We start from the raw sequence: 72089 nt of genomic DNA on the forward strand, positions 1-72089 counted from the left end.
TCATCATTCTCTCCCAATTAGCTGATCTTCTAAAAGTACTTTCCATTTTCTCAACCATAGTGGAACTGAAAGGGCACAGGAATCTATTTTAACAGCATCCTGAGACACAGTGCAGGGTAAAATATTTGCAGAGGCAGGAAAAAAAAAAATAACCAGTCAGTATATCTAATTTTATGTTACAAATATACATGAATCACAGAACAGTTTTTTTCACTCAAGTGTTGTATATTAAATGCCAAGAATGTCTCTAGCACTCTTCTGCACACTGAGGATGCAGCAGTAAACAGGACAGACCATATAATCTCCCACACTGAAACTACACTCAGTTAAGGAGGAAAACATTGAAAAATTAAAAAAAAAGTAATATCATATTACATAATATTTGATATAAACAGAAATATTGATACACAAGATGGTATTTGAATAAAATGTAGTAAATACATAAGACCTTGAACATTGGGAAGAGAAATGTTCTAGGCAGAGGCACGGAGATAAAAACAAATACTCCTGATTCCTTGTAGATCAGATGGATACAAATTATTTTTGATATTATATTAAACCATTCTTTCACAGATATTATCTCACCGAATAGTCTCATTTACAATGAGATTGTTACACCTAATTCATAAAGTGTATGGTTGGGGCTTAGCATACTATTTGCTATATGGTAAAAGCTCAATAAATAATGCAAGTTTTTATTATTATTATTATTGTTTTTATTTTGGTGATGTGATGATTACTGCATTTCAAGTCCAAGGCTATTTTATCGACTGCAACCTTGTAAAATGTAAGAGAGTAATAAAAAAAGAAGAGGAAAATAATATTAATTAATTCAGACTATATCCTTATATATACCTGGAAAAATATTATAAAAATATAATTTTACAGTTAAGTTGAGTAGCTTTCATAAACATAAGCTACATCACATGTATTTAATGAAGCAATATAACTAGCATTATTCACTAGCAGTTCTGTTACCAAACACAATCTTAAGTAATTTAATGAATTCCAGGTGCATCAGTCAGTTAACTGGTGACATTTTAAATTTTAAATTTCAATACTCTTTGACTACAGAGTCCAAAATTATCTTTGCTACTAAAAAATAACATTTTATATCATAAGACCACATGTCTGTGGTAAACACTGAAACATGTATTATTGAAAAGAAGTTATTCTTAGCATTTTCTCCTACATGATCTACACTTTCTTATTTCTTCTCTTTTCTCTTAACATTATTTCCTTTTTAAATTATCATTAGACTATATTATATTCTCTCACATTACTTTTTGCCATTAGTTAAGATACTTCTATTAATGGCTGTAGATTACAGACTAAATCTATCTAAGTATTATGAATGCTTACTAATTATATATATTTATAGTTATATACTATATATTATAAATGGTCTCATACAACAATTAGTTTTATGATCCAATCAGACAAATTGCTAAATATATTTTCTAATTGCAAAATAATAATTTATCTCATTCTATCTTTTAAATATTTCACTTTGGAGAAACCCCTCTGAGTTACTAACAAGTGTATATGGTGAAATAAACTCAACAACAGTAATAATAACTACTAAGCTTAATTTTTCCCTTCACCCATTAAGTACTTCATAGTTATTATATCTCATAACTTAACCCTTATGATAACATGATTAGCTATTTTATTCCTATTTTGCAGATAAAAATACTGAAGGAGTGAAAAAGTAAGTACTTGACTGAGTTCCAATGCTACTAAGCACACAACTTTAGATTTGTATCTGCAGTCCATCTGCAACCAAAGCCCAAGCATTTACATTCAGGTTTACTAAGTACAAAGATATTCATAACTATTAAGATCAGAAATACTGGCACACAGGCACATACTTTTCTTTTTTTTTTTTTTTTTTGAGACAGAGTCTCGCTCTGTCGCCCAGGCTGGAGTGCTGTGGCCGGATCTCAGCTCACTGCAAGCTCCGCCTCCCGGGTTTACGCCATTCTCCTGCCTCAGCCTCCCGAGTAGCTGGGACTACAGGCGCCCGCCACCTCGCCCGGCTAGATTTTTGTATTTTTTAGTAGAGACGGGGTTTCACCGTGTTACCCGGGATGATCTCGATCTCCTGACCTCGTGATCCGCCCGTCTCGGCCTCCCAAAGTGCTGGGATTACAGGCTTGAGCCACCGCGCCCGGCCAGGCACATACTTTTCTAAGCATTTTAGGAATGATTTACTTTATAAAGTTTTTTCAAAATGACTTTTTACTTTTTTTTCTTACGGTATCTGATAATTTCTGAAGTATTAATTTGTTAAGTGTACTTTCGTGGTATAATGGATGCATCTGCAATGCTAATTGTAGAGAGAATTACTCTTCAAGTAATTACTACATAACTTCTCCTCCAAGGAAATCAAAATAATATACTTTGGTCTTAGGTTAATTTTTATCTCAAACATCGACTGGGTTAGCTTTACAACACGTGTAATTTTATGTTTAAGTTTTTAAAACTGGCTAAAATAAACTAATACCATGTTCTCTAGCATGGAGAAGATAAAACATTTTGAAATTAATTACTTAAATAGATTATATTAAAAATCTTATGTCATTTATGTTTTTTTCTAATTTAAATTATAAATTGTATGTGATGACAGTGACAGCCTGTTTGAAGTGATCACTGCCATGATGCCAACTGCAGTGGGGAACACGCCAGGCCAAGGGTCATCAGGTGCAGATACTGAGGTGGGCAATCCCTGGAACCCACCCCTGGGAGCACCCCCAATGCTCACCACCATGGGAACCCACCCCTGGGAGCCACCATGATGGGGCCAGACCCAGCCGCCTGCGGCGGGACAGCAACATGATCGCGCATGGAGGAGTAGGCAAAGAGAGGCCCTGAGGCTTAGCTGGGCCCAAGGTGGTGTCACGCTTGCACAGAGTATGGGGACTGGGTCCAATTTGTAGGCTGTGCTTCAGAGGCCCAGGGCAGGAAGTCCAAACGGCACCCACAGCAACACGTACAGCACCAAAGAGTGGCCTGCTACCCCCAAGGAGCCAGCCACCACCAGCAGAGCCAGACTCCATACGTTGGAGCAGCTCAGCACTGGGCCCAGGCATGATGTGTTGGACTTAGAACCCTTGCCCCAGGATATCAGGAGGTGCAGCTGGTGCTGCATGCTCCACGGAACCAGTGGGAGCCTGCAACAAGTAGGAGCCCCATCCCCTCCGAGTTGGCAGGGTGGGAGCTCCCTGGGTAAAGCTGCAACTGCCTGTCAGTCTGCGGACACAGGCATCTCTGCAATCTTGTGGCCCTGGAAAGATCCCTTTCCCCCATAGGGTCAGAAGTGCCTGCTCCTTCTGCTGCCTGGCTTCTTCCCACTGTCAGCCCCCTCTCTGGTCTTGAAACAAAATTGAAGCCAAGTCCAGGTGTTGTTGCAACCATGCCCGGTGTGCACATCCTCAGGGAAGCCATGACATGCCAGCTCCCTGCTGCCTCAGGCCCCTGCAGATTTTAGGCACTAAGAAGCACAAGCGGGAGACTGAGGAGGATGGACTCAGGGCACCTGCAGGTGCCCCTCACATGAACAGCTTGGGTGCCATAAACAACAGTGGGAGGCAGACAAGGTCCTGGACAGAAAGGGGCAGGTCCCCTATGAAGCTGCACCTCCAAGCTGGAGAGGGCCTGAAGCCTGGGAGCCAGGTTGGAGGGGAAACTTGTAGTGCTTTTCCTTGGGCCCACCCATGGCACCCATGGCTGCCGATGGACCAATTAGCATTCACTTCCTCTGCTCTGAAGCCCATAAAAGCCCCAGACTCAGCCAGACTCAGAGAGAGGATGGTATGATCAACTGTGGAAAGGAGTTGCCCTCTCTCATGAAAGCCCAGGAGACAACGGGATAATCAGTTGCCGAGAGGAGCTGCCATTTCTGCTGAGATCTGAATATTCATTGGGGTACCCTGGGGATGAAGTGGAGGTAACCACTGCAGTCCTCCTCTGAGCTGTTTTATTATTCAGTAAAGCTCCTATTCATCTTGCAAACACACACTTTGCTCACCAAGTTGTGGATGACAAGAGGAGAGAAGAGAGGAGAAAAAGAGCTGTGGTGCTTTCAGAATCCCAGACCTACGAGCTCCCCTAACCAGGGCTGTGACACCCTCTTTAGGGCTCTGCAGTTCCTGGCATCATGAAGCTTCCAGGCACCACCACATTACCCGAAGACAGCCATAGAAGTTGCTTATGGTCCAGTGCAGCCTTGCAGGGAGCCAGTGCCTATGCTGGCACCTAAAACTGCCTGTCCCATGGCAGCTAGTGTGTCTGGCTGTGCACAGTCAGCAGACCCCATGCTCACTCACACACCCCTCACCACTCTGTCTGGTTCACCCTTGTCAGAGATGGGATGCAGGCCAGTACCTCAAGCCAAGTGTAGCCTCCAGGCTGAGTGGGCCAAACAAGCCCAGTGGGCCAGATCAAAATTAAGGAAAAGGCACCACTGGACACAGAGTTGGTGACATTACACACCAAGGATCTTGTAACATTTGTACATTGTTGTAGTTAGACTTCTTGTTTTCAGAGACCAGTTTGTAAACAGTATATATGTATTACTTCTGAGTTTGCTCAAATTGAATATATTATGTTTATATTTCAAGTATATTTTTAAGTGTTTTAAAAGTAGTTCTAATCATTTGGGAGAATATATAATATGTCTAAATAAAGAGGATTAATGGCTACTTATTCTGAGAACTTGTTAATAATTTTTAAAATGTTTTATTGGAGTATACGAAAATTAGGAAATTGAGAAAAACACAGAGATAACTCCAAAGCACAACTTGATTCTTGAAGGTAGCCCAGTAGGAGACTTCTTGCTGAATAGGAAGTAATGCTAGCTTTCCTTCCAGATGTGCATTATTTGGGCAGATGTGGCAAGTATGGCTTAGTGGATAAATAAGTAAGCTTCAATGCTATGACTTCTAAACATTTGGTTATTTTGTGATTATCACTCAGGGAAAATGTTCTCTGTAGTTTTTTATGAGAATGTATGTTAAAACTTTTACTTATCTAACCAGTTTTTGGTGGATTCTTAAACATTTTTCAATCAGGTAGAATAAAGTTGATTCCCACAAGCAATTTCACTGTTTACCCAGAGAATGACTAATATTCTTAGCCTCTATCACTTACTCAATGACTTAGATACAATTGTAGCTATCCACTTCAAGAAAAATTATAATCAGATTGGTTTCAACACTGTTCTAGAATTGATTGTATCCCGTAGATATAGTCTTGATCCCAACGTTGTTAAGTAGTTGAAGCCAAAAGTTTAAATGGGATACTTTTTTGAGTTATGTTTCTACTACTCATAAAGCTAATTAAAGTATTGAAAGAAACTACTAGTGGCCCCAAAACATGCAAATTCAGAAATAGAGCATAGTATTAAAATAGTAAGATACTGGAAGATGCATCTTTCTCACTGTTGTTGGCTATCACTGACTTGGAGAATCATAACCACAAGGAATTTTCTGCTACAGTTTTTACCAGTCTATCATTAACCACAGCCCTGCACAAACACTGCTCCTGATTCACTCTTAAAACCCATTATCTACATTTATTTAAATATTTCCATAGCTAGTTTTGAAAAGCTACTGGTGTAGAAACATAGATGATAGGAGAAGATATTCCACACTGGCACTGCAATAATCAAAGTCAAGCATATATAAGTTGCAGTAGACACAGAAAGAATGCTAGTAAGAGTGCACACTCCAATAATAATTTTTATATATTACATAAGTTCAGAAATTTTTAAAACTCAGCTGAGATAATGGAAGAGACTACATAAATATATTCTCAATAAAAAAATTATATGAGGATCTGTGCACATTGATCTTCCTAACAGAACAATTATAAAAAAGAGATCTGCCAAAATCTTACTTAGTTGACAGTTTTCAAGGACCAAAGCAATCTCTTTGGATAAAAAAAAAAATTCTGAATCTTTAATTGATTCAAGGTGTAATAAGTAGAAAAAATAAACTGAAATGTACATTAAGAAAAGTTAATATCAAAAATAAAAAGAATACTGTCTAGGATATCTGGAAATGATAATAAATTTAAAACTAAAGATATAGATAATTATTTTACCAATATATTTAGTATATTGTTTCTCTTTTAAATATGTCCTAAGGAATTTTCATTGCCCTGCTTTTAGATGTTTTTACAGGTTTTTAAGAATTTTGTTCTGGTATTGAAAGTCATTTTCTCTTCTTATAGAATTTCAGGTTGCTAGTATGCTCTCAGTCGATTGAAAAGAAAATGCAACACTAGTGTGACTTTCTAGTTATTGAAAAGTAAGCAATACTTTTTGAGTTTAATGGGATAGGTTTTGTAGATATTGTATTTTTTCTTTCAGAATAATTATATGATGTTTTCAAAGTAGGTCCTTTCCAAATTTACTGTAATGGATGTATATATAAATATTTTATCAACAAATTTGTTAATTCAGTAAATATGAGTTGAATATTTTAATGTGCTATTCTGGGCACTAGGCAAATATTAATAAATAAAAATTACAAAAAGTAATTCATCTTATGTAATTTATGCTTAAGGTGGAAAGGTGGGTGCAGACAACAGAATATAAAATGAAAGTTTAGTTACGTGGATTTGGAAGTAATAATTACTTCAATATAGGGAGAAAATGGAGCAACAAAGAAAATGGAATGAAAATTTCCTATTCATGTCCTTGGCCTACTTTTTGATGTGATTGTTTATTTTTTTTCTCTTACTAATTTGTTTGAGTTCCTTGTAGATTCTGGATATTAGTCCTTTTTTGATTGCATAGACTGTGAAGATTTTCTCCTACTTTGTGGGTTCTCTGTTGACTTTGCTGACTGTTCCTTTGTTGTGCAGAAGCTCTTTAGTTTAATTAAGTCCCACCCATTCATCTTTGTTTTCACTGCATTTGCTTCCTGGTTCTTAGTCATGAAGTCTTTGCCTAAGCCAATGTCTAGAAGGATTTTTTCAATTTTATCTTCTAGAATCTTTATGGTTTCAGGTCTTTGATTTAAATATTTCATCCATTTTGAGGTGATTTTTTGTGTAAGATGAGAGATGAGGATCAAGTTTCATTGTTCTACATATGGCTTACCAATTATTCCAGGACTATTTGTCGAATAAGGTGCTTTTTCCCCACTTTAAGCTTTTGTTTGCTTTATCAAAGATCAGTTGGGTGTAAGTATTTGGCTTTATTTCTGGCTTATCTATTCTGTTCCATTGGTCTCTGTGCCAATTTTTGATACCAGTACCACACTGTTTTGGTGACTATGGCTTTATAGTATACTTTGAAGTTGAACAGTGTGATGCCTCCAGATTTGTTCTTTTTGCTTAGTCTTGCTTTGACTATGCAAGGTCTTTTCTGATTCCATATGAATTTTAGAATTGCTTTTTCTAGTTCTGTGGAGAATGATGGTGGTATTTTGATGGGAACTTCATTGAATTTGTAGGTTGTTTTTGGCGGTATGGTCATTTTCACAGTATTGATTCTACCCATCCATAAGAGTAGGATGTGTTTCCATTTGTTTCCCTCATCTATGATTTATTTCATCAGTGTTTTGTGGTTTTCCTTGTGGAGGTCTTTTATCTCCTTGGTTAGGCATATTCAAAGCATTTCATTTTATTTTTTGCATGTATTGCAAAGAGGTTGACTTCTTGATTTGATTCTCAGCTTGGTTTTTGTTGGTGTATAGCAGAGCTACTGATTTGTGTATATTAATTTTTTATCCTGAAACTTTGCTGAATTCATTTATCAGTTCTACAAGCTTTCTGGAGGGGTCTTTAGCGTTTTCTATGTATATGATGATATCATGAGCAAAGAGTGACAGTTTGATTTCCTTTTTACCGATTTGGATGCCCTTTCTTTCTTTCTCTTATCTGATTGCTGTCTAGGACTTCTAGAACTATGTTGAACACAAGTGGTGAGACTGAGCATCCTTGAGTTGTTCCAGTTCTCAGGGGGAATGCTTTAAACTTTTCCCTTTCAGTACTATGTTGGCTGCGGTTTTGTCATAGATGGCCTTTATTACATTGAGTTATGTCTTATGTATGCCGATTTTGGTAAGGGTTTTAATCATAAAATGATGCTGGATTTTGTCAAATGCTTTTTCTGCATCTATTGAAATGATTTTGATGTTTGCTTTTAATTCTTTTTATGTGGTGTATCACATTTATTGACTTGCATCTTTTAAACTATCCCTGTATCCCTTGTATGAAACCCATTTGATCATGGTGAATTATCTTTTTGATATGTTATTGAATTCAGTTAGCTAGTATTTTGTTAAGAATTTTGCATTTATGTTCATGAGGGATATAATGCTCTACATCACTAATGATCAGGCAAATGGATATCAATACCGCAATGTGATACCATCTTACTTCTGCAACAATGGCCATAATCAAAAAATTAAAAATAATAGATATTGGTGTGGATGTGGTGAAAAGGGAACACTTCTACATTGCTGGTGGAAATGTAAACAAGTACAAGCACTATGGAAAACAGTGTGGAGGTTCCTTAAAGTACTAAAACTAGAAATACCATTTGATCCAACAATCCCACTACTGGGTATCTACCTATAGGAAAAGAAGTAATTATATGAAAAAAATATTTGCACACACGTTTATAGCAGCACAATTTGCAATTGCAAAGATATGGAACCAGCCTAAAAACCCATCAATCAACAAAAAGATAAAGAAATTTACATATATAAATAAATTATATATATATAAGATAAATATATATGTAACATATATATTTTTTCAAATGGACATCATGAGTATACAATTGCATATATGTTTTTGAAGTTTGATAGAAAGAATTATCTAGCCTGGAGGCATTTATATATATGTATATGTGTGTGTGTGTGTGTGTGTGTGTGTGTGTGTATGTATATATGGAATACTACTCAGCCATAAAAAGAAATGAATTAATGGCATTTGCAGCAACTTGGGTAAAACTTGAGAAAGTTAGAAATAGTGAAAAGTCATAGGATTCTGCATTTTTGAAGGTACAGGTAACAGAATTTCTTGAAGTATTTGATTGTGGGGTGTAAAGGGAAAAGAAGAAATTATGGAGATTTTAAGTTTTTCAGTATAAACAACTGGGAACACTGAATTGCCAACAGCTAAAACAGATGAATTTCAGATACTTTAAGATACTCAAATGGAAATCATGAGTAGTCAGTTGCATATATGTATTTGAAGTTGGTAGAAAAAAATAACCTGGAGACATTTTTAAATCACATATGAACTAAAATTGATACTGGAAGGATGTCAGGATTTATATATACTAACATATTTTTAGAAGTAATATATGAACCATATTTCTGCCCATTTTTACTCTTCCATATGTTGCTGATTCTCTTTGGTTTTTTCTATTACTTCTCTACCAAAGAAGTTTGTCATTGTCTACTTTTATTCTCTGTTTTTTTTAAAATTTGAGAGTACATATTATGGAATAGCAAAGGCTCTACCTCTTATTAACTCTTTACTTTCAGATTCACTTTAACTAGAATTTTTTTTTTAAGTCTTTGGTCATATTCTTGAGACAGAATCGAAATAAACTTAAAAGAAATTGTTTTCCAGCCAAGCCTTCAGATGAGAATACAGTCCAGCTGACACTTTAATGTCAGCCTTATCAGCGCCTGAGCAAAACTCTGTTCACCCACATTCTGAACACTGACCCACAGAAACTTGGACATAATAAATATGTATGTTATAAGCTGTAAAATTTGTGTTAATTTGTTTTGCAACAATAAATAATTCAAGAGCCTTTTAAAATAAAATAATATGAAATAGAAAACAAAAAGATAAAAATTATTCATTACCATTTAATACAAAAAATTGGTATTTAAGAGTGGGGTATTTCTATAAAAATACCCGTTACATATATATTAACAAAAGAGTTAACAACTTTGTGACTGGGTGACAAGCAGAGAGTGTGGAGGATTCAGAAGAGGATGAGAAGATGCGGGAGAGTTTGGAACTTCCTAGAGACTTGTTGAATAGTTGTGACCCAAATGATGATAGTGATATGTACAGTGAAGACCAGGCTGAGAAGATCTCAGATGGAGATGAGGAAGTAATTGAGAACTGGAGCAAAGGTTGCTTTTGTTTCACCTTGCATATAGAACTGGTTGGATAGTGCCCCAACCCTAGGAATCTGTGGAACTTTGAACTTGAGACTGATGATTTAGGGTATCTGACTGAAGAAATTTCTAAGCAGTAAAGTCTTCAAACTATTGTCTAGCTGCATCTAACCATATATGCTCATAAACATGAGCAAAGAAATGATCTGAAACTGGAATTTATATTTAAAAAAGAAGCAGATGTAAATGTTTGGAAAATTTGCAGCCTGGCCATGTGGTAGAAAAGAAAAGCCCATTTTATGGGGAGGAATTAAAGCAGGCTATAGAAATTTGCATGAGTGAAAAAGAGCAAAATACTAATAGTCAAGACAATGGGTAAAAGGCCTCAAAGGTATTTCAGAGACCTTTGCAGCAGCATTCTTCATGGCAGACTCTTATCACACACCTAGATGCCTAGGAGGATAGAATGGTTTCATGAGTTGGGCCCAGGAACCCACTGCCCTGCACAGCCTCAGTACACTGTTCCCTGCATCTCAACTGCTCTGTCCCCAGTCTTGGCTCAAGGACCCCAAACACAGCTTGGACCTCTGCTTCAGAAGGTGCAAACTCTGAGCCTTGGCAGCCTCCATGTGATGTTAAGCCTGGTAGTATATAATGTGCAAGAATTGAGGTTTTGGAACCTCCACCCAGATTTCAGAGAATGTGTGAAAAAGCCTCAATGTCCAGGTAGAAGCCTGCTGCAGAGATAGAGCCCATTTGGAGAACCACTATGAGGGCAATGCAGAGAAGAAATGTGGAGTTGGAGCTCCCACACTGAATCCCCACCGGGATACTGCCTAGTAAAGCTGTGAGAAGAGGGTTTCTGTCCTCCAGATCCCAGGATGTGGATCCACCAACAGCTTGCACCATGTCCCTGGAAAAGCCACAGGCACACAGCACCAACACTTGAAAGCAGCCTTAGGAGCTGAACTCTGCAAAACCACAGTGGTGGAGCTACCAAGGCCTCGGGAGCCCAGCCCTCACACCAGTTTTCCCTGGATATGAGACATGGAATCAAAAGAGATTATTTCAGAGCTTTAATGTTTAATGACCACCCAACTGGGTTTTGAATTTTCACGAGGCCTATTGCCCCATTCTTTTAGCTGATTTCTCCTTTTTGGAGTGGTAGTATCAACCAATGCTTTTTTACCAATTGTATCTTGGTAGTAACTAACTTATATTTGATTTTAAAGACTCATAGGTAGAAGGGACTTGCCTTTGACTCAAATGAGACTTTGGACTTGAGTTAACGCTGGAGTGAGTTAAGACGCTGGGTGACTGTTGGGAAGGTATGATTGTATTTTGCAATGTGAGAAAAACATAAAATTTGGGAGAGGCTAGGGATGAAATGATATAGTTTGTATCTATTTCCTCCTTAAATCTTATGTTCAATTGTATCCCTAATGTTGGAGGTTCAATTGTATCCCTAATGTTGGACCTGATGGAAGGTAATGGGATCATGGGGGCAGTTTCTCATGCTTTCACACCATCCTCCTTGGTGCTGCCATATAGTGAGTTCTTGTGAAATTTTGTTGTTTAAAGGTGGCCCTGTGAAGTGCTCACTTCCTCTTTGCCTTTTGCCATGATTGTAAGTTTCCTAAGGCCTCCTGAGAGGCCAAGGAGATGCTAGCATCATGCTTCCTGTATACACTGTGGAACTATGAGCCAATTAAATCTCTTTTCTTTATGAATTACCCAGTATCAGATATTTCATTATAGCAATGCAAGAATAGACTAATACATTGATAAAGTCAATGAACATTTAATTAAACTAAGTAAAAAATGGAGCAAACTCAAATACAATAAGAAATTAAAAAGACATTAACACTGATACAACAGAAATATGATCATAAAAGACTTACAAAAATTTTACAACCAATTGAATAACCCAGAAGACAGAGATAAATTCCCTGATATATGTAACTTACCAAGGCTGAATTGTAAAGAAATAGAAAATCTTAACAAACAAATAGCAAGTAAAGGGATTAAAACAGTAATAAAAATTATGCCATCAAGGAAAAGCACAAGTACTGATGACTTCACTGATGAATTTTATTAAACATTAAAAAATAACTAATACCAATTTTTTAAAACTCTTTCAAAAAATTAAAAATAATATAAATATTTCAAACTCATTTATACAAGGCCAGAATCATGCTGATTCCAAAGCCAGACAAAGACACTACGAAAGAAGAAAATTACAGGCTTATGTCCCAGATAAGCAGACATGCAAAAATCCTTGAAAAAGTACTAACGAATCAAATTCAACAGTACATTAAAAAGATCATTTAGCATGATCAAGTTGGTTTTCTTTAAGGGATGCAAGAACAGTTCAACATATGTAAATAAATTAGCAAGATATATCACGTAAACAGAATGAAAGACAAAAATCATATCATTTCAATAAATAAATATTTGACCCAACTCAATATCTTTTTATAAAATCTCTCAACACGTTAGAGATAGAAAGTATATACTTCAGCACATTGAAGATCATGTATAACAAGTGTGCAGCTCACATACTCAATGAGAAAAAGCTGACAGCTCTTCCTCTAAGATCAGGAACAAGACAAGGGGCCCACAATTACTGCTTATATTCAATATAGTCCTGAATATTCAAACCAAATAAATTAGACAAGAAAAAAAAACACATTCAAATTAAAAAGGAAAAAGTTAAATTGTCCCTGTGTGCAGATGACATGATTCCATATCTGCATATATAAAGTATTTTAGCAACTCCACCTAAAAAACTATTAGAAAAAAATGGCAAATTTAGTAAAGTTGCATGGCACAAAAATCCACATTCAAAATTAGTGGCATTTCTATACACTAATAGTGAGCCATCTGAAAAAGAAATTAAGAAAATACCCCCATTTAAAATAGCTGTAAAATATAAAATACCTAGAAATAAATTTAACCAACAACTGAAAGATCTCTACATTGAAAACTATAAGACAGCGGTGAAAGAAATTAAAGAAGACACAGATGCATAAGAAGACATGTTTATAGGTAGGAGTAATTAGATTTGTTAAAATGTTCCTACTGCTCAAACTGATCTATAGAAGCAACATAATCCCTATTAAAATAACAATGAAATTTTTCACGGAAAAAAAGAGAAAAAATTCTAAATTCTGTATGAAACTACTGGAAACTGAATAATCAAAGCAATTTTGAGAGGGAAGAAGAAACCTAGAGGCATCACATTAGTTGACTTCAAAATATATGACAAAGTCATAGTAACCAAAGCAGCACTGCCATAAAACCAGACACATAGACCAATGGAACAGAAAAGAGTTCTCAGAAATGAATCCACACATTTACAGTCAGTTGATCTTTGGCACAATCTGCAAGAAACTACAATGGGAAAAGGACAGTCTCTTTAACAAATGATGTTGGGAAAATGGATGGATATCTGTCTGCAGATGAATAAGATTAAACACTTATCTTACATCATAGACAAAAATCATCTCAAAACAGTTACAAGAGTTGTGTAAGACTCAGCACTATGAAACTCCTAGAAGAAGAAACTAGAAGACATAACAAGCAAATTCTTCAGGTCATTGGTTTGTAAAATGATTTATTGGATATGACCTCAAAAACATAGGTAACAAAAGCAAAAGTAGACAAATGATATTATATTAGCAAAATTTTCCACACAGTAAAGCAGACACTCAACTAGACGAAGACACAACTTATAAAACATGAGGAAATATTTTCAAATCTTACATCTAATAAGGAATTCATATCCAAGCTGTATAAGAAATACAAATAATGAAATAGCAAGAAAACAAATAACCCAATTTAAAAACAAGCAAAGGATGTAAATACCATTTTTTAGAAGAAGACATACATGTGGCCAGTAGGCATATAAAAATTATTCAACATCACTAACCATCAGAAAAATGCTAATTAAAACCACAATGAGATATCACCTTACACCTATCAGAATTTCTATTATCAAAAAGATGAAAGATAATAAGTGTTAGCAAGGATGTGGAGAAAACCAAACCCTCATAGACTGTTGATGTAAATTAATGCAGCCTTTATGGAAAACAATATGGAAGTTTCACAAAAAAATTAAAATAGAACTACCATATGATCCAGCAATCCCACTACAGGATATGTACAGTAGTTTTAAACATGAAATCTATATTTCCAAAAAAAAAAAAAAAAACTGCACTTCTATACTTATTGCAGCATTATCCACAGTAGTCGAGATATAGAATCAACTTAAGTGTCCATGAAGGGATGAATGGATTTTAAAAATGTGATATATATACACAATGGAATACTTTCCAACTTTGAAAAAGGAGGGATCCCAGTCACATATGACTGTAGAGGACTATGTGCTCGCAAACGAGACATTCCCAGTAAGTCCTGCTCTTGCAAACGAAGCAGGGTATTCCTGATAAAGTCCTGCTCTTGCAAACGAAGCAGGGCATTCCCGATAGGAGCCAGCTGCAAACCGCAGACTCTGGGGGCTTGTTTATGTGTAAACATCTTGAAAATCCAGAAAGTCAGGGAAAGGTCAGAAAAACAACAATGTGTCTTGTGACTTGGTAACATTCCACAAATGACTGTATAAAATAAAGCAGAGTGTGTCATTCGGGGCGGCCACCATGTTTGTCTTGTCTTGTGTTGTCTTGTGTGTTCATTCCTTTGTTTAGGAAACACGCGGACCCCAACATATGACTATATAGATAAATCTGTAAGACATTATGTTAAATTAAATAAGCCAGGCACAGAAAGACAAATACTGCCTTATCTCACTTATGTGTGTCATCCAAAAAAATAGATTTCATGGATAGATAGATTAGAATGGTGTTAACCAGGAGCTAGGGTGTCTGCTGGGAGGGGCAATTGCCCTAGGGAGATGTTACTCAAAGGGTACAAAATTTAAGTTCGATAGGAAGAATAAGTTCAAGAGATTTGATATACAACATGTTTATACTACATAGTTAACAATATATTTTATTATTGAGAAATGCTAAGAGAGTGGACTTAAAGTATTGCTACCACAAAAATGATGACCATGTGAAATAATTCATGTATAAATTATTTAAAATAGTGTGTGGTACATAGGAAATATATGCAATTTTATATCTTAATTTAAGAAACTCTTTTCCCTTTATATTTTTGTCAATATTCTCTTTGATGACATCTTCGTATGAGGGTAGTTTAATAATATTAATTTTCTATTCAGTTGATTAAAAATAATTTAATATTTACTATAATTAATCATATTTTTAATATCCTTGCTAATATATAATGTTCATTTCAAATTTATAACTTGTTAAGAGTGATGTTATGTAAAGTTTCAGAATCAAATTTGGAATTCAGTTATTAGTTTCTTTTATATAACTTCGTTAGACTTTAGGATGTTTCAAATTTACTGGTGCAGCGACTAATTTGAAATTGAATTCACAACAGTCATCAACAAGTTTGTCAGTATTCTGTGTCAAATTATCAAGAAATAAATATTTCCATTGGGTTCATAGAGTTTATCATTAAAATGATTTTAAATCATCATCTTTTCAAATGTACCTCTTTAACTTAATCATTTCTAACCTTTCAAAAACTGTCTTTAAAAAATTATTTATCTAATAATAAATCTTCTCATGTATGGCTAGCAGGAGGAGAAAGAGATAAAGAGGAATGTGCACACCCCTCTAATTTCAGCTACTAAGTTTCAAATGAAACTGACAGTTACATACTTCGGTCAAAATTTATGATGGAGACATTCTTAACTCTAAGGGAAATTGAGAAACGTAGTATTTGATTCTAGAAAGACTGAATAACTGCTATTTAGTTAAAAACTGCAACTTCTATTGCTTGAGGAAGCAGGGATATTAGAAAATATTATTAAGAAAATGGTATCTGCTACAACACACATATTTGCCTATTTTCTGAAAAGAGAATCCATATTTTATGAGATTTTTGGTATTTACTAGGATTTATTTGCAGATGAATTTGGACAATTAAAGCAGAAATAGATTTATTTCAAAGTATTATTTAGCTAATATAATTTTTAATGCATGTGGAGTCATGTAATCAATCAAAAGTTTTGTAGCCAGGAGAAATGTCCAATCATTCCATAATACTCTTCCAGGAGAATTCCCTCTTGACTCCCCTATAGCCACAGATCCCAGAATCTTTGACAAGCTGCTGCAGAGAAAATCAAATGACTACATGAATATTTCTGCCAGAAAAGCCATTAAGCCTCACTCATCCTTTACATTATCCTTCTTAATTCTGAGAAGGTAGATTGGCTTAAAGTTCCGTATCCAACCAGTTGCAAGGGATGCTGGGAAATGTAGTTTTGGGTTACAGCCTAAGAAAATGAGAATTCACAATGGAGAAAGGAAACAAAAATGGCAAAGGCATGTTTAAAATATTTTGTGTGTACAAGCCACATGTCTCATTTTCCAAGGTATCCATGACTCACTAAAATTTTTTCAATGTACTGTAGTGTTTATTTGAAGACAGACATAAAACGATAATTTGACAAAAGTATATATAAGAGAAATAAAAATTCATGTGTCCCAATAATATAAACTAAGAGCAAGAATTATTTGCAACAAATTAAATACTCAAATTGTTTTTATTCTCAAATTGCATATCTCCTTTTCAAATGAATAAAAATATTAAATTAACATAATAGGTAAAAAAATAATTGATGTATTAACCATTTATAGGCATAGACACACAAATGCAAAAGCAATTAAAAATAAATAAATATTTTATTTTAAATCTTAAATTTTACAATCTATACTCCCTATCACATTAAAAATTATGAGTGGTTTGATCATTTATTTTATTATAAAATAGAAATCGATACATTAAAGTGAGAAAAACTTATCAGATTTAGACTTAAAATGTGTGTATTCAAATTTTCTTTTCCCTAATTTCTTACTTTTAACGTTTCAGCGTCTTAGTTACAAGACTAAGAAAATATGGATAACAAAAGCTATCTCATAAGTTTGAAAATGTAATTGAAATAACACATGAATCAGTTTACGAACAAAAGTGAATTGTGACAAAGCAGAAAGAAAACAATCACTTGTATCCCTGATACATGAGACATGGATTTCTAGTAAGCAAAAGAAAAAGCTATCAGGCATAGGAAATAATGTCCTTGAATCAAAACGAATTATAATTATTGATTTTTTTAAATTGATTATCTTCAATATTCTCACTTAAAGAAGAGTAAAGCATTGGTCTGAATGGTATTAGATATAATGAGAGTACTAAGCACACACAGACACAAAACATACTCTTTTCATATTTGAGGAGTTTCCATTGTATTATTATTTGTTTTTGTTTGTTTGTTTGTTTGTTTGTTTGCATGCATGCATGGCGGTATTTAGGCAAATTTCCCTGATTCTTCATAGCATAGCTAGCAAATGAACCCTTTCCCTACCTGGTCCTGCAGTAGCAACTACAATGATCTTTTGTGGGATAATAGACTCAGAGAAAACATCTCTAGGCGAAAATAAATAATAAAAGATCATCATGCACTTGGCTCTAACAATAAAAATGCTGATCCTAATGTATACAGTAATAAGGAAATACACAGATTCAGTGATATTCTTATTAGTCCTGCTCTGGTATATTACTTTCTTCTGGTTGAGGTAACAAAGTACCACAAACTGGGTGGCTTATAAAAATCTAGTGTTTTTTTTCTCTCACAGTTCTGGAGGCTCCAAGTCTGAAAATCAAGATGTTAGTAGGGTCATGCTCTCTGAGACTCTGGGAAGAATTCTTTCTTGCCTTTTCCCAGTTTCTGTGGGTTGTCATCAATTTTTGTGGGTTGTCATCCTTGGCATTCTTTGGTTTGTAGCTGTATCATCTCTGCCTCCATCACCAGTTACGGAGTTCTCCCTATGTGTCTCTGTCCTTTCCTTAAAAGGACATTAGTCATGTCCTAACGATACCATCTTAACTTGATTACATCTGCAAAGACTCTGGTTCCAAAGAAGTTCACATTCTGAGGTACTAGAGGTTAGAAATCAACATACCATTTGCAGGGACAAAATACGACTCATAATATTTGCATTCTTGAAAAATTTATATGTATTTATATTATACATTTTGTTTATATTAAATATACATACTATGGTATTGTATATTTAAGTATATATAATATAAAAATGTATATACAATATTATTTTATATTCATATATTTATTTATATATAAATAATTTATATATACACAAGTATGTAATATATAAAATAAACTGTCTTTCAAAATTATTTGTTTAATAATAACTCTTCTCATCATGTTCAGCTAGCAAGAAGAGAAACAGATAAAGAGGAATGTGTACACCCCTCTAATTATAGCTACTAAGTTTCAAATGAAACTGACATTTATATACATATATACATAAATATAATATATAAATATATTTTATATATAAATTTTTCAAGGATTCAAGTGTTGTGAGTTGTACTGTGTCCCTGCAAAAGATATGTATATATCAAAAACAAACCAACATGTGTGTTACACACACACGTAACACACCCATCAATTTGTTTTGTATGTCCCTTATTCTTTTGTGTAATTTAATTTTTAGTTAATCCTGGGGGATATAATGGATTCCTTATAAGATTTCTAAGTTACTCATGAACAGTGAGAAAGTGAATATTTCAAGACTCAGAAGGCTCTTATCCTAGTCCCAGTTTCACCATAAACTGTATAATGTTGGGCCAATGTAAGGATGTCTAATGTTTACTGTGAGGATAGCATATGATAATACACTTCACTGCAATTGAAAATGTATGACTTTTTCTTAGAAAGCTAAGACCCCCCTCACAGGATAATAGGAAGTAGATGGCAAGGGTTACTTGTTTGTTTCATACACCAAAAAACAAAACTGAGTTGATGGGAAGCATAAGAGATAAATCACTTTAACAAGATAAAGGCTTTTTTAAAAAATCAAAGGTGTTTGTCAGAGTAGTAATAGGAAAGGTTAACTGGTATGTCACAAATTAGGATAAAGGAAATAGAGGTGCTCACATGTTCAGACAAGGTTTTGGGCAACAAAATAATGTCATATAACTAATGAGTCAGAACTGGAAATCAGATAAACATTTTAGATGATAGTTGCATGAAAATTAATATAATATTATTTTTAAGTAAACATATTTTTAATATAACAAAGAGGCAAAATTTAACTTGGGTCACTGCAAGTCTATTAGAATGGCTAAATCCAAAAACCTGATACTACCAAATACTAGAGAGAATGTGAAGCTACAGAAACTCTTACTCATTACTTGTGAGAATGCAAAATATTACAGCCACTTTGCAACACACTTTGGCAATTGCTTTAAAAGACATATATAGTCTTACTGTATGATCCAGGAATCATGCTCCTAAATATTTGTCAAAATGAAGTGGAAACTTAAATCCACAGAAAAACCTCCACATGGATATTTATAGCAATTGTATTCATAATCAGAAAAACTTGGAAACAACCAAGATGCCTCTCAATAGGTGAGTGGATAGACAAATTATGGTACATTCATGTTGTGTTAGTCCTGCTGCTAATAAAGACATACCCAAGGCTGGGTAATTTATAAGGAAAAGAAGTTTCATTGATTCATAGTTCCACATGGCTGGGTTACCTCAGAATCACAGTGGAAGGCAAGGGAGGACCAAAGTCATGTTTTATACATATGTTGATTTTGTATATGGTAATTTTTCTAAATTATTGGTTCTTTAAGTAATTTTAAACATAAAGAAACCAGGTAGCATCCTTACAGTGTGAAAACTCTAGCTCTCCATTTCCCTTAAGAACATTTAGAGACCTCTTTGTCTCTAGCCCTGTCTCTACTTTGGCATATCTTGTTTGATGTGCTTCACTTTATTGCAGTTGGCAGATAGTGTGTTTTTGAAAAAACTGAAAGTTCATGGCAACCCTGAATTGAGCAAGTCTATGAGTGACATTTTTCTAGTAGCATGTGTTCACTTCCTCTCTCCATGTCACATTCTGGTAACTAAAATTTAGAACATTTTTATGATTGTTATGTCTATTATGATAGTCTTCACTTGGTGATTTTTTTTGTTACTGTTGGGGTCTGTGTGTTTCCTAAACAAAGGAATGAACACACAAGACAACACAAGACAAGACAAACATGGCGGCCGCGCCTAATGACATGCTCTACTTTATTTTATACAGTCGTTTGTGCAATGTTACCAAGTCAGAAGACACATTGTTTTCCTGACCTTTCCCTGACTTTCCGAATTTTCAAGATGTTTACACATAAACAAGCCCTCAGGGTCTGCTGTTTGCAGCTGGCTCCTATCGGGAATGCCCTGCTTCATTTGCAAGAGCAGGACTTATCAGGAACGGCTCATTTGTGAGCACGTAGCCATCTACATTTCCCCTTTATTTACGAGTTTGAATTTCTTTTAAAACCATCATTACATGCTGGGCTCGCTGGGATTCAGTGTTTGCCCTTTGGCACCGTCTCCAGCAGACTGTGAAAATGACCAAGGCAAGAACAACAATCAATACATTGCTAGAAACAGAGGTCAGCAAAATTTTTACAGGGTTCATAGGGTTCAAAGATGTCAGACTTTGTGCAATACCAGTCATCAGATCTGCATCAGTTAGCAGCGATAACTGATTGCGAAATGTTTCAGAAATGTTCTGTGTTAATTCTTGTATTTCTAGGGAAAAATTATTATGACCAATTAAAAGTCTCTTTATCTCAATCCAATTATGTGCAGTGCTGTTAAAAGGAACAGGAGTAATACAAAATTGGGTAGTATTCCAATCACATTTCAACAAAGCTCGGGTATTCAACACTGTTAGCTGATCTCCCAACCAAGAAACCACTTGCTCCAGATTATCCACTTGTTTAGTCAAATGAGCATCTATGTCTTGCTGCTGCCACAACAAATGTGATTGTTTATGACATTGTTGCACAAATTCTGCATTTTGTATACTATGGTGTAGATCTAATCCAGCAACAGCAGCGGTGGAAGCAATTGCTACAAGTCCTATCACCGCGGTCACGACAATTCCAACCATCCTCCAACTGCAGTGGACAAGATCTTGCATAACCTTGTAAATTTGAATAACCCCAGCAGATTCACTCCAAGTACATGTTAAATTTACAGGTAGCCAGGTTTCTTTTCTGGCTCTTAGTATATATAAATTGGAATGAGACTCATTCCAATTATTATTCCACAAAGTAGTATTTATACAACTTAAGAATGTACAATTATTTGTACAGTTAACTACCCCTGTATTATTATCCCATTTAAAAATTCCTGTCAACAACAAGTAAGGCTTTCTTACACATACAATAACATATCTAGAACTATTTCGATGCAAAGATATATGGAAAGGGTTAGCAATATTAGTAAGATTTAAGGACATGTTTCCCGTGAAAGTGAACATTGGTTTACCAGCAGCTAGCAACTTCCAAATATTACTTTGTATTTGTGAAGTATTAGCCAAATGTGGCATAGGGGGTGATAGACCACCATCATGCCAAATAATAGTTTCATTGCCATCCGCAGAAATGCTATGATTACCTTTATGCCAACTCAGGTTGACATGGCTGAATTTAGTTTGAAAATCTCCATGTACACTCCAATCTGTAACAAGGTATTTATGACTCTTCCCTTTTACTTCTAACAACAATCGTGGCCCACTGCCTCTACATCTAGTCCACTCTAGTTGGGAAACACCTCCGGACACATCAGGGATAGGGCATAAAGATAATGTAGTGGGCAGAGTTTCTTTTAGTAATGCAGTATGATTATACTTAAAACTTTGAGCAACAGTAGTCATAGTAAGGCAGCAATGTGACTATAATTATAACGAACAGCCCAATCCTCATGAGAAGGATGCAGACAATGTGGAATATTCCCAAGACATATAGGCAATCCTTCAACTCCAAATTGATATGAACTATTTACTGTGCCAGTGTCTAATTCAGGATCCTGGTTTAAAAAAGGCGATGGCATCCAAGCAGTATCATTAGTAAATACTGGGACTTCTCTGTCTCCCCAGGCCACACGATATAAGGGTGGAAAAGGAATATAAGCCCAGTATGTATATTCTCCAGCCGTTACCTGACAATTTACTACAGCCAGCATAGCCAGGAATAAAGGCAATGGGGTTTGGGGCTGCCCAGCTTGTTGAACAACCCCTTCAGCTTCCCGAGTAAGCTTTTTCAGTTGACCCCATGACGGGGGCTCTGCACGTGGAGTTCTGAAGGTGAATGTTCTCTGAGCACTCAGATTCAGCTCCTGAAATTTCTTGAGTAACTCTTTGGATCAGATCCTCTTCACCATGGCACTGTTTCAACCATCGAGATGGAAACCACTCATCTCCGGCACCTGTACAGACAAGAGCATAGCCTCGGCCCCATTGTAAAACTTTTCCATTTAAATATTTCCCTTGTAATGAAGGATAACACACCAACAGATTACTGTTTTGCAGCTTTTCTAAAGGCTGTTGAAAATGTTTCACCACTGCAGACTGCTGTAATTGGCGCCAATGGTTGAGAAAATTTAAAGTAAAAAGGGCTTTCAGAATTTGATATTTTGGGGGATCTCGCCCATCTCCCCCTTTTTGTTTTAAAAGTTGTAATTTTAGAGTAGCACTGGCTCTTTTAATAATTGCTTGAACTTGACTGTTAATTGGAATACCAGTGGAATGATGAATATGGTATAAAGAGAGGAAGGCAGCCAATTTGTGAGAGCAATAAGTAGGGGCATTATCAGTTTTTAATTTAGCAGGGACTCCCATAGCTGCAAAGCAAATAAGTAAATGAGTAATAACAGAGTTAGCCTTTTCAGAGGGTAATGGCGTAGCCCACTGGAAATATGACCACGTATCAATAGTATGATGAACATATTTTAAACGACCAAAGGAAGGAACATAAGTTACATCCATTTGCCAAATGTGATTTTGTTGAATGCCTCGAGGATTAATACCTGGACTTAAAAAAGGTGCAATAATAGGAGCACAAGATGGGCAGGCTCCGACAATAGCTTGGGAAAGGAGTTTGAGGAAATAATGGTAAAGAAGTCTGAGAAATATATTTAGTATTAAAATGGATAGTGAGAAATTTTTGAATTGTCTGAAGTCCAGTATCCATCCTTTCCATTGCTTGAAGGATCAGTAAAAAAGATGGGACTGTTATGCCCAGACCGTTTGTTCCCCGAAAAAGACCACCAGAGTCCAGAGTCAAAGCCAAGCGGCAAGGATCTTTAATGCAAGTTCGAACTTGGTCCCTCCGTTCCACAACATACAGGAGGGCCCTGAACAACGCATGCGCTTGCCTTTTATAGCCTAATGTAAACAGGACTTGTAAAGTTGCAGAGGAACGAGGGAATTCTCTAGGTTACAGCATTACAATTGGTTAACATCTTAAGTTTATACATTTAGCAGTTTTTTATTGGTTCCCGCGCTCTCACAAATGGCTGTGTTCTTATCGGGGATTTTCCAGGTGGTGTCCTTCTAAAGTTGAGATATATGGTAGTCTTTGAATTGAAAGATATATGGTAGGGAGACATATGGTGGGATGAGCCCAGGAAGTTGAGGGATACATGGAGGGGAGACATATGGTGGGATATGTTTATACTGGGCTCAGGAAGTTGAGAGATATATGGCAAGCACTAGTAATTAGAACAGAAAAAGAACAAGACAGGGACTTTCACATTGCTTGTCTATACAACATCTGAAATCTATAGATAACATTATCGGTTAGGTCCGGCGTCAACTTTTAACTAGGCTCAAGGCGCCGCCCGGGCTGTCTGCCTGTAGGGTCAACTTCTAACTAGGCTCAAGGTGCCGCCCGGGCTGCCTGCCTGTAGATTTCATTTGGTCTCTTTCAGGACCTTTAACTGGAGTTTAAGAGATAGGATTATATGGCAGTAAAGAATCTTGTTGCAGAAAAGCAAATAATTTATTACTAGGATAATGCTGAGAAAAAGAACCAGTATACTCAGTGCAAGCCACTTGCCAACCTTCATGAGTTTTTAATAGAGGTGAATTTTTTTAATGGCTTTATTAGCCAAAAACAGCCATTCTAGAATATTATTATCTTGGTGTAAAATGGCCGTTGGCGAATGGGGAGTATGAAAAAGACACAACGAAAGTGGAAGATTGGGTGCAATACAATCAAGGTGAGCTTTACTAATTTTATTTTCTACAAATGACTATATATATACTTTTTTTTTTTTCCTGCTACAGGGGATAATTGACGAGAACTATTTAAATCTGAATCTCTTTCTAAGGTAGCAAATAGATGTCGCAATTTGTAAGTAGGGATGCCTAAGATGGGGCGAAGCCAATTTATGTCTCCTAACAGTTTTTGAAAATCATTAAGGGTTAAAAGTTGATCTCTTTGAATTTAAACTTTCTGTGGCCGAATATGCTTTTTTGCTAAAAGGTATCCCAAATATTGAATAGGAAATTGAGTCTGTATTTTCTCAGAAGAAATATGTAAATTATATTGAGTTAATTGTTGTTATAAGACCTGAAAAACTTGACCTTGCAGGACTTTGTCAGGAGTTGCTAATAGAATATCATCCATATAATCGTATATTAACACAGTAGGGAATTGACATCTAACAGGATTTAAGGCTCTATGAACAAACTCTTGACATAAGGTAGGACTATTAAGCATACCTTGAGGAAGAACTTTCCATTGATATCTTTGAGTAGGCTGTCCATTATTATATTCAGGAACAGTAAAGACAAATTTTTTACAATCTTGGGGTTATAATGGGATAGTAAAAAAACAGTCTTTAAGATCTGTAACCATTAATTTCCAATTTTGTGGGGTAAGAGTTGGATTAGGAAGCCCAGGTTGTAAAGTCCTCATAGGTTGAATACAAGCATTTACAGCTTTAAGATCAGTTAATAAGTGCCATTTTTCTTTTTTTTCTTTCTTTCTTTTTTTTTTTTTTTTTGACAAGACAAACACAGGGGAATTCCATGCAGAAGTACTTGGTTCAATATGCCCCTCGGCCAATTGTTCCTTAACTAAATTCTTTAAAGCCTTAAGTTTTTCTTTAGATAATGGCCACTGTTCCACCCAAACAGGTGTTGTAGTTTTCCACTTCAATGGTAAAGTTTGAGGCTTGTGGACAGTGGCTAAGAGTTTAAAGGATTGTAGCTCATTTTGAACATCATATTTTTGGCAGCTGAAGAAATATGTGGAATGCTTAAAAAGGCACCAAATAGTTGTAAAAGATCATGGCCCCAAAAGTTAATATTAATGAGAACAATATAAAAGAACACTTTTCCTTGTTATCCTTCAGGTCCTACACAGCTCAGGTGCTCGACACTTTGGTAGACTATAGAAGCAGTACCTAGGCCGGATAGAGTAACTGATACTTGTTTCCTTTTCCAATGATCAGGCCATTGAGCCAAACATATAATAGATACATCTGCTCCTGTGTCGACTAATCCCTCAAAAAGTATCCCATTAATTTGTAATGAACATAAAGGTTTTTGATCAGAAACTAGTTTCCCAGAAAACAGTTTTCCCAGAACTACCGAAACCTCCTTGACGAGATACATCTCTAGATAAGAAAGGAAAAAAAAGGCAATAAAAGCAATTGTGCAATACATTCCCCTGCCTCTAGGTGCATAAATTGCGAGACTTGTACCATAATAAGGATTTCATCAGTAAAATCAGGATCAATAATTCCTGGGACCACCATTAACCCCCGCATAGCGCTGCTGCTTCAACCTAACAAAAGTCCTACATGTCCCTTTGGCAAAGGACCACACACTCCAGTAGCCAACTTATATATTCCTCCATTAGGAGATAAAGTATAAGGCTGGACAATAGCTAGGTCAGCAGCGGCACTCTGCTTAGTGGCAGCATAAAGCTGAGAAACTGGGGTAGGGTAAGATGTCTTTAAGGAAGACTTGAGGTCATTCCTTGATGCTGTAAGCCACTGCTCACTGGGTACTGGGGTAGGCCTGCATTTGTAGTTGTTGGAGCCCCAAGCCTGCGGGCCCCGGCTCCTGTTTCCCAAGAGGGGTGACAATACATTCCCACTTTTATCAGTTTTTGAACAGCATTCGTTGGTCCAATGTCGAACCTTGCCACATTGTTTACATATATCAGATGGTAACCTTTTTTCTTTAGAGCAGAAGAGCCTAATTTTTTCTGGCATTCCTTTTTAAAATGACCGGGTTTCCCACATTGATAGCATATACCTTGTTTAGAATTGCCTTTTAAAGCCTTAGAAAGTGCCCCAGCAAACAATTGAGCATTGTAAATAGCTCCTCCAACACCTGCACAAGCCCAAATGTATTCATCTAAATCAGCTCCACTAGCTTTTAGAGGACACAGCAATTTTTGGCACTTGGGATTAGCACTCTCAAAAGCCAGAGTATCCAAAAGAATTTTAGCAGCAGGGCCTGAACCTATAGTCTTTAATACAGCATCTTGAAGATAGGCTACAAAATCTGGATACGGCTCAGTGGCTCCTTGTAGGATCTTTACAAAAGATAAAGAAGTTTTACCCGCTATTTCAACCTTAGTCCATGCTTTAATTGAGAAGGCCAAGAACAAATGGTGACTGAGGTCCATAATTAGAAATTGCAGCTTTCATTTCTTTCAAAAATTTAAATTGTAGGGCTGTAAATGTCACATTCTGGCCACCATTTGGGAACTGAGCATTGGGGCCGAAAGCAGCCTGTGTTATTGGGAATAAATTTAATTCCTCAAAATCATCCTTTTCCTTCTATTCCTTCTTTTCTCTTACAGGAGGAAAAGGCACAGAGAAAACCTAACCTGACATAGGCAAAGAGGTTGGAGGTGGAGGCAAAGGGAAGTCTTTTTCAAGGTAACAGGGAAAGCTCGTGGTGGAGAGATAGGAGAAACAGGAGCAGTGGCACCTTGCAATTTTAACAACTGTTGTAACATCTCCAAAATACACTGCAAATCAGAATTTCCTTCAGATGGAGGCATTAGCTCTTCTTCCAATTCCTTGTCCTCAGCAACTGGGTCATAAATATGTTTCTCTCTAGGATCATTCCTCTCTAAAGCTTCAGATGCCTCACCTCCTGTGGCAGTATTGCCATGCTCTGAGTCAAGTAACTCTAATGCCTGAGTAATGGAACTACACAAAGTCCACAAAGTCAGAGGCATCGTTTGCCATCGCTGGTGAGCTCGACACAGGACTTTAACCACTTGTAACCATTCCTTTTGATTTAATTGCACTTTGGTTTGATATTGAAACCAATAAAAATGTTGTTCAACATGGGCAAACAATCACTTCAAAGTCTTATGTTCCTTAACTAACTTCTACTCCTATAGACATCAACAGTCCCTGGAGTAACCGCAAATATTCTGAGGCCAGAGAGGTGGAATTCCTCATAATTTTCCCGTGGGTCCCCCTTCTTATTTATTTATTTACCTGCCCGCGGTCTTCCTGCGCCTGCCCGGGGTGTTCCCCCTCTGGTCCCTTGCTCCTGTGGAGCCACAGATCCTGCCAGCTACTCCAGATGTTGGGGTCCGCATGTTTCCTAAACAAAGGAATGAACACACAAGACAACACAAGACAAGACAAACATGGCGGCCACGCCGAATGACATGCTCCGCTTTATTTTATACAGTCATTTGTGGAATGTTACCAAGTCACAAGACACATTGTTTTTCTGACCTTTCCCTGACTTTCTGGATTTTCAAGATGTTTACACATAAACAAGCCCCCAGGGTCTGCTGTTTGCAGCTGGCTCCAATGGGAACGCCCTGCTTTGTTTGCAAGAGCAGGACTTATCAGGAACCGCCCTGCTTCATTTGCAAAAGCAGGACTTATTGGGAACGTCTCATTTGCGAGCACATAGTACTCTACAGTTACTATTGTAAATTCTTTTGGGACACAAATGGTGCTTATACAAGAAGGCTAATTTAATGGAAAAATATTGTGTGTGACCTGACTGCTCCATTGGCCAGCTGTTTCCTCATCTGTCATCCTCTCCTTGGGCTTCCAGAAACCGTGAAATACAACAGTATTGAAATTAAGCAAATTAATAGCTCAACAATGGCCTCTAAGTTTTCAAGTGAAAGGAAGAGTTGTCTGTCTCTCACTTTAAATCAAAAGGTAAAAGTGATCAAGCTTAGTGAGAAAGGCATATCAAAAAGCTAAGTTAGGACAAAAACTAGGCTTCTTGTACTAAACATTTAACTAACTTGTGAATTCAATTAATAAATTCTTGAAAGAAATGAAAAATGCTGCTACAGTAAATATATCAGTGATAAGAATGTGAAACAGCCATATTTCTAATATGAAGAAAGTTTTCGTGGTATAGATAAAAGATCAAAGCTGACAGAATATTCCCATAAGTCAAAGTCTAACCCACAGCAAGGCTCTCTTCAATTCTAAGAAGGCTGAGTGAGGTGAAAAACTGCAGAACAAAAGTTAAAGCTTACAGAGATTGATGTATAAGTTTTAAGGAAAAAAGCCATCTTCATTTCATAGAAGTGCAAGCTGAGACAAGTTTTCTAGAAGACCTAGCTAAGATAATTAATGATCTGGCTAAGACACTTTACTAAGCCACCATTTTTTAATGAAGATAAAACAGGCTTATATTAGAAGAAGATGCCATCTAGGACTTTGATAGCTGGAGAACTAAAGTCAATGCCTGGCTTCAAAGTACCAAAAGACAGGCTGACTTTCTTGTCAGAAGTTAATGCAGCTGGTGATTTGCAGTTGAAGACAATGTTCAATTAGCATTCAAAAAATCCTAGGATCCTAAAGAATTCTGCTAAATCTGATCTGCCTGTGCTCTATAAATGGAACAACAATGCCTGCATGACATAACTTCTTTTTAAGGATGGTTAACTGAATATTTTAAGCTCACTGTTGAGACCTACTGCTTGGAAAAAATAGATTCCTTTCAAAATATTTCTTCTCATTGACAATGCACCTGGTCACCCAAGAGCTCTGGTAGAGATGTACAAGGAGATTAATGTTGGTTTCATGCCTGCTAACACAACATCCATTCTGAAGCTCATGCATCAAAGAGTCAATTTGACTTTCAAGTTTTATTATTTAAAGAATATATCTTGTAAGGTCATAGCTGCCATGAATAGTGATTTCTCTGATGGATCTAGGAAATGTAAATTAAAAAGTTTCTGGGAAAGATTTACCATCATATATGACATTAAAAAGATTAATGATTTTTGAGAAGATATCAAAATGGTAACATTAACATTCCATTATCTCCAATGGAACAGAACAGAGTCCTCAGAAACAATACCACATATCTACAGCCATCTGATCTTTGACAAATCTGAGGAAAACAAGAAATGGGGAAAAGATTCCCTATTTAATAAATGATGCTGGGAAAATTGGCTAGCCATTAGTAGAAAGCTGAAACTCGATCCTCTCCTTACTCCTTTTACAAAAACTAATTCAAGATGGATTAGAGACTTAATCCATTAACATTGTTAATGTTAGTAGTTGAATCTAGCCTTCATAAATAATTTTGAAAAGTTCAAGACTTCAGGGAAGGATATAACTGCATATGTGGTAGAAATACAAGAGAATTAACCATAACAGTTAGATCTGAAGATGTTACTGAATTTGCTACAATCTTATAATAAAACTTTAATGAATTAAAAATTGCTACTTATAGATGATTAAAGAGAGTGACCTCTTTGGATGGAATACACTGTCAATGGAAATGCCACAAAAATTGTGGAAATGATAACAAATAATTTAGAATATTACATAAATACATGTAATAAAGCAATGACAGGGCTGGAATTGATGGACTCCAATTTTTAAAAAGTTCCACAGTGAGTAAAATGCTATCAAATAGTGTCTCATGCTACAGAGAAATTTTGTATTAAAGAAGAGTCAATCATTGTGGAAAGTGTCATTACTGTCTTACTTTAAGTAATTGCTAAAGCCAACTGAGGCTATAGCAACCCCTACTCTGGCCAGTCAATAGCTATCAACATTTAGACAAAACACCGTACCAAGTAAAAGGTTACTACTCCCTGAAGTTTCAGATACTCAAGAGCATTTTTAAATATAAAGTCATATTAATTAAGGTGTGGTCATTGAGATTTTTTAGACATAATGCTATTACAAACTGAATAGAATATAGAATAGTGTAGACATAAATTTATCTGCAATGGGAAACTAAAAGTTTGTAAGAATCACTTTATTGTGATATTTACTTTATCATGGCATTATGCTGAATCAGCAATATCTCTGAAGTATGCTTTTATTCATAATACCCATTTTGTCATCTTTTGGAATACTGCAAAAGTTAGAAAATGTACAAACTTTAGCAACAGGTTTTTAAATATCTGTTACAGTTGTCATTAAAAATGTCCTCTCGACACAAACAAATGGAAGAACATACCATGCTCATGGACAGGAAGAATCAATATTGTGAAAATGGCCATACTGCCCAAAGTAATTTACAGATTCAATGCCATCCCCATCAAGCTACCAATGAGTTTCTTCACAGAATTGGAAAAAACAGCTTTAAAGTTCATATGGAACCAAAAAGAAGCCCACATTGCCAAGACAATCCTAAGTCAAAAGAATAAAGCTGGAGGCATCATGCTACCTGACTTCAAACTATACTACAAGGCTACAGTAACCAAAACAGCATGGTACTGGTACCAAAACAGACATATAGACCAATGGAACAGAACAGAGTCCTCAGAAACAATACCACATATCTACAGCCATCTGATCTTTGACAAATCTGAGGAAAACAAGAAATGGGGAAAAGATTCCCTATTTAATAAATGATGCTGGGAAAATTGGCTAGCCATTAGTAGAAAGCTGAAACTCGATCCTCTCCTTACTCCTTTTACAAAAACTAATTCAAGATGGATTAGAGACTTAAATGTTAGACCTAATACCATAAAAACCCTAGAAGAAAACCTAGGTAATTGCATTCAGAACATAGGCATGGGCAAGAAATTCATGTCTAAAACACCAAAAGCAATGGCAACAAAAGCCAAAATTGACAAATGAGATCTCATTAAACTAAAGTGCTTCTGCATAGCAAAAGAAACTACCATCAGAGTAAACAGGCAACCTACAGAATGGGAGAAAATTTTTGCAATCTACTCATCTGACAAAGGGCTAATATCCAGAACCTACAAAGAACTCAAAACAAATTTATGAGAAAAAAACAACCCCGTGAAAAAGTGGGCAAGGGATATGAACTGACATTTCTCAAAAGAAGACATGCATACAGCCAACAAACACATGAAAAAATGCTCATCATCACTGGCCATCAGAGAAATGCAAATCAAAAACCACAATGAGATATCATCTCACACCAGTTAGAATGGCAGTCATTAAAAAGTCAGGAAAAAACAGGTGCTGGAGAGGATGTGGAGAAATAGGAACACTTTTACACTGTTGGTGGGATTGTAAACTAGTTCAACCATTATGGAAAACAGTATGGCAATTCCTCAAGGATCTAGCACTAGAAGTACCATATGACCCAGCCATCCCATTACTGGGTATATACCCAAAGGATTATTAATCATGCTGCTATAAAGACACATGCACACGTATGTTCATTGCAGCACTATTCACAATAGCAAAGACTTGGAATCAACCCAAATGTCCATCAGTGACAGACTGGATTAAGAAAATGTGGCAAATATATACCATGAAATACTATGCAGCCATAAAAAAAAAAAAAAAAAAAAAAAAGGATGAGTTTGTGTCCTTTGTAGGGACCATGGATGCAGCTGGAAACCATCATTCTCAGCAAACTATCGCAAGAACAGAAAACCAAACTCCGCATGTTCTCACTCATAGGTGGGAACTGAACAATGAGATCACTTCATATCAGGAAGGGGAACATCACACACCGGGGCCCATTATGGGGAGGGGGGGATGGGGGAGGGATTGCATTGGGAGTTATACCTTATATAAATGATGAGTTGATGGGTGCTGGCGAGTTGATGGGTGCAGCACACCAACATGGCACAAGTATACATATGTAACAAACCTGCATGTTATGCACATGTACCCTGAAACTTAAAGTATAGTAATAAGAAAAAATTTTAAAAAAATGTCCTCTCCTGTTCTGTCATGTGCCAATCATCAAGTACCTGGGAAACTGTTCTAGCTCATTTATAATGATAATCTTGTAATAATCTATAATGATTTAACTGTGTACTACCCGTGAAGTCAAATGAATACATATTTTTATTTTGTGTCCCTAAATATTGATAACATAGGATTTATTTATTTATTTATTTTTGTTTGTTTGTTTGTTTGTTTGTTTTTGAGACAGAGTCTCGCTCTGTCGCCCAGGCTGGAATGCAGTGGCGTGATCTTGGCTCACTGCAAGCTCTGCTTCCGGGTTTATTCCATTCTCCTGCCTCAGCCTCCCAAGTAGCTGGGACTACAGGCACCTGCCACCTTGCCTGGCTAATTTTTTGTATTTTTTTAATAGAGATGGGGTTTCACCGTGTTCGCCAGGATGGTCTCAATCTCCTGACCTCATGAACCACCCGCCTTGGCCTCCCAAAGTGCTGGGATTACAGGCTTGAGCCACTGCACCTGGCCGATAACATATGATTTAGTAATTATCTTTTCTGCTTACAAAGTAACTTTTTAAGCCTGCCAGTACTAAAGAGTACTTAAGCATCCCATACAGATTGTCACAGAGTTTAAGTATTACACTCACAAATACACTGATTTATCAAATTTATTATAGTGCAATGAACATAAACTTGAGATTTGTTGTGTTGGTTCTTGTTTCAAAACTAAGTATATAGGTCATAGGAATAAGAATTTGGTCCAAAATACTTGATAATTTTATTGTCTAATAAAAAGTAGCCAAGGCGATGCATTTAGTTAAAAAAACATAAAACTGTGAAAGATTACAATCATCAATAACTATTAGGATTTTGTTTTAAAAGATCCATGACTTCAATCTGTGCAATAATTTATTGGGTATGACCCCAGAAGCAGAGGCAACAAAAGCAAAAATAGGCAAATAGAATTTCATCAACTATAAAGCTTCTAAAGTTTTTAAGTTGTTTCCGGAAACGTGGCTTCAGGGCTATAAATTATATCCCTCTATATTCAGGCTGAATAGTCACCACTGGAATTTTAATAACATGCAAGCTAAATCTCAATTACTCTGCCTTAATTAGTGTGTTTTCATTTGATATATATATATATAAGAAAATAAATTCACCTTATGACTATTCTTTCTTTTTTTCTGATCTATAAATAAAATTTTTAAAATATGTTTTATTTTTATACATACTGAAATGACCTACAAATTTAGTTTTTATGTATGTTTTGAACATTGTTGACCTACAAATTTAGTTTTTATGTATGTTTTGAACATTGTTTGCATCTACAGCCACTCACAGAGATTTAAGTACTGTAAAAGAGAATTTAGTCATGTCTCTGAACTATGTAAAATAATAAGATGGTGACTAACAGACTTTTATCATAGTAAGAATGAAATTAAAGGGATTATTTGGAATATGGTCTGGAGTTTTAACAGGGGAGGTAGTGAAGAAATTAACCTATGCAGTAAGAATAGTATTTTTTTTTTAACTTTAGCACAACCAATATAAGAAAACAAAATGCTATCCTAGGAGAAAATCATATTGATATTCTTTCTAATGCCCAAATTGCTCACAATTCTTCTACTTTCCCCTCCCACAAATGTACATATCTGCTTTACATGAAAAACTCTTACTCTGCTGAGTGTCTCTGCTAAGACAAGTGTGTTGGGTCAAAATCTGGCCATAAACTGGCCCCAAAACTAGCCATAAACAAAATCTCTGCAGCATAGTAACATGTTCATAATGGCCCTAACACCCAAGCTGGAAGGTTGTGGGTTTACAGGAATGAGGGTAAGGAACACCTGACCCGCCGAGGGTTAAAAATTGCTTAAAGGCATTCTCAAGCCACAAACAATAGCATGAGCAATCTGTGTCTTAAGGGCATGTTCCTGCTGCAGTTAACTAGCCCAACCTATTCCTTTAATTTGGCCCATTCCTTCATTTCCCACAAGGGATACTTTTAGTTAATTTAATATCTATAGAGACAATGCTAATGAGTGGTTTGCTGTTAATAAATATGTGGGTAAATCTCTGTTTGTGGCTCTCAGCTCTGAAGGCTGTGAGACTCCTGATTTCCCACTTCACACCTCTATATTTCTGTGTGTGTGTTTTTAAATCCTCTAGTGCTGCTGGGTTAGAGTGTCCCCATCCCACCTGGTCTCAGCAAATGGTGTCCATTCGTGGGGGTTTGAATCCAGGTTGAAGGGTCACTGGAGCGACAGTTGGAATGGAAAACTAGCTGAAGGACACCCGAGTACTCTTAAAGCAATCCCCATGGTGAGTAAGAAGGCGAGCTCAGAAGCTTCAGGGTAACAATGGGACAGGTATGGGGTCTGGTTCGTTCTGCCTTGGAACTTTTTCACAATGATGAGGAGGAAGAACAGAAGTATAGTGAAGCAACAGAAGAGGTTACAGAGCATGTTTATTTGCCAGCTAAAGCTAAAGCGGCAAAAGAAGGAGAGGTGCATCCCTACCCTTCTGCCCCTCCTTCATATTATTTTGAAGAAAATTACCCTCCAGTTCTTTCTTTTCCAGAGGACACTGGGCAAAAAGTAGTTACCTGTTGCGGGCAGTCAGGGACCCCAAATGGAGGGACTGGCTGAAGCCATGGCAGAACATACATTTCATGGACATTTATTAGTTCCCCAAATTAATATTTTTATAATTTCTGATGCCTGTCTACCACAATCTCTGCACATAAATTATGAAGATTTCATGGACATTTATCACTTCCCCAATCAATACTCCTGTGATTTCCTATGCCTGTCTTTACTTTAATCTTTTAATCCCATCATCTTCATAAACTGAGGATGAATGTTGCCTTAGGACCCTGTGGTGATTGCGTTAGCTGCACAAATTGTTTGTAGAGCATGTGTGTTTGAACAATATCAAATCTGGGCACCTTAAGAACAGGATGACAGCGATTTTCAGGGAACAAGGGAGATAACTTTAAAGTCTGGCTGCCTGTGGGCTGGGCAGGACAGAGCCATATTTCTCGTATTACCGATAATGGGTAAGAGAAATATTACTGAATTCTTTCCCCAGTCAGAAATATTAATAATTAACAGCCCTGGGAAAAGAATGCATTCCCAGGGGAGTCCTCTGAAATGGCCACCTTGGGAGTATTTGCCTTTATGACGATGTAGATAGGGATGAAACACGCCCTACTCTTGCTAGGATTAGGAAATTCTAGCCTGGCAAATTCTAGTCAGACTGGTTCTCTGCTCTTGAACCCTGTTACAATATTTATCAATAACAATGCATACACAGTGGGACATGGAAGTTCATTAGTGATTCTAGTTTTGTCCTGATCTTGTGATCTTTCTCTGACCTCCTGCATTGTGATTTTTTGTTGCCCTTAAAGCATGTGATCTCTGTGACCCACACCCTATTTGTACACTCCCTCTCCTTTTGAAAATCACTAATAAAACCTTGCTGGTATTGTGGCTTGGGGGCATCATGGAACCTGCCAAAATGTGATGTCTCCCCCGGATACCCAGCTTTAAAATTTATCTCTTTTGTACTCTTTCCCTTTATTTCTCATACTGGCCAACACTTATGGAAAATAGAAAAGAACCCATGAAGAATTATCGGGGGTGGGTTCCCCCAATAGTTGCACCAGTGACTGTTCAAGCAGCACCTTGAGTCACCATTCTTAGTTCTATCCAGGCCAGAATTCAGAAAGCTAGACGAGAGGGTGATTTAGAGGCTTGGCAATTTCCTTAGAATACACCCTGCAGATCAAGAGGGAAATATTATAACTACATTTGAGCCTTTTCCTTTTAAATTACTCAAATAATTAAAGCAAGAAATAAGTCAGTATGGACCAGGTTCTCCTTTTGTAATGAGACGGTTAAAGAATGTTACTGTTTCAGTCGGATGATTCCTACCGACTGGGATGCTCTCACTTGAGCTTGTCTAAGTCCTGCTCAGTTCTTACAATTTAAAACTTGGTGGGCAGATGAAGCTTCCATTCAGGCTGCTCACAATGCCGAGGCCCAACCTCAAATTAATATAACTGCAGACCAGCTTTTGGGGTTTGGTGGCTGGGCTGGTTTAGATGCACAAATAGTCATGCAGGATGATGCCATAGAACAGCTTAGAGGAGTGTGCATTAGAGCTTGGGAAAAAATCACTTCAGGTGGGGAACAATACCCTTCCTTTAGTGCTATAAAACAAGGACCCAGAGAACTATATGCTGATTTTATGGCTCGGTTACAGGAGTCTCTTAAAAAGATGATTGCAGATTCGGCTGCTCAGGATATAGTGTTGCAGTTATTAGCTTTTGACAGTGCTAATCCTGATTGCCAGGTTGCTCTGCAACCTATCGGGGGAAAGCTCATTTAGTTGATTATATCAAGGCCTGTGATGATATCAGAGGTAATCTGCATAAAGCTACTTTGTTGGCACAGGCAATGGCAGGACTGAGAATGGATAAAGGAAATACTCTACTGCTTGGAGCTTGTTTTAGCTGTGGGAAGCATGGTCATACTAAAAAAGAATGTAGAAGAAGTCGCTAGTCAGCCTGCCAGATAGGGGAAAAAAGAAAACTGTTGAGCCTGAAATATTTCCAAAATGTAAAAAATGAAAACATTGGGCTAATCAGTGTCACTCTAAGTTTGATAAAGATTGGAACCTGATTTCGGGAAATGCCATGAGGGGCCCATCCCAGGCCCCATTCTAAACTAGGGCATTTCTAGCTCAGGCCATTCCCTCACCCCTGTACAATGTCTGTCCCCCACTACAGCTGGTAGTGCCACAGTAGATTTATGCTGCATAAAAGTTGTGAGTCTTCTCCTGGGGAACCCCTGCAAAAGGTTCCAACAGGAGTCTGTGTCATCTTGCCAGCAGGGACAATAGGGTTACTTTTATGAAGGTCTAGTGTAAGTTTAAAAGGCATACAAATACATACAGGAGTCATTGATTCAGATTACAATGGGGAAATTCAAATTGTTATATCTACTTCTGTTCACTGGAAAGCAGAGCCAGGAGAGCGCATAGCATAGCTCCTGATTGTGCCATATGTGGGAATGGGAAAAAGTGAAATTAAATGAACAGGAGGATTTGGGAGCACAAATAAACAAGGCAAAGCAGCTTATTGGGTAAATCAAATTACTGATAAACGTCCTACCTGTCAAATAACTATTCAGGGAAAGAAATTTAAAGGTTTGATAAATACAGGAGCAGACATTTCAATCATTTCCCTACAGCACTGGCCATCCATGTGGCCAATTTAGCCTACTTAATTTAACATAGTTGGAGTTGGTAAAGACACTGAAGTATATCAAAGTAGTTACAGTTTGCACTGCGAGCGGCCCGATGGACAACCTGGGACTATTCAACCAATTATAACTTCTGTACTAATACATTTATGGGAAAGAGATTTCTTACAACAATGGGGAGCACAAGTTCTAATTCCAGAACAATTAGATAGCCCTCAAAGTCAACATACAATGCATGAAATGGAGCATGTCCCTGGTATGGGACTAGAAAAGAATTTGCAAGGTTTGAAAGAACCGTTTCAAGAGGAAAAACAAAGTTCCCGCCAAAGATTAGGAAATAATTTTTGATGGTAGCCACTGTTAAGCTTCCAAAACCTATACCTTTAAAAAGGTTAACAGATAAGCCAATTTGGATAGAACAATGGCCACTAAGTAAAGAGAAACTGGAGGTTGTAGAGACATTAGCTACTGAGCAATTAGAAAATGGGCACATAGCTCCAACATTTTCTCCTAGGAATTCTCCAGTTTTCATAATTAAGAAAATATCAGGTAAATGGACAATGTTAATTGACTTAAGAGCCATCAATTCACTTATACAGCCTATGGGAGCATTACAGCCGGGATTGCCTTCTGCTATAATTCCAAAAAGTTGGCCTTTAATTGTCAATAGATTTAAAAGACTGTTTCTTTACTATCCCTTTAGCTGAGCAAGACTGTGAATGGTTTGCATTTACAATTCCTGCAGTAAACAACCTGCAGCCTGCTAAGCATTATCATTGGAAAGTGTTGCCACAGGGCATGTCAAACAGCCCAACAATTTGCCAGACTTATGTGGAGCAAGCAATTGAACCTACTCATAAAAATGTTCACAGTGTTACATTATTCACTATATGGATGATATATTTTGTGCTGCTCCCACTTGAGAAATATTACTCCAATGTTATGATCACTTGCAAAATTTAATTTCTTGCACTGGTTTAATTATAGCTCCTGACAAAATTCAGACTGCTACTCCTTACTCCTACTTGGGGACCTTAGTAAGTGACACCACCATTGTGCCACAAAAAAGTAACCATATGTAGGGATCAACTAAAAACATTAAATGACTTTCAAAAATTACTAGGGGATATTAATTGGATACAACCTGCTCTAGGCATTCCTACCTATGCCATGAGTTATCTGTTTTCTATCCTCGGAGGAAATCCTAGTCTCACTAGCCCTCAGCAATTAACAAAGGAGGCAGAGGCAGAGTTACAACTGATTGAGAAGCAAGTCCATAAAGCTCAAATAAATAGAATAGCTTCAGAGAAGACTCTAGATTTGCTATTTTTTTCAACTCAGCATTCACCTACTAGTGTTATTGTCCAAGAACAGGACTTAATAGAGTAGCTTTTTCCTCCACATACTAATTCATGGACTCTTTAACTCCTTATTTAAATCAAATTGCTACTATGATAGGGATTGGGAGAACTCGGATTGTTAAATTACATGGATATGATCCTGGAAAAATTATTGTCCCTCTCATGAAGGCACAAATACAGCAAGCTTTTATAAATAGACTTACTTGGCAAACCCCTTTAGCTGACTTTGTGGGTATTCTTGATAATCATTTTCCTAAAACAAAGCAGTTTCAGTTTTTGAAATTAACTAATTGGATTCTCACTAAAATAACTAAATTTAAGCCAATTGAAGGTGCTTATAAGGTTTTAATAGATGGGTCTAGTAATGGTAAAGCTTCTTATTCTAGCTCAAAAAATAAAGTTTTTCAGATGTCCTATACTTCAGCTCAAAAAGCAGAGCTTGTAGCTGTAATTGAGGTATTGGCTGCTTTTGATATGCCTATTAATGTGATTTCTGATTCTTCACACGTGGTTCATTCCACACAGTTAATTGAAAATGCTCAGTTACGATTTCAAGCAGATTAACAATTGATGACTTTATTTACCCTATTGCAAACAGCAGTTAGGAGTAGAATGCACCCTTTCTACATCATTCGCATTAGAGCTCATACACCTCTTCCAGGACCTTTGACTGAAGGGAATCAAATGGCTGATTGCCTAGTTGCTACTGCCATATCTAGTGCTTGACACTTTCACAATTTAACCTATGTTAATGCCTCTGTTCTCAAACGCAGATACAGCATTACCTGGAAAGAAGCTAAAGCTATTATCCAGCAATGCCCAACTTGCCAAATGGTACATTCCTCATCTTCTACAGGAGGAGTTAATCCTCAAGGACTGGAACCTAACTCTATTTGGCAAATGGATGTCATACATGTTCCCTCGTTTGGGAGACTAGCTTATGTACATGTATGTGTGGACACCTTTTCTCACTTTGTCTGGGCTACATGCCAATCAGGAGAGTCTTCTGCCTGTGTTAAACATCATCTTTTGCAGTGTTTTGCGGTGATGGGCATTCCAACTTCTATTAAAATAGATAATGCCCCAGGCTATATTAGCCAAGCTCTAGGTATATTTTTCTCTATGTGGAATATTAAACACATTACTGGTATCCCATACAATTCCCAAGGACAAGTCATAGTGGAAAGAATGAATCTCTCCCTGAAACAGCAGTTGCAAAAGTGGAAAGGAAGAGACAGAGAATATGGAAACCCACAAATGCAACTGAACCTACTATTATTAACTTTAAATTTTTCAAGCCTGCCCAAAGGCCAGATGTTATCAGCAGCTGAACAGCATCTATGGAAACCAGCTGCAAAGACAGAAACAGAACAACTGATTTGGTGGAGAGACCCAATAACAAAAAGTGGGAAATAGGTAAAATAATAATTTGGGGTAGAGTTTATGCTTGTAATTCTCAAGGCCAAAATCAACAGACAATTTGGATACCATCAAGACATCTGAAACCTTATCATGAGCCAGATGCTGAAGAAGAGACTCCAGGAGGATCCCAATGATGCCCCAGTTGGAGCCATGTGAAGACTGATGCTGAGGAGGATCCTACGTGTCACTAACAACACTTGTTGAACACAGCCACCCACCTGGGGACAAATCAAGAAGCAGTTAGAGATGGCGGAAGAAAACCTGAGGAAAGTGGGACAACTAGTCACAATGCATAATTTAGTGGTAGCTCTGATAGTGGTCATCACCACGGCCGTGAGTATTCCTTCAATAAGGGCTGGTAATAATGCCTGGATGCAGTCACTGTATGACATAGTTACACATGCTTTCTGATCTCAGTATTTACCATAATAAATCTGCTCCTATAATTGAGGCATACTACTCTCAAAAACCTATTTGTAAACAGGATAGGACCCAGTTAGAACAAATGAATGTACTTGTTTAAGAAGATTGCTTTGCAGAACAGGCAGAAGTGCTGCACAATGATTCCTATGGAATCATTATTAATTAGTCCCCTAAAGGAATATTTAGCTTGAATTGCATTTCTCAGTCAGCGTGCCATGGTCACACCATGTTCAGATGATCTGAACAAAATGGTCAGTTGGTAGAAATGTTAAGAAGTATGGCAAAAGTTCCTATTATCTGTAACCATGGTGCTATAGTGGCACCTCAGCCTCAAATGATATGGCCCACTCTAGGAGCTAAACATAACGATTTGTGGAAACTATTAAATGCTCTCAATAAGATCAAAATTTGGAAAAGAATGAAAAAGCATCTAAAAAGACACTCTACACACTTGTCTTTGGGTATCGCAAAATTAAAGAACAATATTTAAAGCATCCCAGGCACACCTGACCTTAATGCCAGGAACTGGAGTGCTTGAAGGAGTTGCAGAAAAATTCACAGCTAGTAACCCATTAAAATGGATAAAAACACTTGGAAGCTCTGTGATTTCAATGATGACTGTGCTTTTAATCTATGTTGTTTGTCTTTGTGTAGTCTGCAAATGTGGATTCTGACTCCTTCAAGAAGTAGCTCACCATGACAAAGCTGCCCTTGCTTTTATCTCTTTGCAAATCAGAGAAGGGGGACATGTTGGGAGCAATCCCCCCCCAAATCCAGCCATAAACTGGCCCGAAAACTGGCCATAAACAAAATCTCTGCAGCACTGCAACATGTTCATAATGGCCCTAATGCCCAAGCTGGAAAGTTGTGGGCTTACGAGAATGAAGGCAAGGAACCCCTGCCCGCCCAGTGCAGAAAAACCACTTAAAGGCATTCTTAAGCCACAAACAATAGCATGAGCGATCTGTGTCTTAAGGGTATGTTCCTGCTGCAGTTAACTAGCCCAACCTATTCCTTTAATTTGGCCCATCCCTTCATTTCCCATAAGGGATACTTTTAGTTAATTTAATATCTATAGAAATAATGCTAATGACTGATTTGCTGTTAATAAATATGTGAGTAATTCTCTGTTCAGGGCTCTCAGCTCTGAAGGCTGAGACCCTTGATTTTCCACTTCACACCTCTATATTTCTGTGTGTGTATCTTTAATTCCTCTAGCGCCACTGGGTTGGGGTCTCCCTGACCGAGCTGGTCTTGCACAAGTGGACAATACAATAACTATGTTCACATATTATGCTAAAAACCATGAAAATTTACAAATATTATATATATCTTATGATTTTCCAAATGCTGGAATTCAGGAGGAGAATTTGAGTTGTAGACACCAGAGGAGGTGGAGAGATACACAGAATAACACAATTTAAGAGACAGAGAAAACTCATGGGATTTTCTTGTTCAATTTAGTAAACATCCTTGATTGAGCACTTAAAAAGCCAGATAGTAAGACTCTAGTGCTCTTAGATGATATGTAGAGAAAACTTGAGTTAATTAAAATAGAGACACAATACCTGCTTCTGCAGCCACTCAAACACATTTTTTGTTTACTCTTACTTTACCACCAGAAATATGGATATAAATATGTCAGGAACATGTTTTTTTTTTTTTTTTTTTTTTTTTTTTTTTTTAGAAATTCATTGCTCGAGTAGTAAGTGGCACTGATGGAGAGTGGTGTTACTACCATCTTCATGCTTCTCTTTTCTGCTGACTTGTGAAGAAGGTGCCTGCTTCTCTCTTCTGCCATTATTGTAAGTTTCCTGGGTCCTCTCCAGCCATGCAGAACTGTGGGTCAATTGAACCTCTTTCAGTTATAAATTACCAAGTCTCTGGGAAGTTCCTTATAGCAATGTGTAAATGCACTAACACAGGAAATTGCTATCTGTAGTGAGGCACTGCTATAAAGATACTTTAAAATGTGGAAGCAACTGAAACTGGGTAATTGGCAGAGTTTGGAACAGTTTGGAGTGCTCAGAAGAAGACAGAAAGATGTGGGAAACTGAAACTTCCTAGAGAATTGATGTTGAATGGTTTTTACCAAAATGCTGATAGTAATGTGGACAAAGAAGTCCAGTCTGAGGTGGACTCAGATGGAAATAAGGAATGTCTTGGGAACAAACGCCACTCTCACTATGCTTTAGCAAAGAGACTGGTGGCATTTTGTTCCTTCCCTAGAGATCTGTAGAACTTTGAAGTTGAGAGAGATGATCTGAAACTGGAACTTACATTTAAAAGGGAAGCAGGGCATACAAGTTTGGAAAATTTGCAGCCTGACAATGATAGAAAAGAAAAACCCATTTTCTGAGGAGAAATCCAAGCTGGCTACAGAAATTTGCATAAGTAATGAGCAGCCAAATGCAAATAAAGGCATTAGGGAAAATGTCTCCAATGCATGTCAGAGATCTTAGCAGCATCCTGTCACACCACAGGCTTAGAGACCTAGAGAAAATATTAGTTTTATGGTCTGAGCCAAGGATCCTTCTGCTGTGTGCAGTCTCAGGGCTTGGTGTCTTGTGTCCCAGGAGCTCCAGCTCTAGTTGTGTCTAAAAGGGGTTAAGGTACAGCTCCGACCATTGTTTCAGAAGGTGCAAGCCCCAAGCCTTTGTGACTTTCACATTGTTTAAGCCTGTGGGTATGCAGAAGTTAAGAATTGAGGTTTGGGACTATCCACCTAGATTTCAGAGGATGTATGGAAGCACATGGATGTTCAGGCAGAAGTCTGTTGCAGAGGTGGAACCCTCAAGTAGAACCTTTGCTAGGGTAGTACAGAAGGAAAATGTGGGGTTGGAGGCCCCATACTGAGTCCCCACTTGGGCATTGCCTAGTGGAGCTATGAGAAAAGGACCACTAACCTCCTGACTCCAGAATAGTGTATCCACTGACAGCTAGCACTATATTCCTGGAAAAGTGACAGACACTCAATATCAACCTATGAAGGAGCTGCCCAAGGTCATAGGAGCTCATCTCTTGCATCAGCATGACCTTGATGTGAAATGTGAAATAAAAGAAGATTATTTCAGAGCTTTAAAATTTAATGACTGCCCCACTAAATTTCAGACTTTTGTAGGGCCTGTAGCTTATTTGTTTTGGCCAATTTCTCCAATTTGGAATGGGTGTATTTACCCAATGTCTGTACTCACATTTTATCTAGGAAGTAAATAACTTGTTTTGATTTTACAGGCCCATAGGTGGAAGGGACTCGCTGTGTCTCAGATAGAAATTTTGACTGTGGACTTTTGAGTTAATGCCAAAATGAGTTAAGACTTTGGGGAACTGTTAGGAAGGCATGATTGTTTTTGAAATGTGAAAAGACATGAAATTTGAGAAAGGGCAGGGGCAGAATGATATGGTGGGGCTTTGTGTCTCAAACCCACATTTCATCTCTAGTAGTAATCCCCATATGTCAGAGGAGGGACCTGTTATCCCCACATGTGGAGGGAGGGAGGCGATTGAATTATGGCAGTGGTTACCCCATGCTCTTCTCATGATGGTGAGTTCTCACAAGATCTGATGGTATTATAACCATTTGGAAGCTCCTCCTTAATGTTTCTCTTTTCTATTAACTTGAGAAGAAGGTGACTGATTCACATTCTGCCACAATTGTTAAGTTTCCTGAGGCCTCCCCAGCCATGTGGAGCTGTGAGTTAATTAAATCTCTTTCCTGTATAAATTACACAGTCTCTAGGAAGTTCTTTAGAGCTGTGTGAAAATAGACTAACACAATACTCACAACAACACTAGTTAAAAACCATGCACACATAGGGCTAAATTAAAATGAAAGATCAGAGATTGGAGGTAGAAGAGGCTGGCCAAATAGAAGCCACCACCAGTTGTCATCCCAACAGGAAAACCAAATTCATCAACTATTCACACACACACAGAAAAACCTTCATAAGAACCAAAAATCAGGTGAGCACTTACAGTACTTGGTTTTATCCTTAGGTCACTGAAACAGACACCGAAGAGGTTAGAAAAGTCACTCTTGAATTGCCAGTGCCAACTTTCCCCATCCCCACGCAGTGGCTGTGTGGCATAAAAAAATCTATATACTTGTGGAAGGGAATGCACAGTAATGGTGGAAATTTGCACTGTGACTCAGTGATTCCCTCTCACAGCAGAAAATAACACCAAGTAGAACTCAGACAGGCTCATGGAGGAAGCATTCAGACCCGCTTAAACCAGAAGGGAATCCCCATGCCAGCAATTGGAACTGGAGTTCTTGCAAGCCTCACAACCATGGGCTAAAGTGTTTTGGACTCTAAATAAACTTGAAAGACCATCAAACCCACAAGGACTACAATTTTTGGACAAGTTGTGGTATTGTGCTGGGCTCAGAGTTAGTGGATGTTGGTGTCATGTGACCCACAAAGATACCAGCCTAAGCAGCTAAGAAAGTGTTTGTGTCACTTCTTCCCCAGCCACATGCAGCACAGATTAAAATTCCAGGAGGGACACCTTCCCTCTGCTTGATAAGAGGATAAAGAAGAGTAAAGAGGACTGTCTTGCAAAATGGATACCAGCTTAACTACAGTAACATGGGACAGAAGACCCATTCTCTGCCTAAATCCAAGGTGACATTTCTAGACACACCCTGGGCCAGAAGGGAACTCATTGCCTTGAGGAGAAAAACCAGAGACCCACTCCTGGCGGGATTCATTACCTGCTGATTATAGAGCCCTTGGGCCCCGAATAATCAGCATTGGTAGAAAAGCAGTACTTGTCACAGGCCTTGCATGAAGCTCATATATGTGCTGGCTTCATATGTGACTGAGAACATTTCTAATTGTGACTATGGGGAGAAAATCCTGTTTGAGAAAAGGAAAAAGAAGAATAAAGGGGACATTGCCTTGCAGCTTAAATACAGCTTGGCAAGAGTGGGGCAGAGCACAAAGTGGGTTCTTGGGGGTCCATGATTCCGGACTTTACCTCCTGGACAGCATTTCTGGAATGACACTGGGTCATTCAGGAGCCCACTGCCTTGAGGGAGAGTGCCTGACCTGGTAGCATTCACCACAAGCACTGATGAGCCCCTGGGCCTTCAGGGAATATCATCAGTAGCCAGGAAGTACTTGCTGTGAGCCTGGGGGACTGTGGCCAAGGGAAGAGACTCCTCTGCCTGTGGAAACAGCAGGGAAGGCTGGCAAGAATTTTGTCTTATGGCTTAGGTACTAGCTTAGCCACAATAGAATAGAGCACCGGGTAGATTCCTAAGATTTCAAACTCCAGGACCTGGCTTCTGGGTAACATCTCTGGATCCACCTGGGGCCAGAGGGAACTCAGGGGCCTGTAAAGGAAGACTTAAACCTAGCTGGCTATGCCACCTGCAAATTATAAAGCCCCAGAGTCTTAAGTGAACATAGGCAGTAGCAAGGAAGTGGTTACTGTGGGCCTTTGGTGAGACCCAGTGCTGTACTGGCTTCACATTTCACTCACTACAGCCACAGTGTTGGTGGACATAGGGGTGCTTGTATTACCCCTCACCCAGTTGCAGGCAACTCAGTACATAGAGAGACTCCATTTGTATAGTATTTGTATTGTAATCTGTGAATATCTTCTGGATCTTATCCAAGATCACCAGGCAGTACTTCTATAAGTCTGGAGAAGCTACAGTGTTACTGAGGTTGAGGTGCTCTCCAATGCAGATACAGCTGTGGTGACCAAAAACTTAGATCATAACACTCAAATTTATTCAATACCTGGACAGCCTTCCCAGGAAGGACCAGTGCAGAAAAGCCCAGACCACAAAATGTCTAACTCTTCAATGCCCAGACACTGAGAAATGTGCCCATTTATTAAGACTATTCATGAAAAGATAACCTCAACAAGATAACTAAATAAGGCACCAGGAGCCAATTCCAAAGAAACAGAGATATAGAACAATTCAGAAAGAGAGCTCAAAATAACTGTTTTGAGGAAATGCAACAAAGTTCAAGATAACAGAGAAAATAAATTCAGAGTTCTATCTGAGAAACAGAGATTGAAATAATTAAAAAGAATAAAGCAGGAATTCATGAATTGAAAAACTGACATAGTGAAGAATAAACACATCAATTTCTTAATAGCAGAATTGATCAAGAAGAAGAATTAGTGAGCTTGAAGATAGACTATTTAAAAAGATAGAGTTAGAAAAGGCAAAGAGGAGGTCAGGGATGGTGGCTCATGTCTGTAATCCCAGCACTTTTGGAGGCTGAGGTGGGTGCACCACTTGAGGTCAGGCATTCAGGACCAACCTGGCCAACATGGTGAAACCCCATCTCTACTAAAAATGCAAAAATTAGTAGGGTATGGTGGCATGTGCCTGTATTCCCAGCTACTCAGGAGGCTGAGGCATGAGAATCACTTGAACCCAAGAGGTGAAGGTTGCAGTGAGCCAAGATCACACCACTGCACTCCAGCCTGGGGGGATAGAGCAAGACTCCATCTCAAAAAACAAAGAAAAGAAAAAAAAAAAAAAAAAGAAAAGACAAAGAGGAAAGTATAAAAAAGAGTGAACAACACCTACATGATCCTGAAAATAGCCTCCAAAAAGCAAATCTAAGATTTTTTTTGGACTTAAAAGAGGAGGTAGAGAGACAGCGATAGGGGTAGAAAACCTACTCAAACAAATAATAATGGAAAACTTTCCAAACTTAAAGTATAATATCAATATTCAAGTACAAGAAGGCTATAGAACACCAGGCAGGCTTAACCCAAAGAAGGCTATCTGAAGGCATTTAATTTAATAAGCAAACTTTCAAAGGTCAAAGATAAAGAAATTATTCTAAAAGCAGGAAGAGAAAATAAACAACCTACACGGGGAGCACAATATGTCTGACAGCAGACTTTTCAGTGGAAACCTTACATGGTAGAAGAGGGTGGTGTAACATTTAAATTGCTGAAGGAGAAAAAAAAAAACAACTCATATACTAGAAAAATTTATTTAGCAAAAATATCCTTCAAATATGAAGGAAAAATAAAGACTTTCCTTGAGAAACAGAGCTGAGGAATTTCATCACAACCAGACCTGTTCTACAAGATATGTTAAAGAGAATTCTTCATTCTGAAAGAAAAGAATGTTAGTAAGCAATAATAATTCATCTGGAAGTACAAAACTTACAGGTAATCATAAGTATACAGAAAACCACACATTATTATAACACTAACTGTGGTGTGTAAACTACTCTTTCTTTAAGTAAAAAGACTAAAACAATCAATCAAAAATAATAACCAAAACAACTTTTCACGACACAGACAGTACAATACAATAGAAATAGAAACAATAAAAAGTTAGGAACGAGGGGCACAAAGTGTAAAGTGTAGAGTTTTTATTAGTTTTTTTGGTTGTTGTTGTTGTTGCTTGTTTGTTTATGCAATCATTGTTTAGTTATAATAAGTTAGAAATAATGGGTTATACTATTTGCAAGTCTCATGGCAATCTCAAATCAAAAAGTATACAACAGATATACAAAAAATAAAATATAAGAAATTAAAACGTACCATCACTAGAAAAAAAGTACCATATCACTAAAAGGAAGACAGAAAGAAATAAATGAAAAAAGAGAAGACAACCAAACAACCAGAAAACAAATTACAAAATGTCAGTGGTCAGTCATCACTTATCAATAATAACATGGAATATAAGTAGACAAAATTCTCCAATAAAATAACATAGGGTGGCTGAATGGATAAAATAACAAAACCCAAAGATCTGTAGCCTCCAAGAAACACACTTCACCTTTAAAGACACACGTAGACTGAGAATGAAGAGAGGAAAAATGTTACTCCATGCCAATGAAAACCAAAAAAAGTGCAGGACCAGCTATACTTATATCACACAAAATAGATTTCAAGGGAAAATCCATATAAAAAGAAAAAGGTTTTTATACAATAATAAAGTGGTTGATTCAGCAAGATAATATAATAATTGTAACTATACATGCATCTAATACTGGAGCACCCAGACATAAAAAGGAAATATTATTAGAACTAAAGAGAGAGATAAATCCAATAAAATAATAGGTGAATGCTTGAACACCCCACTTTGAGCATTGGATTGATCATCCAGCAGAAAGTCAACTGACAAACATCATGCTTAACCTGCATAATAGACCAAATGGACCTAATAGATATTTTCAGAACATTTCATCCAATGACTGCAGAACATAAATTCTTCTCCTCAGCCCATGGGTTCTTGTCAAAAATAGGCGATGTATTAGGCCACAAAATAAGTTATGACAAATTCAAAAAATCTACTTATATCTAATATCTTCTCTACAATGGTGTAAAACTAGAAATTAATAATGTGAAACTTTGGAAAATACAGAAACACATAAAAATTAAGCAACAGTCTCCTGAATAAGTAGTGGATCAACGAATAAATTAAAAAGAAAATTTTAAAATTTACTGAAACAAATTATACTAGAAACACAACATATTAAAACCTATGGGATTGTGTAAAAGCATTAATAAGAGGAAAGTTTATAACTATAAGGACTTACTCCAAAAAAGTAGAAAAACTTCAAATAAAAAAAAATAACAATGCATCTTAAAGAAATAGAATGTCAAGAGCAAACCAAACCCAAAATTAGTAGAAGAAAAGAAATAATAAAGGTTAGAGCAAAAATAAAATTAAAATGAAGGAAACAATAAAAAAGATCAGTGAAATGAGAAGTTGGTTTTCTGAAAAAACAAAATCAACAAAACTTTAGCCAGACTTACCAGAAAAAAAAGAGCACACAAATACATAACATCGGAAATAAATAAGGCGACATTACAACCAATACCACAAAAATTCAAAGAACCACTAGAGGATAGCATGAGTGACTATTACCAATGAATAGGAAAACCTAGAGAAAACCGATAAATTCCTAAACACATAAAGCCTACCAAAATTGAATTAGAAAGAAATCCAAATCCTGAATGTACCACTAACAAATAACAAGAAGAAAGCTGTAGTAAAATGTCTTTAAGCAAATAAAGCCCAGAACCCAGTGGTATTACTCCTGAATTTTATCAAACATTTAAAGAACTGACACTACTCTTACTCAAACAGTTTAAGTCATAGAGGAAGGAAGACTTTCACTTTTACTTATACTTTCTTGCACATTTTGAATAGTTTTAACCACAGTTTGAATTTCTTTATTAAACATAAAATTAATATTGCTAATTTTTATTAATTAAAAATTTTATTTTTAATCCCTTAGTTGACAAAAATGTTAAAATAAAATTACTTATCAGAAACCATTACATCATAATCTTTCTGAAGTGAAAAAAAATGTCTGATGTTTGGCTGTTAAAAAAATATGACAAAGGAATATCTGCAAGCTCATTCTACAAGGCAAATGTTACCCTGATACCAAAACCAGACAAAGACACATCAAAAAAAGAAAACTACAGGCCAATGTTTCTGATAAATATTGATGTGAAAGTCCTCAACCAAATATTAGCAAACTGAATTCAACAATACATTAAAAATACGATTCATTATGAGCAAGTGAGATTTATCCCAGGGATGCAAACATAGTTAAATATATAAAAATCGGTCAATGTGATGCATCATATCAACAGAATGAAGGATAACATTATATTATTTCACTTAATGTTAAAAAAGCATTGGATAAAATTTCATATTCCTTCATGATAAAAATTCTCAAAATACTAGGTATCAAAGAAATGTACCTCAACATAACAAAAGCCCCATATGAAAGATCAACAGCTAGTATCACATTGAATGGGGAGAAAGCTGAATCAAAAGAAATGTGCAACATCTCCAAGAAATGTAGAATTACATAAAATGGCCAAACTTAAAAATAATTGGTGTTCCTGAGAGAGAAGAGAAAGCGAATAGTTTGGAAATTGTGTTTTAGGAAATAATTAAAGAAAACTTCCCTGGTCTTGCTAGAGTTTTAGATAGCCAAATACAAGAAGCTCAAAAAACTCCTGGGAGATTCATTGCAAAAAGTTCATCACCGAGGTATATAGTCATTAGGCTATCTAACAGCAACATTAAGGAAAGCATTCTAAGAAAAATGAGACAAAAGCATTAGGCAAACTATAAATGAAAACCTATCAGACTAACAGCAGACTTTTTAGCAGAAACCTTACAAGCAAGAAGGAATTGGGGTTCTATCTTTAGTCTCCTTATGCAAAATAACTATCAGTAAAAAATCTGTATTTTGTAAAATTAACTTTCATAAATGAAGGGGAAATTAAGTCATTTTCAGACAAACACATGTGAAGGAATTTATTACTACCACACTATCCCTATAAGAAATGTTAAAATGAGTTGTAAATCTTGAAGCAAAAGTTCTATATGCACCAGAACAGAACCTCTTTAATGCATAAAATTCACAGGACTTATGAAACAGTGACACAATATTAAAAAATGAAGTTAACTAGGTAACAATTAACATGATGACTGGAACAGTACTTCACATCTCAATATTAGTTTCAAATGTGAATGGCTTAAATGCTTCACTTAAAAGATACAGATTGGCAGAATGGATTAAAGAATCAGATACCAAATATCTGTTGTGTTCAAGAGACTCACCTAACACATAAGTATTCATATAAATTTCAGATAAAGACGTAGAAAGATATTTCACACAAATTAAAACCAAAAGCAAGTAGGAGTAGCTAGTCTCATATCAAATAAAAAGAACTTTAAAGCAACAACAGTAAAAAAGTCAAAGAAGGTTACTGTATAATGATAAAAGAATCAATCTAACAAGAATATATTAATTAAATCCTAAACTTACATGCCTCTAACACAGGAGCTCCCAGATGAATAAAACAATTACTCCTTTACTCAAGAAATAAGACAGACCGCAAGACAATAATACTGGGAGAATTCAGTACTCCATTAACAGTATTAGACAGGTCATCTAGACAGAAAGTCAACAAAGAAGCAATGAATTCAAATTACACTTGAGAACAAATGGACCTAATAGGCATTAACAGAACATTCTACCCAAGAACTGCGGAAAATACATTCTTCTCGTCAGCACATGAAACATTCTCCAAGATATACCATATCATAGGCCACAAAACAAGTCTCTATACATTTAAAAAAAAAAAAAGTCAAGTGTCTTCTCTGATCACAGTAGAATAAAACTAAAAATCGACTCCAAAAGAAACCCCCAAAACTATACATAGAAATTTATCAGTATGATTCTGAATGATTTTTGGGATAGCAATGAAATCAATATGTATATTGAAATATTCTTTGAAATGAATAATAACAGTGACACAATTTATCGAAACTTCTGGATACAGCAAGAGCATTGCCTAGAGGGAAGTTTATAGTGTTAAATACCTACATCAAAAAATCTGAAGGATCACAAATTGACGACTTAATATCATACCTCTAGAATCACAAAAACAAGAACAAATTGAAGACAAAGTTACCAGAATAAAAGAAAAAAAAGATTACAAAGAACTAAATGAAATTGAAACAAAAAATATACAAAAATAAATAAGTAAAACAAAACGTTGGTTATTTGAAAAGATAAATGAAATTGACAGACCATTAGCTAGATTAACCAAGAAAAGAGAGAAGATTCAAATATGCTTAATTAGAAATGAAACTGAAGACATTACAACTGACACTAGAGAAATACAAAAGATCACTCAAGACTACTATAAACACTTTTATGCACACAATCTAGAAAACCTAGGAAATGGATAAATACTTGGAAACATCAACCCTCCAAGATTAAATAAGGAAGAAATTGAAACCCTGAACTGACCAGTAACAAACAGCAAGGTTCAATCAGTAATTTAAAGATTGCCAATAACAAAAAAGCCTAGGGCCAGATGGAGTCACAGCTGTATTCTACCAGACATTCAAAGATGAACTGGTGTCAATCCTACTGAAACTCTTCCAAAATATTGAGAAAGAGGGAATCTTCTCTGAATTGTTCTATGAAGCCAGTATCATCCTGATACCAAAACAAGGAAAGGTCATAACAACAACAAGAAAATACCTACAAACAAATATTCCCAGTAAACTTAGATGCAAACGTCCTCCACAACACACTAGCTAACGAAATCCAACATCATATCAATAATATAACACCATAATTAGGTGGGTTTTATCTTAGGGATGCAGGGATGATTTAACATATGCAAGTCATAAATGTGATACACCTATAAACAGAATTAAAAAGTAAAACCATATGATCATTTCAATAGATGCAGAAAATGCATTCAATAAAATCCAGCATCATTTAATGACAAAAACCCTCAAGAAACTAGGCATAGAAGGAACTTACCTCAAAATAGTGAAAGCCATATATTAAAAGCTCTCAACCAACATCATCCTGAATATATATTCTTATGTAAAAGAGACAATAAATAAGAAAGAGTAAAATCCCTTTAATAAAGACTGTGATGAGTGCTTGCTGAAGGCAAAGGGAATATAGAATGAATAGTAGAAGAATGTAGTCATCAATACCCATTATGACCACATGATCAGCTACAGAAATGAGGACTATAATTGTCATGAATATTTCCTTCTTGTTTGTGTTTAAAACATATAGACTTGTACTAAGAAAATATCTTCATTTTATTTGCTTTCTCCTTTAATATGTGACCTAAGATGTTCTGACTTCACATCAATGCTTAAGTATTGTTAACTTTATGTAGTGGTATTTGGGTGGGGAATTGGTTGTAGTTTTAGAGAAACTATGGAATGAGAGTAGAAAGTGACATAGTGACAGGCTGCTCAGTAAAATAGGGTAAGTGGTGAAGGACCTAAATTTGTTTCCTAGGAATGTCAAAGTCTATTTTGGAGAATACATTCTAGGCCTTAAACATTCTGCCTGAATTTTACAAGTAAATAACTGTATATGTGACTGAATATCAATTAAACAGCCAAAGTAATATTTACTGTGTTTAATAAATTAGTTTCTCAACTGGATAAAAGTAATCTTTCTCAGAGGACTCCTTATTATTCAAGTTACCACAGCCCAAACCCTCCAATTATTCAGAATATTATATGCTTCAAATAAATTAACTAAATTATTTTCTAAAAATCTTTCTTTAACTGTGTATATGTATATGTTTTATATTTATTATTCACATATTAGTTTATATGAAAAACAATTAACATTTTATTTTCAGTTCTTCCAATATTTGGAACTAAAGATAAAATTTTCTTTTGCAGCAAGTCACTGCTGAAATGATATATCTGGCTAAAAGTTTTAATCCTCTCATATTTTCTTTTAATTTTCAGGCTGTCAAATTAATGCCAATAAAAAATGCCCCAACTGACAATCTGTGAGAACAAATTCCTTCATAGAGTTCCTATCATTGAAGGCTTACTTAACCTTCACATAACCCCTTTAACAGAATTACTAACACTGAGATCTTCAATAAGAAAATATAATTCAGAGTGAAAGGAATGAATACAATTGTGACAGGTGACACTGGAAACAGATTTGAAATGACAATGTGTGTTGTGAAATTACTATTTCTCCTGTCACATCTTTATTTACTAAAGCAACCTAGAGTTTTCAGTTTATTCATAATTCTTATTTATTTTGACTTAGAAACACTAACAATGATTATAATTAAATTATGACTCAAGCATTATTGCTGTATTTCTAAAAATAACATAAAATAAATATTTATCCTGTTGTGATCTTCACTTGCATGTAACAAAATGTGAGCGACTATCAGATAATTCTTATATTTAGGTATATCTAAATACCTTCTATTAAGGTATATTATATAATTCTTATATTTAAGCATTAAGATTTATAGAAATATTTCAGGAAGTATAGTCATCTTTCTAGCAACAAAAGCATTTCATAAACGCATGCAGACTGTCATCCCAAGACTGAATAGGTAAACAGTTCCAAATTATATCATCAGAGTCAGCAATTAAGAATTTTAGATTGCTACAGCCTTGTTACTTCTGTAGTTTAATTCGATTACAACAATATAATTAATAAGCAAAAAGGCACATATACAACCTTGTTTGTCTGATCTATTCTAGTTGGCACCCTTACTTGGGGAAAAGTCACAGAAGCCCACGTCAAAATAAGATGGAAACTCCTAGTGTCTTGGTCGAGATTTCCTGGAATTGGAGAAATTGTAGCAGACAATTATTTCAATTGCCCTTCCTCTTTCACCACATCATTTTTTGCACCAATACTGTTTAGGGGTCCTACCTTCAGTTATTCAAGATAACATTTATAATTTTTAATATATAATTCAGAGACTTTCATGATGGTTTATTGGTTCTTTTTTTCATGCTCATTTCTAGCTACTCCTCTATAAAAACCTTGAATAAAAGCCACTCCACTATGTCTGGTTTCAGAAGAAATATTTTCTCTTACTTTTGTGCTTTTATTCATGTTCCTGGAAAGTAGTTTCCTAACTTCTATATCTGGCTAACTCTCAATCATTCTCCAAAACTTATCTCAGGCATTACCTTTTCTGAAATATTATTTTCCATGTGACACTGTAGATTAGAAGTTTTTCAGTGCATCCCACCAGAGCATTATGTATTTTCTCTCACATTAACAGTTGCATTCTGCAGTAATTGGTAATATAGAATTAATGGAGGCATAGAGAATATATATTTGGAAAAGGAGATTTGGGGAGATAAGGTTGATCTGGATTCAACACTGTCCTTAAGTGCTGAACAAGTTAATGAAACATATTTAGTCTTGTTTTTGTCTTCTGTAAAATGAGGGCTAAAAGTTTATTCAATAAAAGACAGTTTTGACAATAACATCTATTAATTCATATATATATATATATACACACACATATATATCTGAATAAATAAATGAATAAAGGAAGAGAGACAGAGAAACAGAGTCAAAGAGAGGAAGAAAATCTGAGAATAGAAAATGGTGTGATTTCTGCAGCATAGGATTTTACCATCTAACCATAAAAAGCAAGTGAAGAAAAGTATTTTTTTTTTCTAACTTTGGAAAATTAAGACTTAAGAAATAAAGAGAACAGGAAAAATAATAATTCAAGACACTGTGGCTTGGAATAAATGATCAAGGCTCATGAAATGTTCTTTTCTTTTTTTATTGATTTTTTCCAGCTTTATTGAAATTTAACAAACATTTTATATAAACTGTAAAATGTGATGTTTTGATATGTGTATACATTGTACAATAATTGAATTAAGCTAATTAACAGATACTTCACTTCACATACTTATCATTTTTTGTGGTGAGAACATTTAAGGTCTACTGTCTTAGCAGTTTTCAAGTTTTCAAGTGTACATTATTATTAACGCTAGTCACCATGCTATACAGTAGATCTCCAGAAATTACTCCTCTTATCTGACTGAAACTTTGTAACTTTGATCAACATATCCACATCACCCCCTTTCTCCCAGCACAGCCCCTGTGCACTCGCCATTTCACTCTCTGCTAAAGTTCAACTTTTTGGTTCCATATATAAGTGAAATCATGCAGTGTTTGTCTTTCTGTGCCTGGCTTATTTCACTGAGCATAATGTCCTCCAAGTTCATTCACGTCGTTCAAATGGCAGGATTTCTTTACTGTTTAATAGCTAAGTAGTATTCCATTGTATATATAGAGCACATTTTCTTTATCCATTCATACATTGATGGACATTTAGGTTGACTCCATATATTGGTTATTGTAAATAATGCTGCAATGAACATGGGAGTGCAGATAACTCTTTGACATGCTGACTTCACTTCCTTTGAATATATATCTAGAAGTAGAAATGCTAGATCATATGGTAGTTCTATTATTATTATTATTATTATACTTTAAGGTCTAGGGTACATGTGCACAACGTGCAGATTTGTTACATATGTATACCTGTGCCATTTTCGTGTGCTGCACCCATTAACTCATCATTTACATTAGGTGTATCTCCTAATGCTATCCTTCCCCCCTCTCTGCTCCCCACAATATGCCCTGGTGTGTGATGTTACCCTTCCTGTGTCCAAGTGATCTCATTGTTCAGTTCTCACCTATGAGTGAGAACATGCGGTGTATGGTTTTCTGTTCTTGAGATAGTTTGCTGAGAATGATGGTTTCCAGCTACATCCATGTCCCTACAAAGGACACAAACTCATCCTTTTTGATGACTGCATAGTATTCCATGGTGCATATGTGCCACATTTTCTTAATCCAGTCTGTCACTGATGGACATTTGGGTTGATTCAAGTCTTTGCTCTTGTGAATAGTGCTGCAATAGAAACATGTGTACATGTCTTTATAGCAGCATGATTTATAATCCTTTGGGTATATATCCAGTAATGGGATGGCTGGGTCAAATGGTATTTCTAGTTCTAGATTCCTGAGGAATCACCACACTGTTTTCCACAATGGTTGAACTATTTTACTTTCCCACCAACAGTGCAAAAGTGTTCCTATTTCTCCACATCCTCTTCAGCACCTGTTGTTTCCTGATTTTTTAATGATTGCCATTCTAACTGGTGTGAGATGATATCTCATTGTGGTTTTGATTTGCATTTCTCTGATGGCCAGTGATGATGAACATTTTTTCATGTGTCTGTTGGCTGTATGAATGTCTTCTTTTGAGAAGTGTTTCTTCATATCCTTTGCCCACTTTTTGATGGGGTTGTTTGTTTTTTTCTTGTAAATTGTTTGAGTTCTTTGTAGGTTCTGGATAATAGCCCTTTGTCAGATGAGTAGATTGCCAAATATTTCCTCCATTCTGTAGGTTGCCTGTTCACTCTGATGGTAGTTTCTTTTGCTGTGCAGAAGCTCTTTAGTTTAATTAGATCCCATTTGTCAGTTTTGGCTTTTTTTGTCATTGCTTTTGGTGTTTTAGACATGAAGTCCTTGCCCATGCCTATGTCCTGAATGGTATTCCCTAGGTTTTCTTCTAGGGTTTTTATGGTATTAGGTCTAACATTTAAGTCTCTAATCCATCTTGAATTAATTTTCATATAAGGAGTAAGGGAAAGATCCAGTTTCAGCTTTCTACTTACGGCTAGTCAATTTTCTCAACACCATCTATTAAATAGGGAATCCCTTCCCCATTTCTTGTTTTTCTCAGGTTTGTCAAAGATCAGATGTCTGTAGATGTGTGGTATTATTTCTGAGGGCTCTGTTCTGTTCCATTGGTCTATATCTCTGTTTTGGTACTAGTAAAATGCTGTTTTGGTTACTGTAGCCTTGTAGTATAGTTTGAAGTCAGGTAGCGTGATGCCTCCAGCTTTGTCCTTTTGACTTAGGATTGTCTTTGCAATGCGGGGTCTTTTTTGGTTTTATATGAACTTTAAAGCAGTTTTTTTTTTTTCTTTTCCAATTCTGTGAAGAAAGTCATTGGTAGCTTAATGGGGATGGCATTGAATCTATAAATTACCTTGGGCAGTATGGCCATTTTCACAATATTGATTTTTCCTATCCATGAGCATGGTATGTTCTTCCATTTGTTTGTGTCCTCTTTTATTTCACTGAGCAGTGATTTGTAGTTCTCCTTGAAGAGGTCCTTTACATCTCTTGTAAGTTGGATTCCTAGGTATTTTATTCTCTTTGAAGCTACTGTAAATGGGAGTTCATTCATGATTTGGCTCTCTGTTTGTCTGTTACTGGTGTATAAGAATGCTTGTGATTTTGCACATTGATTTGTATCCTGAGACTTTGCTGAAGTTGCTTATCAGCTTAAGGAGATTTTGGGCTGAGACAAATTTGGGTTTTCTAAATATACAATTATGTCATCTGCAAACAGGGACAATTTGACTTCTTCTTTTCCTAACTGAAGACCCTTTCTTTCTTTCACTTGCCTGATTGCCCTAGCCAGAACTTCCAACACTATGCTGAATAGGAGTGGTGATAGAGGGCATCCCTGTCTTGTGCCAGTTTTCAAAGGGAATGCTTCCAGTTTTTGCCCATTCAGTATGATATTGACTGTGGGTTTGTCATAAATAGCTCTTATTATTTTGAGATATGTTCCATCAATACTGAATTTATTGAGAGTTTTTAGCATGAAGGGCTGTTGAATTTTGTCAAAGGCCTTTTCTGCATCTATTGAGATAATCATGTGGTGTTTGTCTTTGGTTCTGTTTATATGCTGAATTACATTTATTGATTTGTGTATTTTGAACCAGCCTTGCATCCCAGGGATGAAGCCCACTTGATCATGGTGGATAAGCTTTTTGATGTGCTGCTGGATTCGGTTTGCTAGTATTTTATTGAGGATTTTTGCATCGATGTTCATCACGGATATTGGTCTAAAATTCTCTTTTTTTTTGTTCTGTCTCTGCCAGGCTTTGGCATCAGGATGATGTTGGCCTCGTAGAATGAGTTAGGGAGGATTCTCTCTTTTTCTATTGATTGGAATAGTTTCAGAAGGAATGGTACCCACTCCTCTTTGTATCTCTGGTAGAATTCAACTGTGAATCCGTCTGGTCCTGGACTTTTTTTGGTTGGTAGGCTATTAATTATTGCCTCAATTTCAGAGCCTACCATTGGTCTATTCTGTGATTCAGTTTCTTCCTGGTTTAGTCTTGGGAGAGTGTAAGTGTCCAGTAAATTATCTATTTCTTCTACGATTTCTAGTTTATTTACATAGAGGAGTTTATAGTATTCTCTGATGGCAGTTTGTATTTCTGTGGGGTCAGTGGTGATATCCCCTTTATCTTTTTTTATTGTGTCTATTCGATTCTTCTCTCTTTTCTTCTTTATTAGTCTTGCTAGTGGTCTATCAAATCTGTTGATCTTTTCAAAAAACCACCTCCTGGATTCATTGATTTTTTGGAGGGTTTTTTGTGTCTCTATCTCCTTCAGTTCTGCTCTGATCTTAGTTATTTCTTGCCTTCTGCTAGCTTTTGAATGTGTTTGCTCTTGCTTCTCTAGTTCTTTTAATTGTGATGTTTGGGTATCAATTTTAGATCTTTCCTGCTTTCTCTTGTGAAATATGCTTTTCAAAGCAATTTCTTAAATTTACAAATTTCAACCAATAGTACATTCTGGATAGAGCCATAAGAGTAGCTTACTTAAATGAAGTAAAAATAGTTCTCTAGTTATGAAAATGTATATACCTCAAAAAATATAATATATATAATTATATAACATACATGTTTTACTAAATACTTTTTTATTAAAACTTCTATAATAACTATTAAGGAGTTCATATTACACTATTTTATAAAAGTGTATCAAAATTTATTCTATCACATGGGTAACATTTAGCTCATTTCCAGATCTACTATTGTAAATCACCCATGATATACATATGTGTGTGTGTGTATAAATGTTTATAATATTTTATCTGTATTGTGCATTATTTCTCCTGAAAGAAAATTGTAGAAATGTAATTTTTAAAGTTATGTCTAAGATTCATGTACACATTGTCAAATATCTTTACAGATAGGGTTACGCCATATACAACTGTAATCTCACTGGTATAGGATAGAAGACTTTCATGCATTACACTTTTCCCATCATTATTTCATAATACTTTTGGATAACTTATGGTAATTTAAACAACATATCGATTAATTTCTTATAGATTATGTTATTCTTATATAATACAAGTTTTTTAATAGCTAAATATGTCTTTTAAATATGTTTTCTTTAATGTCAAGCATATTTTTGGTCCATCTGAATTGCTTAATTTTCCAATGATAGTCATTTGAAACTATTTTTCTGGAACCCCAATTATTCTTATTTTAAATCACATTCTTCTTTAATTCAAAACAAAGACTCTTCTCCATCATTTTAACTGTCATTTCTGTCTACTCAAATAAAGGCAATCCAAATATCAGTTTTAAAATCATTAATTGTATCTTCATCCTCAACTCATGTCTTTCTTCCTTTAAAGTACTTATTGGATTATAGTTTGGGTTTTGTTTCATTAATTCATTCATTCCTTCATCTATCTATGCGTTCATTCATACAATTCAAAAATCAAAATATTTGAGAATACATATGTAATTAGTAGAATTGTACCCTTTCAAAAATCATATGTTGAAGCCCTAATTCACAGTGTGCTGGATTTGGAGATAAGGCCTTTAAGAAAGTAATTAAGGTTAAATAATGTCATAAAAGTGGGCCTGTAAATCTTATAGGACTAGTGTCCTTACAAGAAGAGTTAGAGACACTGATGATCTCTTATTTCTCTGCACACACTCACAAAAGAAAAGTCATGTGAGGACACAGTGAGAAGGTGGCCACTTGCAAACTGAAGACAGAGTCCTCACCAGAAACTAACCCTACTGCCATTTTGATCTTGAAATTCCAGCCTCCAGAACTGTGAGAAAATAAATTTCTGTTTTTTTAATCTACTCTGTGGAATTTTGCTTTGGCAGCCTTAGAAAACTAATGCAGCATGCAATATAAACTCTCCACACCCCACCTTCCAGTCCCCAATTCATTTATGTAGAGGCAGCAATTTTATTAATTTTAGAGTTATTCTAGAAATATCTGTTGTATGTATAAGTAAACACACACACATTCATATCTTTTCATTTACTTTTTTATAAATGATACAACATAGTACCTATATTGCCATTCACATTGTTTTTTATTAAACAGTATAAATTAACCACCATTTATAGCTGTAAAAAAAGATTTCTCATTAGTTTTTTGTTTTTTTTTTTTTGAGAAAGAGTTTTGCTCTGTCGCCTAGGCTGGAGTGCCATGGCGCAATCTCAGTTCAATGCAAGCTCCACCTCCTTGGTTCATGCCATTCTCCTGCCTCAATCTCCCAAGATTTCTCATTAATTTTTAAGTGGCTTATGAAGTCATCACAATTTGTTTAGCCATTCCTCCAATAATAAAATTTTATTTTCAGTATTTTGCCACTAAAAATTTGTTAGACTGCATAAATTTTATATGTATTATTTCGTACTTTGCAAATATATCTGTAGTATAAACTCCTAAAAGGAGAATTGTTTTATCAAGGATTTTAGTACTCACAATTTTTATAGAAATTGCTAGTCTTCTATATGAGATTATCTTAATTTACAATTTCTCCAGAAATATACAAAAATTTCTGTTATCACACATTCTGTTACTAAACTTTTAGATATATGAAAACATATGTTAAATGTAATAATTTGTATGATATTTATTTATATTTTTATTACTCTTAGGTTGAACATTCTGTTCAAGGGATGGAAATAAAATTGTTGGCTTGGCTTTTCTCCCTTTTCATATGCTATTCAATATTTTCCTTCATAAAACATTATTTAAAAAATCATCTAGTTTTCATTTTCTTATGAATAAGATGACCTTTTTGGTTTGCTTGCTCATTTGTTTTTTATGTCTAGTTATTTTAGCAGATTAGGCTCAACTGTATTTGTTTTAACTTTATTGTAGAATGTTTTGATACAAACTTCCAATTGTTTTAATTCTTTTTTTTTTTTTTTTTTTTTTTGAGATGGAGTCTGGCTCTGTCGCGGAGGCTGGAGTGCAGTGGCCGGATCTCAGCTCACTGCAAGCTCTGCCTTCTGGGTTTACGCCATTCTCCTGCCTCAGCCTCCCGAGTAGCTGGGACTACAGGCGCCCGCCGCCTCGCCCAGCTAGTTTTTTGTATTTTTTAGTAGAGACGGGATTTCACCGTGTTCGCCAGGATGATCTCGGTCTCCTGACCTAGTGATCCGCCCATCTCGGCCTCCCAAAGTGCTGGGATTACAGGCGTGAGCCACCACGCCCGGCCCAAATGTTTTAATTTTTTACAAAAAAAAAAAGTCAAACATTTTGAAATGTAGTTTTTAGGTTGTTAGTGTTTGGGCTGTTTCACTGTGTTTTCTTACATATACAATGTGTATATATATATTTCTTATATATAAGGTATACATGTACTGGCTTTTGTTGCCTAACTTCTCTATTTTTTCTCATTTCTTATTATAGCTTTTATTTTTTAAAAAAGTTTCATTCTTTCACCTTCTAGCATCTTATGTCATTTTTCTTGATCTTTTGAAAACATATTTTATTTATAATTTATTCTTCCTTTCTGGAATATTTCCTTTTATTATTTTATAAATATTTCTTGAAGTCTGTCTATTTTTTGAGTTTTTATATTTCTGACTGTTGTGTCTTTATATTTTTATCTGTTTTTAATTTAACTTAAAGATAATTTTAATATATGTGGTCATGACTTTCTGACGTATTTTCATTGTCTGTAAAGGTGTTATTCTGCTTTTTATACTTTGAAAAAAATATTTCTGAATGGAATTCTGGATCTCAATTATTTTATGTTACTCATTATTAAGCTAGGATTCTTTTCTTGACCTTTTAAATAAGATAAATTGGCCAGGGAAGCTTTTATAGTTTCATTTCTCCAGAAATTTCTTGTTTTTGTAGATTAAAAACAAAACAAAAACAAACAAAAACACTCCTATTTCCTGACATCTCCCAGCTTTGTTACCTATTCCCCTCTTATGTGATCTTGTTTCTTTGCCCCTATTGCATCTGTCCTGATTAGTCAGGAAAATATCACTAGCAGTTTCTCCTTAGTGTGAGGCTCTTTCATGGATCAGCTAGTTAATTTTCAAAGTTTATTTTTTTTCTTTTTTTGAGATGGAGTCTTGCTCTGTAGCCCTGGCTGGAGTGCAGTGGTGCCATCTCGGCTCACTGCAAGCTCTGCCTCCCGGGTTCAGGCCATTCTCCTGCCTCAGCCTCCCGGGTAGCTGGGACTACAGGCGCCCGCCACCACGCCTGGCTAATTTTTTATTTTTATTTTTATTTTTTGTATTTTTAGTAGAGATGGGGTTTCACCGTGTTAGCCAGGATGGCCTCGATTTTCTGACCTTGTGATCTGCCCGCCTCGGCCTCCCAAAGTGCTGGGATTACAGGCGTGAGCCATGGCCGGCCAATTTTCAAAGATCCCAAATCTTCAAGCATGATTCGGAATCACCAATACTTGCCCAAAATTTAAGTGTAGACTGCTTCTCAGTTAAATTGTCTGTTTTCAAATAGCCCCAGTGTACATCCTAGTGAATATCTGTATGATATTTAGGGCAAGATGCTACTCTTTGTATCCCTTCCAACATGTCTTCATTTCTGTGATGATTTAATTTTTATAATTTTTTTTGTTTGTTTTCCTCCCTCGGATTTCAGCGTATCCTCTTCTCTTTGCATTTCTTTCCTAACTTTGTGTATTTATACAATGTGAATTTGTTTCTTAACGACAATCATCTTGTTATGTTTTTAAAAAACTTGTCGAAAAATATTTGATTTTGGTTTTCATTTTTTCCTTGGAATTTTTTTCTTGTGAATATTTTTTGTTTATGATTTGCTTTTCCTTTGCTCTAACGGTGAATTTGTAGACACAGTCATACTTCCTGAAGAAAGTAGGCTTTTCTGGTTTTTAAGACTCTGACTCCCTTTACAAGCAATGCCATCATAGTTGAGAATGTGCTATTTAATAACAGGCTGCCCTCTATTTCTATGTTAGGGCTTCACAGTGAAGAAGAACAGAACCCACGTCTTAACCTCATGCTTACTGGCTGCACTTACCAACAGCTTCATTAAATTTCTAGATTCTTGCAAAAGGTTTATTTTTGCAGTCTTCATGTCAACTGTAATTTTTCTCTTTACTCTCCTCAAAACAGAATAAAATACATCAAGGAGAGCTTGCCAGGAGCTATGTTAAATGAGAAGATTTTTGATAATTATTTTGTAAACCATGTTTTTGGGAAAGTTATGTGCCAGTGAAACAAACATTCATTGAGTGCTTGTGTGTACCTAGATAAAGATACAGACTAACATTGAATATAATAGTGAACAGCAAAGAAAAGGTTTCAACATTCAAGGATTTTATATTAATGGGAGAAGAGACATACAAATAAATAAACAGTTAACTAAGTTGCACTTCAGAAAGCTACTTAGAGAAAAATTAATCATGGTTAGTGTGATAGGGAAGCCCTGCAGATTGATTAGGATTGCTATTTTACACAGGGAAAGCATGAAAAACCTCAGTAGTAGATTAAAACCTGAGCAGAGACTGGAAAGAAGCAGAGTTAGACATAGAAGCAATTGTCGAGGACTTACAGCCTAGGAGTCTAAAATGTACATGGAATTTAAGAGCTTGGTTCTACTCTGCCTTTAAGGTATGTGTATGTGTGTTGTGTCCTAGAATTTTATAACCTTACTATTCTTATTCTTTTTTTTTTACTTTATAATTTAAGTGATCCTTTATTTATAGATTTCATGTTTTTCTACTCTTATATTATTTTAATACTAGATTTAGACTGATACTTTTTTTCAGTTACAATATGATTTTCTGTATTACTATGGAAACTTTCTGATATATTATCAGAGAGTTCCTAAAATATTATTTAAACAAATTTGTGATAATTATTTATTCTCTGTTATAAGTTGAATTGTGTCCCTTAAAAGAGATGTTGAAGTCCCAATCTCCAGTACCTGAGAAATTGGCCAGATTTAGAAATAGGATTGTTGCTAATGTAGTTAGTTACAATGAGGTCATTAGAGTGGGTCCTAATTCAATATGACTGTTGTCTTTATTAAAGGGGTAAATTTGGATATAAAGACAGATATGAATTGAGGGAAGACAATGTGAAGACATACAGGGAGAAGGTAACCATATGATGGGAGCAGTGTTCCTACAAGCCAAGAGTTGCCAATAAACCACCAAAAGCAAGAAAATTCAGGGCAAGATCCTCCTCTAGAGCCTTCACAGAAAGCATGGCCCTGCCAATACCTTGATTTTGGATTTCTAGCCTCCACAAATGTGAAAGAATAGATGTATGTTGCTTTAAGCCACCTAGTTTTTGATATTTTCTTATGACCTTTCCCTAGGAAATTAGTATATCCTTATATGTCTTGCATTTTCTTTATCCCCCACTGAGCTATGCCAACATAGAAATAGAAAAATACAATTTTTAAAATTTTTATTCCCATCGGCTTATAAAATCCCTCCTCCTTTTATTTTACTTATTTCACAGCTTTGGAAAGGTCCCTGCTTCCTCTGAGCCTTCTACAGATATAGCAAGAACCCAGTGGATGAGGTGACCCATGGTTTTCACCTATAACTGGAGTATCTTCTGGCCAGGCCCATGGAGGAATACTCCCTAATAACCAAATTCTGAGGCATTTATTCATTATCCTTAATGTAGTGCTTCCCAAACTGTAACATATATATTAATATAAATTACCTATTGATCTTGTTAAAATGCATAGGCTAATTGAGTATTCTGATTGAATATTTTATATTTCTAATAAGTTACCTAACAATGCTGATGCTCTTGTCCCAAGGACTACATATTGAGACACAAAACTCTAAAACTTGACCCAATAACTCAAGTCATAAACCCAAGTATTATTCTTAACTTCCTCAGCCAAAACTACTTCCAGGTTAAGCAGCAGTTTTCTGCAGTTTTGAAAAATAGTACTTCTCTAGATGTTGCAACTTGAAAAAGATATTCTATTGGTGAATAAATTAAAAATAGATGTCCCACTTGGATGGATATTTTAGGAGACAACACAGCTTCTGTTGGAATATATAGCTGTAACAGGACTCAGGGACTGGCAAATTAAACAAGAGCTGCATTTCAGTCTCCAGTTTCCTTTTACTCAAATGTCTTTAAAAGGCACAACCTGTAAAAAGTGAGGCCTGTCCCTTCTCCACCTTCCTGCTCATCAAGAGCAATCAAGTTATGTCAAGTATAATTCAAATATTCTCTTTAATCTATCTTCTCTTTCCTCCTTGACTCATTCAGACATTAATCCCATGCAATCTAAGTACTTCTCTTCAATCACTTATCCCAGAAAGATACTTTCTTTATTGCAACCATATTTACCCTTCTAAAACATAACACTACTTATATTCTTCCTTTCTTTAAAAATGTATCAAGAGTATACACCGTTATTAGTCCATTCTCACGCTACTGTGAAGAAGTACCCGAGACTGGGTAATTTATAAAGGAAAGAGGTTTCATTGACTCACAGTTCAGCATGGCTGGGGAGTTCTCAGGAAACTTCTAATCATGGCAGAAGGCACCTCTTCACAGGGTGACAGGAGAGTGAGTGCCAGAGAGGAAATGCCAGACACCTATAAAACCACCAGATCTCATGAGATTCTTCTACTATCATGAGAACAGCATGAGGGAAAGAGTCCTCATGATCTGATTACTTTCCAGTGGGTCCCTCCCAGGACATGTGGGGATAATGGGAAGTATAATTCAAGATGAGATTTAGGTGGGGACACAACCAAACTATATCAACACCTTCAAGGTGATAACCTACAAATCTCTCAGCGTGACATAGAAGAGGTTTTAAGGTATTGCCCTAACTATGACTTAAGGTTGACTGTACTTCTTTGGTTTCTGTTTCTCTACATCTCACCTGTGTATTTACCTAGAGTTTCTGGCCACTACTATGGCATACTAGGTGCGGTGAAACTTAAATTTGTCAAGCCCAGACTGGGTTGCCAAACAAAACAACCATACTATAGTTGAATGGAGAGAATTACAGTATCAAGAGGCTTTGCTACAAGTGAAAGCTTGAATGTAATAATAGAACTTAATACTAACCTTCAATGTAGTTATTCATTAGATTTTGTTAAAGTCTTTGTTAAAGACTTTGTTAAAGTCAGTTCAAAAGTAAAAGCAAACAAACAAAAATATGTTTACCTATGATACTGTAAAAGATAGTGTCTGTGGCTCATTAAAATGGATAATGTTTTCCTGGGCACAGAGTCAGACTCAATTTCTTACTCTCAATTCTACATAAGGATAGCCATATATCTAAGTTCTGAATGATGTGTGCTACATTGTTACAACAATGCCTCCTAGTAAATTATATCTCTGTCTATCTCCATTGCTTTACAAGATGACTTTACAACTCTTCATATCAAAAGATGGAGTTCATTTCCAACCTCTTTTAATTCAGACTGGTCTTGGAACTTGTTTTGAGCAATAGAATATGAAAGAAATAATGTTGTGATCTCTGAGGTAGGTCTTACAGATCTTGCAGCTTCTGTTTGCATCCTCCACCTTCCACCTGCATTTTAGTCTTTCATTTTAGGCTTCTTCAAAGCATAGGCATAGAAAAGCAATAAAAAGCATAGGCATAGAAAAGCAAAGCCTAAAATGAAAGACTACCTGACCAGTTCCCATCTGATCCATCAGCTGAATGCAGCCACTGACTTAGCCAAATCAAGACTAGCAGAAGATCGACTCAATCAAATCATGAAATTATGTGTTTCGGGGGAAACATTGTAGTTGTTTTAAGACATAGAGTGTTGGAGTGATCCTTTACACAGAAATAGATACAGAAAGTAACACTTCCAAAAATAATTGTACCATTTCCAGAACTGACCCAAAATACTCTCTTTTTCTCATTAGCTGGAATGGAGAAGATTCCCAAAAGACCTTAGAAGGCATTTACTTAAGAAAGCAAAGCCTCCCAGAGCCTGATTTCTGAATGACTGTCCATTGCCATAGTCACCAGGTAAGTTCAGATATACTGCAAGAAATAAAAAGTATATTTTAGTCATTTTACATTTTGAGTTTTAGTACAAAATTTAACTTACACTAAGTAATATATCAGCAGTAATACCATTAATATAATCTTTGGCATTTGTTTAGCTAATGTCTAGTTTCAGAAGCATTTTATTTATAAATGGATAGCTTTTGTGAAAAATTATTGGTTCTTATTTATATATGATTATATTTGTAGTATAAATTATTTTTTCACACTAAAACATTTTGATAAAATAGAGAAAAATCAGGATAGGAGAGCATTTTTCTATAATTCTAATACTTGCATGTTTTATTTCTTGCATATGTGCATTTTAACTAAATTTATACTTTTAAGCTAACATTATATTACATAAAATTTCTATACTAATTCATAACTTTTTAAAATGGTTGCATCAAACTCCATCTAGTGGATGCAGCATAACATTTCTTATGCCTTTTTATTAATAATTTAAGTTCCAAATACTCAGTGTTGTAATTCTATAATGAGCATTTTCATAAACATACCTTTTTCTTTTTTATGTCACTCCTTTATTTGCTACTCTTTAAGCTCAACATTTTATTACTTATGTTGAGTTATTCAAATTATTTAGTTCACTTAATCCACTACATATACTATTTGCTTTAAGTTTGTGTTATGGTTATTTAAAAGACAATAATATTAATGTAATATTGAATTCTTCTTTATCAAACAGCACAGTTTCCCCTCAGTTTTCAAGCTTAGTCACTATATAGAATGTGAGATAATGATGATTACTGCTTTCTCCCCCAAAAATGTTTAGGCTGTTACTCCCCCAAAAATGGCTTAATATTTTGTATGTCTTTTTTTCTATATGATTAATAATAGTTATTTTCCAAAACCCAAAAATGAATAACTCTTTTGTTCTACTGAACCATGTTCTCCATATCATATTACCCCCAAGAAACAATGATTTCATGTAACGCAAAAAGGTAACTATATCTACCACCCTATCATTGACTTCTTCACATCGTCTTCTGTTTATCACTACTTGAATATATTGCTGACACCTGAAATGTAAAATTTTAAAACAACATAAATTACATTATCTGTCAACACATACTTTCCCCAATATTTCTATTTCTTTTAAAATGTTGTCAGCATCCTCAAACTTACCCAGAGCTTCCTCCTGCTATTCAGACTTCTGTATTTTTCATTAGCTGGCCCATAGGCTCCTGAAAATAATATATGTCCAAAATGAAACCTATCATTTTACTTTTGCATCTACTTCAACTTCTGATTTTTCCCTCTCTCCAAGTAGTAATATCAATCCAAGTCATTCAAACCAAAAAGCAGAGAGTCATACTCATGCTACCAAAACCCTTCTTAACTGATCACTTTTTATTTGGTTTTGTTCATTTTTCCTTGTTAAAATTTTTATTGGCATATAAAATTTATGCAGAAAGTACAGAAATATTAAACAGCTCTATGAATTTTTACCAGCTAAATACATGTTTATAAGCAGGAAGAATTTAAGGTGAATAACATTGCTAGTATATGAGAAAACTCTGTTAATGCCTATTTTCAGTGACTAAACTCCATAGAACTTTAACCATGATACTAATTTTCTCTCTCTCTCTTTTTTTTTTTTTTAAATTATACTTGAAGTTCTGGGATACATGTGCAGCATGTGCAGTTTTGTTACATAGGCATATACATATGCCATGGTGGTTTGCTATACACATCAACCTGTCATCTACATTAGGTATTTCTCCTAATGCTATCCCTCCCTAGGCCCTTCACCCCGCAACAGGCCCTGGTGCGTGATGTTCCCCTCCCTGTGTCCATGTGTTCTCGTTGTTCAACTCCCACTCATGAGTGAAAACATGCAGTGTTTTGTTTTCCGTTCCTGTGTAGTTTGCTGAGAATTATAGCTTCCAGCTCCATCCATGTTCCTGCAAAGGGCACAAACTCATCTATTTCTATGGCTGTATAGCATTCCATGGTGTATATGTGCCACATTTTCATTGTCTGGTCTATCATTAATGGGCATTTGGGTTGGTTCCAAGTCTTCACTATTGTGAATAGTGCTGCAATAAACATATGTGTGCATGTGTCTTTATAGTAGAATGATTTATAATCCTTTGGATGTACACCCAGTAATGAGATTGCCAGATCAAATGGTATTTCTGGTTCAAGATCCTTGAGAAATCTCCACACTGTCTTCCACAATGGTGGAACTAGTTTACACTTCCACTAACAGTGTAAAAGTGTTCCTATTTCTCCACATCCTCTCCAGCATCTGCTGTTTCTTGACTTTTTAATGATACCATTCTAACTGGCATGAGATGGTATCTCACTGTGGTTTTGATTTGCATTTCTCTAATGACCAGTAGTGATGAGCTCTTTTTTTGTTGTTTTCATATGTTTGTTGGCCACATAAATGTCTTCTTTTGAGAAGTGTCTGTCCATATCCTTCACCCACTTTTTTATGGAGTTGTTTTTCTTTCTTGTAACTTTGATTTCCTTGTAGATTCTGGATATTAACCCTTTGTGAGATAGATTGCAAAAATTTTCTCCCATTCTATAAGTTGCCTGTTCATTCTGATGATAGTTTCTTTTGCTGTGCAGAGGCTGTTTAGTTTAGTTAGATCCCATTTGTCAATTTTGGCTTTTGCTGCCATTGTTCTTGGTGTTTTAGTCATGAAGTCTTTGCCCATGCCTATGTCCTGAATGGTATTGCCTAGGTTTTCTTCTAGGGATTTTATGGCTTTAGGTCTTACATGTAAGTCTTTAATCCATTTTGAGTTAATTTCTGTATAAGGTATAAGAAAGGGGTCCAGTTTCAGTTTTCTGCATATGGCTAGCCAGTTTTCCCAACACCATGTATTAAACAGGGAATCCTTTCTCCATTGCTTGTTTTTGTCAGGTTTGTCAAAAATCAGATGATTGTAGATGTGTGGCATTATTTCTGAGGTCTCTGTTCTTTTCCACTGGTCTACATATATATATTGATACCAGTACCATGCTGTTTTGGTTACTGTGACCTTGTTATATAGTTCAAAGTCAGGTAGTGTGATGCCTCCAGATTTGTTCCTTTTGCTTAGAATTGTCTTGTCTACACAGACTCTTCTATTAGTTCCATATGAAATTTACAGTAGCTTTTTTCTAATTCAGCAAAGAAAGTCAATGGTAGCTTGATGGGGATAGCATTGAATCTATAAATTACTTTGGGCAATATGGCCATTTTCGTGATATTGATTCTTCTTATCCATGAGCATGGAATGTTTTTCCATTTGTTTGTGTCTTCTCTTATTTCCTTGAGCAGTGGCTTGTAACTCTCCTTGAAGAGGTCCTTCACATCCCTTGTAAGTTGTTTTCCTAGGTATTTTATTATCTTTGAAGCAATTGTGACTGAGAGCTCACTCATGATTTGGCTCTTTGATTGTCTATTATTGGTGTATAGGAATGCTTGCAATTGTTGCACATTGATTTTGTATCCTGAGACTCTGCTGAAGTTGCTTATCAGCTTAAGGAGATTTTGGGCTAAGACGGTGGGGTTTTCTAAATATGCAATCATGTCATCTGCAGACAGAGACAGTTTGAGTTCCTCTCTTCCTGTTGAATACCCTTTATTTCTTTCTCTTGTCTGAGTGCCCTAGCCAGAACTTTCAATACTCTGTTAAATAGGAGTGGTGAGAGAGAGCATCCTTGTCTTGTGCTGATTTTCAAAGAGAATGCTTCCATCTTTTGCCCATTCTGTATGATATTGGCTGTGGGTTTGTCATAAATACCTCTTATTATTTTGAGATATGTTCCATCAATACCCAGTTTATTGAATGTTTTTTCATGAAGAAGTGTTGAATTTTATTGAAGGCCTTTTCTGCATATATTGAGACAATCATGTGGTTTTTGTCATTGGTTCTGTTTACATGATGGATTATGTGTATTGATTTGTGTATGTTGATCCAGCCTTGTATCCCAGGAATGAAGCTGACTTGATCGTGATGGCTAAGCTGATGTGCTGCTGGATTCGGT

General features: G+C 36.0%; 2 long non-coding RNA genes across 2 annotated transcripts; both read right to left on the bottom strand.

Annotated features, from left to right (window-relative positions):
• Positions 1 to 22167: 22167 nt before the first annotated feature.
• LOC117083683 lies at positions 22168 to 54748 on the bottom strand. The gene is made up of 3 exons (XR_004437172.1): positions 54681 to 54748; positions 27544 to 27652; positions 22168 to 22494 (listed from the first exon to the last, which is right to left on the bottom strand). It is a non-coding gene; the product is annotated as an uncharacterized LOC117083683 (long non-coding RNA).
• A 13198-nt stretch (positions 54749 to 67946) lies between these two features.
• On the bottom strand, positions 67947 to 69288 carry LOC117077031. Its single transcript, XR_004434628.1, has 3 exons — positions 69228 to 69288; positions 69061 to 69121; positions 67947 to 68078 (listed from the first exon to the last, which is right to left on the bottom strand). It is a non-coding gene; the product is annotated as an uncharacterized LOC117077031 (long non-coding RNA).
• Between the last annotated feature and the right edge of the window lie 2801 nt (positions 69289 to 72089).

The sequence above is a fragment of the Trachypithecus francoisi genome, unplaced genomic scaffold, assembly GCF_009764315.1.
Source record: "Trachypithecus francoisi isolate TF-2019V2 unplaced genomic scaffold, Tfra_2.0 Lachesis_group0, whole genome shotgun sequence".
NCBI lineage: Eukaryota > Metazoa > Chordata > Mammalia > Primates > Cercopithecidae > Trachypithecus > Trachypithecus francoisi.